At 36.2% G+C, this 72,089-nt stretch overlaps 1 protein-coding gene and 1 non-coding gene across 2 annotated transcripts; both read left to right on the top strand.

Moving 5' to 3' along the window:
- The first annotated feature begins 23,982 nt into the window (after nucleotides 1–23,982).
- Nucleotides 23,983–24,398, top strand: LOC141656079 (uncharacterized). The gene is made up of 2 exons (XM_074463012.1): nucleotides 23,983–24,288; nucleotides 24,390–24,398. Exons 1-2 carry the CDS (start codon nucleotides 23,983–23,985, stop codon nucleotides 24,396–24,398), a joined length of 315 nt encoding a protein of 104 aa, XP_074319113.1.
- A 17,897-nt stretch (nucleotides 24,399–42,295) lies between these two features.
- On the top strand, nucleotides 42,296–42,402 carry LOC141619263 (small nucleolar RNA R71). Its single transcript, XR_012531646.1, has one exon. It is a non-coding gene; the product is annotated as a small nucleolar RNA R71 (small nucleolar RNA).
- The last annotated feature ends 29,687 nt before the right edge of the window (nucleotides 42,403–72,089 follow it).

Genomic DNA, 72,089 nt, shown 5'->3' with positions numbered 1-72,089 from the left:
CATTCTTCTCAAATCCGTTTCTCACTCGCATCGGCATCGAACTAGCTACCCCGTCCTAAATCTTGTTTATCTGGTAAACATAATTGTTTCTCTTTTTTTTTTTAGTTAGTTTTAAGTATTTTGTTGTTCCATTTTGGTTATTCATGTATTTTGTTGCATTTTTGTGAAATTAGTCAAGCTTTGGTGATTCAAGTATTGTTCATATATTATTTTATATGTCTTTGACGACCCTTTTGTTGAACTAACATGATCTAGCGCGCTCAATTATTAATCTGATAATCATGGGTTTAAAAGAGAATAATGCCATATTTAATTTGTTCAAAGTACGGAATGTTGTTAGGTTGTGTGCTTCAATTGGTGAATAATGCGTGGACTTTGAAATTTTCCGGATGCTATATTGGCATTAGCGGAACTTGACTTAATATAAATATCGCACTTTTCTCTAAAAAAAAAAGATACTGATTGTTGGTTGGTTTCATTTTATACGTAATCTAGACTTCTGTCAACATTGTTTATTGGTTTTGTCTAATCGGCTTTTTTCTTTCATCCAATGTTGTCAGAAGTCCTACCTTGAATTTCGATATGGTGAGACCGAGGAAAACATTGTCGTATAGGTGGCTTCTAAAGTCTACATCCTCCATAAAATTTATACTCTATGCGGGTGCGATTCGTATTCACCAAAGTGGTATTTTGATTTCAGAAACCCATACAATTAAACCTGATTGCCAAACTTTTGTTAATGTTACTGTCACCGCAAAAGCATACAACGATGGAGTCTTAAGATCAGTAGAGCTCATTTAAAGCGCAGAATCTCAAACTTTTGGTCTTTCGTTATCAAGATATATTTACATTGACCTCAATTTATTAGAAATTTTCTCCGATTTATTAATATTTTACCACGATTATTGTTATGTTTATTAGTATTTTGCCACGACTATTGTTATATTATCATTTTTATTGCAATTTTTCTTCTTCTTTTTGAAAATATTGTGAGCGCGTGGTATAAGAGTTTTTAAAGATGTCCAATGAGAGGAAAAAGAAATACTTGATAGGAGACTATAGCTTAAGGGTTTTATAGAATTTTTCGGTAAGTTATTAATTAATAGAACCTTTAACGTCATTCTTATTGTTTTATATTTATTATTATTTTAATGAAATTAAAATGCTGATTGCCAACCGAATCACTTGAAAAATATTTTTTACATGTATTCCAATCATGTCGGTTTATAGCAGGATTTGCTTAAGTCATAAGATATGGAAGAAAATTGATCCAAATGCCAAGCGTTTATTTCCGAAAATTTAATACTCCGAACGTTAAAGGCTATAGAAGCAAAGTTAAAAGACAGATAGATGGCTTACAGGTTATAGCAACATTATACAAACCAATCACTGTCAGTTTTCCTACAAACTACTAACTAAATTTTCTTAAAAGCACAATACACAGTTCTTACTACAATTAAACTAAATTTTATTCAATAAAAACATCTCTCCGGTGCTGCTGAAACTCAGTTCAAGGTTCCGCTTCACTCGTCCTTCTGCACAATCGAGATAATTATTAGTGTATGCGTGAGTGGCTAAATTTTGATGACAAAATTGGAGCATGTTCTACTGGCTATATGAAAAACGATAACTGAAGAAATTGTTATAGTAGTACTAACTTGTGAATGTAGACCAAGAATGTTCAGATTTTGGACAAACTTTTTCTGAATACTTTGGGTCCAGATTAAAAATTGTTAATTATTTGTGGAAAACGCAAATAGGCCTATAACCTTGTTAATCCCTTATTATAAACCGGTCATCCACATTGTCCATCTAACGTGGTTGGAAAGAAATTGTAAACTTCAATTAAAAGAAGGGAAAGTTTAGTTTATGTAAGCTCGAAACAACACCCTCTTCAACATCTTCAAGGCTATCAGAACGGTTAAAAACGTATATATATTGCTAAGTAACAAATCCAACTGTCCTCATTTCCAAACTAGAACTACATGAAAAGGCATGATCCTCATCAATTGGTACTGTAACATTTCCACGTAATAGATAAGTAACACTGCATGTCTTAGGAGAGTAAGAGTTACAGCTTGGTCCATCATAAATGAATGGATCGTAGCTACCGACTTGATTGTTGTGTTGTCGAGGAATGGACAAAAATCAAATACTTCATTTGGAGTATTTAGGTAATTCTCTATCTTAAACAAACAGAGTACAAATTTTTGGCACTCGGTATTTTCCATACCTTACTCCTTTACAATTATTCGTTGAAGTAATAAAAATAGAATTTTTAAAACAGGAACAATTTGGTCGAACATCGTGTGTTACCGTAATCACAATGTCATTGGGGTGTATGCATAGCCCCCCTCCCTTGAGAAAAATATTTCCCCCCTTTCGTGTAACGGGCTTAAGAATCCATGTAAGAGGCAAATTTTGTGCCGGATTACGCATCTGCCTTGATCCTATAAATTTAAAACACATAAAAATAAAGTCCCTTTTAGAATTACGTATAAAATGAAGACTTTGAACAAAATAAATCTGGCATCATTTTTTTTCATAACGAAAAAGATTGTTTAACTTATAACTTTTGCTAAAGCATGAGCAATCCTATTAAGATTTCTTGGACAATAGCTAACAGAAATACAATGGCACGAATACACTAAAGAAAGTATAAAACGTAGAATTGAAGCAACATCCTGATTGAAAACTCCACAGCCATTAAGCTGAAGCACCAGATTCAAGCAGTCGGAAGTTGCATTGATGTGTCAAAACCCAAGAACAATCGCATCAGCGCAAGCAAACTTCAGCGTCATTGCCTCAGCCTTGAAAGTAGTTTTTGCCCAGAAAGTAGCCTTTCCAATATGAATCATCGACCCAGTAATATCTTGAGGAAACCATCCAGCAGTAGCCCGCATATTTGACTTCCAGGAAGCATCACATTTAGTACGAATATGGTTTGAGCAAATTATAGAGCCAATCAAGCATAGCGGGTAATGATTTCATAATAAGAAATCATCCTCCATGTCGCCAAGGCTAACGCAATTCTTATCATCATCCCTTTACATTTATCATTCTCAACATGAACATTATTATCACTATCACTCGTTATTAGATTGAAGAGGCTATAATAATCAATCGGTATACCATGAAAAGCAAAGATATTCAGCGCACACCAGATATGCCATAAAGTACTAACAAAGAGGGGGATAGCTAGAGAGAATAGGACCCGGAGAATTCTGCAACAACTTCATCCAGTTAACAATCCATTGTTGGATATATAGAGATATTGTCCCCAACAAAAGTTTTAATGCCCAATGGAGAAGGAGCCGAAATATGAGAAGCAGATGAACAATCTCGAAATAAATGATCCAACGATTCTATGGAGTCAGTATGAGAAGTGCAAGAAACACACGAATAATCCCACAGGAGGCTCTATCTCTTGTCGCTTCTCCACAAGACATTGAATTGGAAGTCATTTCCAACCCAGAGGACCTAGAGAAAGTATCAAAAGCCCTCAACAACACCTTAATGGAAGTCATATCACCTCTACTGAACATCAATAGGTCATCAGCAAAACAGAGATGGGTCAAATGTAATGGTCTGCATAATGGGTGATAATTGAACTCTACCCTTCCTGTAACTTCAGTAATCACTCTACTCAAGTATTCTATACATATGGTAAATAGCAAAGGAGACATAGGGCCCCCTGCCTAATTCCTCTTTTCCCTTGAAAGTAGCCAAAGCAAGAGCAATTAAGAGATATAGTGAACCATGGAGTGGACACACAAGCCATAATCCAAGTTACCATTCTCTCAGGAAAATTTAAAGCCTTCAGCATTTGCTCAATGAAGCTCTATTCCACTGAGTCATACACTTTTTTTAAGTCCACCTTCATTATGCATCTAGGAGAAAAAGACTTCCTCTTATACTGTCTAACCAGGTCATGACAAAATAAGATGTTATCCACAATATCCCTTCCTTAGATGAAAGGACTCTGGGTCTCACTCACAATATTTGGCAACACAGTTGCTAACCTATAACAAATTACTTTAGAAATGATTTTATACAGCACATTGCAGCAAGCAATGGGCCTAAATGTAACACCCCCGTACACCAAGGTGCCTTACCAAGGACCACCCCAGTGTATGAAGGTGTTACCATCTCGGTTGCCCGAGGTAGTATATCAAATACACAATGAAAGAACATTTATTAAAATAGTTTAAGTCTTTACAACATAGGACAGCGTAGCAAAATACAATGTGATAACTATGATAACTACTAGGCATATGTGTCAAGGACATCTACTCTGGTAGCGTGGTGACTCGATTCCCTTCCAAGCCCGCAAGCAACAAGACAAACGGTACCTGTGAAACCAACTGCTCACCATCCCCGAATAGATCACCACAGTTTTAAAAACACAACACGGGTTCAGTTTACCGTAAAACAAAATAAGACAAGTACAATAAGGCAAATTGCTGATCATCAAACCTCCAACTCCCGATCTTACGTAGTAACCGACTACACACTAAAGTGTGTATCCCTGCCAAATTACCCATCACAACAGGTAATCCACATCGCTAAAATGGGGACCGCAGCAAATCCCCACCAAATCCCTGCTCATCAACTAGCGATAACCCTGTTCATTAATGTGCACATCCCCTCCTGTGGCTGGTTCCACAGAGGGCGAAACTAGGGCGTGAAGCCACTCCCGCAAGTGACTCCACTCAGTCGAGCATGCGCCTCGCGAACATCATCAACAACCATCACATCACCAACATCAACTCCAACACACCAACAACGATCAGAAGATAAACAATCGTACAACAATACAAACATATACTTATAATGATTAAACAGTAACCGAGTAGGGAAACCCTACCTTATCGCTAATCCATGAAACTGCATCCAACAACTAGCCAGGCAAGACTCCGAGACGAGTCCTATAAACTGTAACCACATCCTATTACAAACTACCCCAAAGACCTACTGAAAGACAACAACGAACCGACGACTTATCTTGAGACATGGACCGAAGTCGACAACGAGGACATCCTTACTCGCACATTCCACATATAACCAATCCCCATCCTTGGTTAGTGTCTAGGTTAGGTGAGAGTGTACATAGAAGTGGGTGATAGATAAATGAGAGATATATATTAAGGTTAGAGAGAAAAGGAACCGTCGAAAATGAAATTAGACTTACGAACTTGCGTTTTATAATAACGCGTCAACAGCGGCTATACTCGGTTGAGTACTCTCATACTCGGCCGAGTAAGCGCTACTCGGGCGAGTGTTAACACCACTAGGCCGAGTAGCCCCTACTAGGTCGCGTAAACAATCACACAACTCCCTTATTCTCTCGCCTATCTCCTCCCATGATCCTTTGTGGTCAAACGGCCGCTCAAAAGATCCTTAAACAGGGCGGGTATTACAGTCTTCCCCCCTTAAAAGGAACTTCGTCTCCGAAGTTAATCTCACACCTCCCAACACCGCGGTGACACCTAAGACCATACCTAACACTTCACTACGACGAATACCACCTCCAAAGTATATGACACATAAGGTTTAAGACACAGAAGATATTCTAGACAAGACTTCAACGACCATATGCATCGCTAAACTGTTACTGTGTATGACTACTCAGAGCATTACGTAACTGTAAGTTTGTAAGTTTGTGACAACTCATAACTCGGAAATTAAATAAAGATGAGACATAGAAGAAAGGGTGAAGCATAGCGAAACTTTGTCAGATCCTTTGAAATTTTATCTTTCTTTTATCCTTTGTCGCGGTTTTATCTACCCCTAAAAAGGAACTTCGTCCCGAAATTTCATTCCACCATCCACCCAGGTCAAAGAAAAGCAAGATGACAACAATAATTACGGAACATATACTCTACTACAAAGCAAGTACGACACATCCACACATATGTAGACAATCACCTTATATATACAAGTCAAGGAGACAAGACACACTACATACTCGAGAAATGCGAGAGGTATGAAAACGTCATTGCCGTTGACCAACTCTGCGTACCGCTAATACCCGTAACCCCATTTCATATAACTATTATCGGCGCACTTTTAATTCAAACATACATCGCAACATATACGCAAGACGCGTCCTATAAAGTCCGAACCTATTACCTAGGCATTGAAACATGCACGTATCAAAAGGGTTACCCATTTAAGTTTATAACAAATCCAAATAACGAAGAGTGCATTATCCGGGTACTCGGCCGAGTATATTAAGGTGCTCGGTCGAGTATGCCATATCACTCGGTCGATTTTTCAAGGTCAGGAAGCCATTTTCGACACCAAACATTAATTCATCAAGGATCATACCTGCAATCATCATTATACTCCATCACCAACTAAGAGTTTATGTCTGAATATCCCAAACATAGTACGTGCAAGCAAGTACCGTCCTTATAGCCAGTTACAATCATCCAAAATAAAAGAGTACGATAAAGAACGATAAGTATACAACAACAAACCGAAAACAAATCCAGAAGTACAACTGAAATCACATATCTAGGCCCTCCTCCATCTCTTCACCACCACCTGTGCCGGATATACCTTCTCCTGATGTACCTGCTCCCTGAAAGGCTCCAGCTGAGTAACCTCCTCCGCTTAGCTGACTGCCATAGTTGGCTCCCCACAGTCTCGCGAGACAGCCAAACTTTGTCTCCTATAGTGGTCTCCAAAAGCCAAGGTCCACGCGGTAACTATGGAAGACTCGCGTGTCCACCCCTGGTCCCCTCCACTAAACGATTTGTGCGAGCTGTGTCCCTATGCCCTGGTTATAGGCCATCTCATGCATGTTCTAGAGCACCAAGATAGTGGAGATCCGCTCAGTCAAGTCACTAACCTGCATCCTGGGGTCATGAACGGTGGGGTAGGGCGAGTACTGTGGTGGGTAGAAGCTCGGTGTGGAGTAAGAGGGCTCAGTCTCAACCTCGTCCACCCTAGACGCTCTCCCTCTACGGCGCTCACGCAGTGGAGGAGGAACCGGCTATCTCTCTGACACTGTGGTAGGCTCGGGTAAATCTAAGATGATGGTTGGGTCGATCAAGTAGGACGGAGGGTCAGGTCGAAGTCCACCACTCCCCGAGTCATACTCAGCCAAATGGTCTATCACTGGTAGGTGCTCAGTATCAGGGAGCACTATCCACAAAGATCCTCTCACTCTCCAAGCATATGACCCATCCTCTAACTTCCTAAGCCATCGGTTGTTACACCAATACTTCGCGTTCATCGTAGGGACAGTCTCAAACAACTCATCCCCCGATGGAAGTGGAACCTCAAAGTCAGACAGTCTCTGGGCTAAACGGGTCACTATGGCCCCACATGAAATATGACGGCTCGGAGACCGTGCCATAAGCTCTAAACTAGAGCACACCACCCCGGGAGCACTATAGTAAAAGAGCTTATCCCGACGAATGTTGAGGTAAGACATCAACAACATGACCTCATGAGAATTCAGTTTACTCACATCCTCCCTTGCGAACAAAAGGCAAGTCATCATCCTAAGAAATATACGGAGTGACACATGCTGAACATCGTTGATCAACATGGCACTCGCACTAGGAATGGGTCGGCCAGTCAGGTAGGGTAGGTCGTGGGGTGCCCCACTGTTCTTTGCTACATCGCTAAGGTATCCCTCCTCTTCCGCCTCTAGGTCCAGGTGGCCGACAAACTCGTCTAGGGTCAACTCAGGATCCTCGTTCATAAGACGGAACGAAACGGTCTTCCCTTTCACGTCATACACAAAGGAGCTTAATAACTCCAGGGTCAGATGGAGGTAGGACTTCTTGCGTAGATGGTAGAGTCCCTCCATTCCCATAATCTCAAAGATATGAACTATATCCCCTTTATCCCCCCAAAGTCTCTAAGATATCGGGGTTCACACACCGTGTCGGTCTCATGGTCCGACTCATCAGAGCTACAAAGGAATTACGCTGCTTGAAGTCAGAGAAGATTACCGATGGATATTATTCCCCCAGAGGAACGACGGGTTCTTGGCTAGACTGACCCGTCTCCAATAGCTGGAGCTTTTGCTTTCGGCATGCTGCAAAAACATGAATTTTTAACAAAGATATTTCCAAAAAATTTGCCATAGTACAGACTGTTTTTCAATCATACACTTTCAAGACGAAGTTTTAAGACGGATTTTTCTTGCAAACACAAATCATACTATCCAAGAAAAGCATTTTTATCATCAAATAATCCTTTAAGATTCTAAGACAATCTAAGGGACCAAAAATCAAACTTACAACAAACCCTAGAAAAATTTTGCAATATAAGATGAGTGATTTCAAGCATAAAAATTGTTTGGGAAAGCATAGGCGATGTGTAAAAGTAATTAGAACCCAAATATCAAAATAGAAACATCTATTTCGGATTATAAGGGCTAGGGATTAGAAGTTTTAAACAATTGCTACCATAAATTGATAATAAGTTAAAGAAATAGATTAAATGCTTTACCTTGATTGAGGTTTTTGAACAAGCAAGATTGAAATCCACAAGCAATTACCCTAAAGAATCAACCAAATGTTTTGAGAGAGAAAGAGTTTTGAAGATTTATGAGGAAAAGAGAGAGTTATGAGGCGGAAATAAGAGAATAAGAGAAGTTATAGGGTTTTCAAATTAAACGGAGTTGAGTCGCGATAAATTGGTACTCGGTCGAGTATCGGGTTTACTCGGCCGAGTATCGACTATTCGGTCGAGTATTTGGTCTGCTCGGTCGAGTATCCATAGATCAGTAGCACGTATAATCTGTCATTCTGGCTACTCGATCGAGTGCCTCTTCACTCGGCCGAGTGTGGCCTACTCGGTCGAGTATAAACTCTACTCGGACGAGTTCAACAGAACAGGAACGATGCTTCAAATTATCAAACCTGCAAAACAAATAACGACGTTCGGAGTTCCACATAATCGAGCTCGTCACCGTTAGACCCTAATTCTATCATAACAAGGCACATCACAAATCATAAACATTATTAAGTTATTTATGAGTAATTCCTGTTTCTTACACAAAACCGTAGTAAACAATCCAAGTCATCACGAATGCATACTACTAATCTTGACTACACAATAGATACGCTTAAGCTATGACCTTACGTTGACACATTTTATTATGCAATTCTACACACACATTCGGTACTTCATTACTCCTAGGGAGACCACCTACAAACACATTTCAGACATAAGGTCTGTCATACCCATCTACGAAGTTTCCTGGTCACATATTACCTTGCTCAATTCATGTCATCCTTTTATCATTCATCCGACAACTCACAAACTTAACCATTCACAAGTACTACACCCTTAGTATTACGCACACATTATCGCACAAGCTATTGGAAACATGTACATATGACACACACACTAAACACGGAATACTCCTATCACCTACCCTTCCACGGTGGCTGGCTTAAGCATGACTGGGGCCGGGATTTTGAGATGAGGGCGCTTTCTCACCCAAAACCGACATAAGGGGGCTCTCAACACACATACACCAGGTTCATTTTAATTTGACCCCCTATGTTCATTTGGTTCATTGGTTCAGGTTCCAAAATCGTCGCTCTGATATCACTTTATAACACCCCCGTACACCAAGGTGCCTTACCAAGGACCACCCCAGTGTATAAAGGTGTTACCATCTCGGTTGCCCGAGGGAGTAGATCAAATAAACAATGAAAGAACATTTATTAAAATAGTTTAAGTCTTTACAACATAGGACAGCGTAGCAAAATACAACGTGATAACTATGATAACTACTAGGCATATGTGTCAAGAACATCTACTCCGGTTGCGTGGTGACTCAATTCCCTTCCAAGCCCGCAAGCAACAAAACCAACTGTACCTGTTAAACCAACTGCTCACCATCTCCGAATGGATCACCACAGTTTTGAAAACACAACACGGGGTCAGTTTACTGTAAAACAAAATAAGACAAGTACAATAAGGCAAACTGCTAATCCTCACACCTCCAACTCCTGATCTCACATAGTTACTTACTACACACTAAAGTGTGTAGCCCTGCCAGATTACCAACCGCAACAGGTAATCCACACCGCTAGTGGGGGGACCACAACCAATCCCCATCAAATCCCCGCTCATCAACGAGCGATAACCCTGTTCATTAATGTGCACATCCCCTCCTGTGGCGGGTTCCACAGAGGGCAAAACAAGGGCATGAAGCCACTCCCGCAAGTGACTCCCCTCAGCCGAGGATGCACCTCGCGAACATCATCAAAAACCATCACATCACCAACATTAACTCCAACACACCAATAACGATCAGCAGATAAACAATCGTACAACAATACAAACATATACTTATAATGATTAATTAGTAAACCGAGTAGGGAAACCCTACCTTATCGCTAATCCATGAAAATGTATCCAACAACTAGCCAGACAAGACTCCGAGACGAATCCTACAAACAGTAACCACATCCTATTACAAAACTACACCAAAGACCTACTGAAAGACAACAACGAAACGCCGACTTACCTTGAGACATGGACCGAAGTCGACAACGATGACATCCTTACTCGCACATTCCGCATATAACCAATCCCCATCCTTGGTTAGTGTCTAGGTTAGGTGAGAGTGTACAGAGAAGTGGGTGATAGATGAGAGAGAGATATATTAGGGTTAGAGAGAAAAGGAACCGTCGAAAATGAAATTAGACTTAAGAACTTGCATTTTATAATAACGCGTCAACAGCGGCTATACTCGGTCGAGTACTCTCATACTCGGCCGAGTAAGCCCTACACGGTCGAGTGTTAATACCACTCGGACGAGTAGCCCCTACTAAGTCGCGTAAACTATCACACAACTGCCTTATCCTTTCGTTTATCCCCTCCCATGATCCTGTGTGGTCAAACGGTCAGTCAAACGGTCCTTAAACAGGGCGGGTATTACACTAAAATCAGCAACTGTAGCAGGTCTGACTTTTTTAGGGATCAAAGTTAAATTGGTTGAATTCACATGTCTAACCATCTGGCCAGAATGGAAAAATTCTTGCACTGCCTCCACAATACTCCCACCCATAATAGTAGATGCATCCTTGAAAAACTGAGAGGTATACCTGTAGATACCTCATTTCTGCACCTCCCGCAAACCACCCGGTGATGATTGGGCCGCATGTTTGGTACGCGGAATGATTTATGACAGTTCGTAAGTTTATCATCAAGTGATCGCTCAAACATTTATGTCTACCTATTAATTGTCATCTACGTGCCGATACGGTCGTTTTGACAGTAATTAGAGTACATTTGGAGTCCGGGCCTTAAACCGTCTTCATTTTCTGACAACCATTAAAATGCCGAGTCGGAAAGTTCTGGAATGTTCCGGATATTTCTATTCCATATTTTATAAATCTTTTAATCTTTGGTAAACAATTTCCCGTAATATTCACACAAAATATTAAGGAAAACCAAATTATTCCGTTATTCCATAACCTAAACACGGAAATCTTTCTTCCGCAGGAGGAAACCACTTGGGAATAGACGCAGCAGGTGTTGCGCCTCTTCCAAGAGACGTAGTGCTTGTTGCGCCTCTTCCCAAGTCCTTTTCTGCGTATTTTTTCGTATCTTTTCATATCTTTTCGAGATTCACTTCCAAAGTCTCTCCGAAAACCCTACTTCCTCCACGTGATTAGTATAAATAGGAGCCTTCGCTCCTCATATTTCTCACGCGAGTGTCCGCCCTTCTCTTCTCCCTTTGCATTCTAGACCACGTTCTTACTTTTTGGCGTCTACGTGATCATTTGGTTGGGTTTCTTACTGAAGGGTATGTAGTCTTATCTAGTCTTATGGGTGCATGTAAACAAGTAATAAAATATGCAAGTCATCACTCATTCCTTTCATCGAACATGTAACATGCGTATGCTAGAAATAAGACAACTATTCAACATATCAACCCAAAATACTTTTGAGTCTAAGATTTGATTCAAGTCTAAGTTGGGTCGGATTGAGTTCGAGGCTTTCGATCTTACGGGCCTACCTAGGTCGATGTCGGGTTATCTTTTGGAGTATAATCGGTCTTCCTACTAACATTATCGTGCATGGTCTGACAATTCCCAAGACTTCCGATCTTACGAGAATCGTTGAATAGGTACAGAGTAATGCAAAGTTTATCAAGCCAAGCAAGCATTTCGGCAAACATATTGTGTGCAGTAGTTGAAACCATAACAATCGATCAACATAATAGACTTCATCAAGCATAAATTACCCTTTAATCATACCCATAATCCTAGCAAGATCACTACTCACTAATCATCATGAGAAATATGCTATCAACCACAAACAAACAATCTAAACTAAGCATTATAAGAAAACAAGTAATAAAGAACTTAATGAAGGATGAACAAGGAATTAAGGGGAGATTAAGAAGTAATACCAACTAATTGAACAATGAAATGAAGGAAATCTTGAATAAATGTAAATACTTCTCACTAATTTTCAATACAAACCTAAGAAAATCAAAGAATAAATAAAGCTAGATCTAGAAGTAATTAAGGACATTAGTAGAAAAAACCCCTATAGTGGCGGTCATAAATGACCTTTTTGTGGCGGTTTTTACAGATTTTGGGCATGCCGTATATCACGGGGTTCTTTATACTTTGCGGTGGTTGTACAACCGTCACTATAGCTCACATACACTGGCGGTTATGGTACAAAACCTCCATTATAGACTTATATAAAATGACGGTTATTTGAAAACTGCCACCATAGGTATATCAATAATATCATTACACCACTACTTGTTCTCTATAACAACGGTTGTTGTTACAGAACCACCACTAAAGGTAATTATAACGTCGGTTGTTAGTACAGAACCATCATTAAAGGTAATTATAACGTCGGTTGTTTGGTGAAGAACCGCCACCATAGGTAGTTATTTTAAAAAAAATATATTTTCTACCAAACGTTTGGTAGCAATAACCTAGAGATTTGACAATCCAAATAGCAAAATGAACAAACAATTCATATCAGAGAATGACAATCAACAAACTTGTGTATCATCCGACCCAACAAATTAGTATTACTAATGTTAAAAAAAATATACATCCAAGTCTATAAATAATCACATACACGTCTTAGTTAATAAACTAATCAACATTACATCTTCTCTAAACTTTGGATAGCCCACACCTCTTTATAACATCTTTCATCTCGTCAATCAACATTTTTGAACCTGTAATAATAAATTTAGCAAACCAATAGTAAGAAAAGCAACCTCAACATTATTAAAATCAACACAAGACAATATAAATAGTGAACTATCAACCCACCTTGTGATTAGCATTAAATCAATTGCACAATGACTTCATAAAGACACATAATAATATAAGAAAATCAACCTTGTTGAATAGAATGCATTCATGAACAACCAAAATCAACCTATTGGTACCATAGAAACATTTGCACCAAAGATGTAACCTGAAACTTACAGCAAAACAGTGGCGAGACAATTGTGAGGCTTCCATTTAGGTTGCAATTTCCTGGATTTATATGAAATATAGTGAAATAAAGATAAAGAAGAATCATTCTGCTCACACAAAGTCACAACCTAACCTTCACAAAGCACGAAACAAATGAAAACCCTGTACAAGAATAAGCATCATGACCCCTTGTGTCACAGTGTTTCAGTAGCTTTTGTCAGTTTACAGGATCCATAACCTGTAATTTGTTAACAATAAAAAGTATTCCAGATGTTGTATATAACAAAGTTTGCAATGAGTTTCAAACTGAAATCAGAGGTTGTATGCAATCACGAAGAAGCTAACATAAATATAGATTTCAACAACACTAATTAGCAAACTGAAAACAAGCCCTTGTTTACTAAATAAGGAGTACCTCGTAATAAGATGGAGTATTAATTTAAGGTACAATAGGTGCAAAAACGTCAATTATTGGTTAATACGGACCAAAAAGAAGTAAACACTGAAAATCAAGAAGCACATATCAAGATTAATTTCAAACGAGAATGAATATTTAAGAGGTGGAAACAGACCCTTACTTGACATTTTGTGTACAATCATATATGACTTTCTCTCCTAATATCTTCATCTGTGAAACAAATATATAATCATTCAAAGTTAACAAAAATGAGTACTTGAAACTTTTTATTAGTTGGCTTACCCAACTTAGACTTTTTAATTTGGTATATACAGATTGACTGTACTTAAAACGAAGAGGAATAACGGAATTGTTAATTCTTAACATTATAAAGTCCCTAATTTTAATGAGAAAAAAAGCTAACAAGAGAGGCATAACCCTCAAATTATTACAAACAGGGCATATATAGGGGTTACAATATTAGGGTTGATTAGGAGGTAGAGTGTCGTACAAGAAGTAAGTCGCGCCAGGGAGCCGGACGAGCTGTTGGGTTCGGGCGAGCTGAGAGCATAGGCAACAACTATGTTGGAGTATGTGTCCTCAACAATAGTGTGATCACATGTTTAAATCTCATATTAAGAATACGTAAGGGATGATTCATTTATATAGTCAACTGATCAACATTAATCAGTAATGATTGGCTAACTAGAGTTTGACATTACTGTCGTTTGACGGTGGTGATCAGTTGATCCCTTAAGGTCACATCCATAGGACAATTCCCTTAATAGACAAATTGATTAATTGTGTGGCGATACAAGGTAATCAATTCCTTAAAATTGAACAATTCATTTGTGTGAGAGAATATTTATATCTTATTATAATTTGATTAAATAAGATTTATTTTAATAATTAAAATATTATATTACTAAAATTGATTATTGTTTATGAAACAATTAAGATAAGAATGAATGGTTAATTATAATTACAATATGTTGTGAATTATAATTATATAACCCAGTGATGTGACCATAATTGGCGCATATTTAGCCCCCGAATTAGCCTTGTTTCCATGCTTTTTAGTGCTTATTTGGGTCATTTCTTATCTTTAGTTCTTTGTTTTGCATATTCTTTGAGATTTTGATCCCTTGGTAGGAAAGGAGTAAGAATCTTGCATTTTCATGGCAAAACGAGACTAAATTGATCGAATTCAATGACCAAGCATCAAGGAGAGACAAGATTAGAAGGCCTTTGTACATATCATAGTAGAAAAGCAATGTTGAGGAAAGATCCTTGAGTCCCCAAGGAAATCCCCAAGGAATTTATGAAGAAAAGGGAAGAAAAGAAGAAGTTACTATGCTGACTGACAATCCGAGCGGATTGTCAACAATCCGTCCGTCCGGCCCAAAGACAATCCGAGCGTCCTTGCTCGAATCCGCTCGGATTCCCCTCAACAATCCGCCCGGATTCCCCAGAATCCGCTCGGATTCCAACGGTGCAATCCGCCCGTCCCGACCCTATTCCACCCGGATTTCTTCACAAAGACGGATTGTCTTCTTCAAGCTACGAAAAGAGAAGCCCTTCTCTCCAAAAATACCGGGTCCTCCTTGCTCAACTTAAAAAGTGTAATTACTAGTTTAGCCCTTAGTTAACCCTAATGCATCCTCCCTAATTTTCACTATAAATACCCCATTAGTCTAATTAGAGGAGCATGTTCTTCTTATCAATAATTAGTGTAGTTAATATCAATCAAATCTCTCTTCAATATTGTAATCAAGTATTAATCAAGTTTTAATCCAAGTTTTAGTTCTTTAATCTCTCTCTTGTTCATCCTTTATTTTGGGTAATTGAAGATTATTTGGGTTATTATTGGGAGATTGACAACCTCTCAATCAAACATCAAGTACTTCTTTTATTCTTGCTTTATTATTGGAATCATTAGTAGGTATAATCTCTTAATCCCTTTTTAATTATTGTTAATTACTTTCATTTATTCATCATGTTTCATATTGTTGGTATGATTGACAACCTTGCTAGCATGATCAACATGATAATGAGTGAGTAGTCTCTTAGCTAGGATTAATGGGTGATTAGGGGAAACCAACATGGGGAATGATTCATGCTTAAATTAATATGCTTTCATGTTTTATTTGCTTGCTTGTTTTGATCTCAACTCATGCACATGTTATATTTGATGAAACGCTAAGCCTATGAATCCTTGCATTTACTATCATCTCCTATCTTTTCAATGAGACTTGTAAGATATAACCCAACTCGAGTCTCATTAGACCATGCATGTTGTTGAGTAGGGAAGATTAAGTCGACTTGTAGGTGTTGTACAATCTAATCGATTCGGCTACGGGACCCAAACTTTCCTAGGATTGTAAGATATAACCCAACTCAATCCATCACAACAATAATTGCTTGCTTATAATTTGAGAACATGTTTGTATGATCATATCCCATGATTCCCCTATGATCCCATGACACCCTAGTGCCTTTAATCAATTGTTTACACCCCTTTAATTCATCTTGCTTGTTTATTTTCATTGTTATTCTAGTTTAGTAACCTTCTACATCAACCCAATTTGTGACACCCCTTAGACACCACTAGTTACAATAGAAATCTCATTTCAACTCCCGTCCCTTGGGATCCGACCTTTACTTGCCTCTTTACTAATTGTAGAGTTGTTTGTGGAGCTATAAATTGTGTTTTGATTCGACCGTGACCAACGACCACATCTTAATTTGTGAACACTTAGCGGGATCGCATCACCCAGTTTATTTATGTGATCAAGAATCACTAGTCAATTTGTTGTATGTAATTTAATTAATATATAAAATGATATTTATTTGATAAATATGCATTAAATTAATTAATAACATGTAACATACTACATGTGACATATTGTGTGATAAGTGACAAATCGACAAAATAAAATGGTAGTCCATTTTATATATATGGACCGAAATGAAGGGATTAAGGAGTGTGGATGATATTATTTTATGTGATAAAATTAGAGTAAGCATACCTACACTAAGTAGCCTTACATACCTACTATATGGAGAAGAACAAAACTAAAAGGAGATGCCATGCATTGGCATTTTTGGCCTCATCTACCCGGCCCCTTCCTCCTCTTATAATGAGATTTTGTTCTCATTTTTTCTTCTCCATATATTCATTTTACATGCATTCTAACCTCCTTCTCTCACAACTTTCTCTAAAACTTGTTTTAGAAAACATTAGATTGTTCATCCAAAAATTCTAATAAAAATAAAGATTACTAGTGTAGTAATAAGGATAATATTAGAATCATTTTAAGGATACTAGTATATTAATCTAGTTAGTTAATATATTAGTTTAAGGGATTTATTTTGGGTGCAATCAAAGGAGGATCTCTACATTGGGATTTTGGAGCATCATCCATTACATTTAAGCTCAAGAACAAATAAGGAAGGTGACCTTATTTGTGCCCAAATTTTTGACCCATATAACAATGTAAGGAACATTGTTTTTCTCATTTAATCAGTTATTTAGTTATGCATGCACTAGATCTAATGAACTCATATTAATATGTTAATTAGTTCACCATTAGAAGAGTCAAATAATAGGTTAATGAACCTAACAATTGGTATCAGAGCATAGGATGTTGTATGCATAATCGATTTATAGTTTTTTCTAGTTATTAGTAACTTAATTAAAACTAAAAATTTGTGATTTATTAGATAAAGTCACGAAATCATGATGCATGTTCTATATTCTGGTCCTAAAATGTTTTTAGGTCATTTTTATGATTTATAGTATTTTATTGCTCATTTTAATGATTTTTAGTTATTTTATTACATTTTTATGACTAAAATGGAAATTAAAATGCTAAAAATAGTTAAACTATATTTCTGACCTTGAAATTTTTATATGACCTCACATGCACATTTTAATTATTGTATATAAAATTTTGTATTAATGTGATTAATATTGCATGATTTATGGTTTTTATGAGATAAAAATGGATTAAATGGAGGTAAAATGGTTAAATATAGTTAAACTTCGAAATAGGCCATGAAATTTTAATATGTTGTCACAAGCATATTTAGCTCACTGTGTGTAAAATTTGAGATGAATTTGATTCATTTTCCGTGATTTATGAATTTTTAGTCTAAAAATGGTATAAATAGTGACTATTTTAGCATAAATAGCTAAAGCGAATTAAATGGCATGAGAAAATTATTTTAGGTTGAATTTATATCCCACTTATCATATATAAAGTTGTAAAATTGATTGGATTAAATTTTGTATACTTCAGATGTTTTATTTGATAAAACCGATAAATCGCAACTATATTTTTCTCAAAATAAATTCGACAATTTTAACCATGATTTTTGACATTATGAGGGTCATGGATATATTACAGAATGTTCAAAAATTTAAAATTTAAAATTCAAAATTTTAAACTATTGTAATTTAATTTGGATTTATTTCATAAATGTTATGATCTTAAGGTCAAAAATGAGCATAAAATTAAATCAAGCTGAATTATTGTCAAAAATTGAGTGATGACTAATTTTTGAGACCTAAGTATGTTAGGATAATTAACTTGAGCTTAAATTTGATTTAAGTATTGATTTGTGATTTTAATAAGTTATTATCACGCATTTCCATAAAACCGGGTTATATAAACAATATAAGTTAAATAGGGCGATTTGACACATAATTTGGCATGATAGACACATATTATAATGCTCCATATTTCATTGTTGAATGTTATATTTTATTTATATAATTTTGAATTATGTAATTTTATCTTAGTATGGCCTTAGTTTTAATCAATATTACCCGTAATGAAAGGGGATATTGATATCGTTGTAATTTAATGTGATCTCGTATCACTTTTATTTTTACTAGTTTTTCATTTTACAAATGTATAATAGGAATATATTTGTATTTTTATTATTATTTGTAACTCCGGAGTTTCTTCAAGACGGTGCTATTCGGAAAGGCGTTCCGGCGAAGACCGTGTTCTTGGGAGGCGTGCTACTTGAAGATTCAAGGGACCAGAGAAGTTGGTTTCCGAATATGTAATAAATTATTTGATTTTCTATTTTAGGAAGGGCATACTAGGAATTTATTATTGTTTTGCATTTCTTTTAATATGTTGCATGCATTGCCAAATCGCCATAACAACACATGCATATCATATCGAGTCCTCGACCGTGTCAATTTTAATTATCGAGAATTCGAATTTTAGTTCACTTAAAATTGATAGATAATAAATTGACAAGACCTTTACTAATAAAAGATTAAGAATTAGCCTTGCCAAATAGTAGGAGCCCATGAGTCTAAATTTCATAAGGGGTACAATACAATTTTTCGAGGTGCTTCTATTGACGTTGGATAAGTGGTGTAATAAGTAGTTATTACACTTCGAAAGTTTGGTTGATCTTAACGAAGGTATTTGCGACCGTAGCCGCAAAAGGTTCGGGCTAAAGATGAATTTAATGTAAAATCATCGACCGAGAGTTCTAATTGTAGAATCGGTTAAAAGGGTTAACCCACCAAAGTTATATTAGTAAAAGATGTAGAGGGCCCGTTGGCTCACATCCAAGTTAATATGAATTTTGGATCTCGGAATCATGTATTATAGTTGGGTAAAGGTCACTATATAAATGCTAAAACTGTTTTTAAAATATTTACAAGTTTTAAGACGATAAATTTTTATAATTCCTTCATTTTCTATTTTGTAGTCAATTTGATTAGTTTGCAATGTCGACTCCAATCACATCCGCATCAACTAGCACAAACGCTCCACCACTCCCCATTTCTTCTTGGCTCCAATCCTTTAGGATCGATTGTAATACCCGCCCTTTTAGGGACCCTTTGACCATCGTTGACCGACCTTGGGAGCGGAAGTAGTCTTAGGAAAGTATGCCAAAACCTGTTTGAGCTGCGTGTTAAGAGTGGTACTCGATAGAGTAGGGGCTACTCGATCGAGTAGCTAGGGTACTCGATCGAGTAGGGGGCCACTCGATCGAGTAGGTTGGGTACTCGATCGAGTACCGGGTTTTCAGCGAGGGTTTTATATCGCGTTTTGTTAAATTCGCAAATCACTTCCGCCATTTTCCTCCCATCCTTCAGTCGCCCCTTTCCCTTCCCTTCACCTCAAAACCTCCATGGAAGCCTTTTTGAAGATCTTTGAACCTTGGGAGGGCGTCTCTGGTGTCGGGTAGCGGTCTCTTGCTGAGTTTTCCCTAATAGGTATGTCACAATCATCATCTGTGCCTTTGTCTCTATAGTTAGGGTTTGCTTGTTAGTAATAGATAATTGTATGGTGGTTATAGGCTTTGCTTGGTCGTTGGATGTGTTATCTGTCGGCATGGATTGGTTGCGGTTGCTTAAAGGTAGGTTCGCCTACTCAGTTTCTGTAGATAGTCTAGTGTGTCGGTCGTTATGGTAGTATTGTGGTTGTTTGGTATAGTAATTGATTGTACTGTGTTTGTGGCTGTGATTGCTGGTGATGGTTCTCGAGATGCGTTCTCGGCTGAGTGGGGTCACTTGCGGGAGCGGCTTCACGCCCTAGTTTCGCCCTTCGTGGAACCCGCCACGGAAGGGGATGTGCACATTAATGGACAGGGTTATCGCTCGGTATGATGAGCGGGGCTTAGGTGGGAACGGTGCGGTCCCCCACGCGGGGATCGGGTCCGGTGGACGATCGATGGATTGGTTTGGTTGGATTATTGTGATTGCGGTTGGGACCGATATCATTGTTTGTATTGTTGATTGTAGTTGCCATTGTCTTATCTTGTCTCGATCGACCTTGTGTGGTTGTTTGTTTGTTATGTGTCCGTCGTGATCCCTTATGGTGAGCAAATCGGTCTTAGCAGTGTTGATGTTGTTGATAGCCGGAGTCGGGCGGAGATGAGTCTTCACGAGATTTGTTTATAGTAGCGAGTAGCTTCTGAGTTGTACCTTTTACATCGTTTGTTGTTTAAACCGCTTGTAATATAACTTAATAGTTCTTTTATTGACGTTTGATAATTACTTTCCTCGGGCAACCGAGATGGTAACGCCCTTATATGCTAAGGAAGGCCTAGTTAAGGCTCCTCTGAATATCGGGGTGTTACAAAGTGGTATCAGAGCGACGATTTTGGAACCTGTAACAAATGAACATAATGAACGTAGAGAGTCTAATAAAATGAACCTGGTGTATGTGTAATGGGAGCCCCGGCTGATGCTAGATTTTGGGGGAGTAGGCGCCCTCATTTCAAAATCTTGGCCCCATGACGCTTAAGCCAGTCCGTGTGTCTATGTGTGCTATGTATGTTAATTGTGCCGGAGCTACCTCCGATTAAGTTTTTGTTAGAATTAATAGAGGTGTGATAGTAATGTTTGGGCCGAGTATGGTAATTATTGATGAGATTATTGAAGCTCGTTGGATGATTAGTGAGCTTATATGATAGCTAGGAGTTATGTGACGAAATTATACGTGATGGAGATGCGTGAAAGTGTGAAATCGAATGTGTAATATGAATAGTGAACACGTAGGTGTTTGCCATAAAATTAATGATGACGGAAGTTGTACGTGAGATTATAGATCCTACCGCGATGACTATAATGATAATTATAGTATAGATGAGTAATAATCCGAATCACGGTATGTGGTAATGTGTTTATGCTTTGCTATTTAGTTGAAATTTTTCCGCTGCGTAGTATTTGATTTATGCAAGATAGATTGCTTGGGATGGAATGTAAGACATAATTGAATAAGTGGGTTGCAAAGTGTATAATTATGTGATAAGTGGAAGGAGGAATTAATGTAAATTATACGTTTCAATTTGAAGTAAACACGAGTTTAGTAATAGCACGTAAAGTAAGTTTAAGTGTAATAAAATGACACGACTAGGTTTATAAATAACTCGGTGACAGGTAGACCGAGTTGGGTAATTTGTATAACGTAACGTGAAATGTCTCTTAATTGTTGAAGGGTTGTATTTTGTGTGACAATGGTTATAAAACGTGATTGAATGTGATAATTAGTGTCGAATCCCGAACTTAGTTTGGAATCGATACGCGGCGTTGTTTTGCAGGTATCTTCGAGTTACTTAGTGTTCGGACCGAGTACTTAACTATACTTGACCGAGTGCGAGTGCTTACTTGACCGAGTAGACCTCACTCGATCTAATTAGGAAGCTATGATGTCGGGATGTGGGAAAATTCCTGCAGTTACTCGACGATTTAGCTCCTACTCGATCGAGTAGGGTGGTACTCGATCGAGTACCCAAGGCACTCGATCGAGTAGGTTACTGTGCAGCGAATCCTACGGGTTTTCTTAAAACCCCTAATCTTTCTATTTCTTCTTCTTATTCCTCTATATTTCGACATACCTACACCTAAATCACTCTCAATTCCTTATTTCCTTTCAAATCCTCTCTTTCTCTTGGGTTAGTAGTGAATCTTGGGGTTGATTTCTTAGTTTAATTTCGTTTCTCTACTTTGTTCATCAATCAAGGTATGCTATTCTTCCTAATGTACATGGTTTATTGCTTTGAATGTGCTAGGAAAGTAAAACAATCTGAAATTTTCGATTATAATGACCAATTTGGTGCTTTTAATTGTTGAAACATGATTCACATGCCTTCTTTCCATGTTTGTTGGTAGTTAATTGCTGTAAATTAGATTAGAAATTGCAAAGATGAACCCGAAATTTTTAGGGTTTCCAAAATTGAAATCGATTTTTGGTTGTTTTACAATGGTTAGATGGTAGAATTGAGCCTTAAGTATTGTTTATATCATGTTGGAGGATAGATTTTGATGGTTTTACCCTTAGAAAGTTGCCTTAGAACTCCGTCTTAAAAGTGCCTTAAATGGAAATTCGTGATTTATAACTGAAAAATTGATGTTGTAATTGATAGTACAAGCACGAGTTGAACTTCAATATAGTAATAGAAACGATGCTTGATGAAAATATGCCAAAATTGTCTCAGTTGTAAAGACCGTCTGAAAATTTTAGTTGAGTTGTTGAACATAATATGAAAGTGACGATGATATGCCATAAATTATTCTTTCTCTTGAATTAGTAACATGTAATTAGCAATGTAAATGGAACGACCTTTAGAAGCATGCTAGGATATTCGAATTGCTGAGTATATGTGTTCACATGCCAAATTTTCATAATTGCGGTTTATAAGTGGCTACAAACTGAGACTATATGTTAAAATTGAGGAAACTATTGATGAAATGTGTGTACCTAGCTGAGCATCTAAGTTTAATGGCATGATTTATGAGCTTCAAATATTGAACTGGTTGATGAGTTAGTGAACTTGCTAAGTATATAGAACTCAAATTGTATGAAGTATATGCCTACATGTTTTATACAAATTGTTTGAACTTATACCTAAAGCAGATGCCGAGTCCGGGCAGGGATGAGTCTTCACGAGATTTGTTTATAGTAGCGAGTAGCTTCTGAGTTGTACCTTTTACATCGTTTGTTGTTTAAACCGCTTGTAATATAACTTAATAGTTCTTTTATTGACGTTTGATAATTACTTTCCTCGGGCAACCGAGATGGTAACACCCTTATATGCTAAGGAAGGCCTAGTTAAGGCTCCTCTGAATATGGGGGTGTTACATCGATACAATGCAAACTTGAAAAGAATGGTTCTAACTTCGCCGATTGGGATGCGCAACTCCGTTTGGCCGCGGAAGGTGATGACAAGCTTCGTTACCTTACCCAAGCCGCTCCCACCGCACTTACTACTAGGTCAACCTCCGCCGCAAAGGAAGTCTATGAGTCTTACCTAAAAGAGTCGGCCGCTATCAAGAATGTCTTGATTTTCTCTATGGAGCCCGATCTCCAAAGGAGTGCTATCAAAATGAGCACGGCCTATGAGATCTATACCAAGCTTGTGACCATGTTTTCGAAAGCTCCGAGGATAATCCAATATGAGGCGGCCTCCGCATTTTTCGAGATCAACATAAAAGAGGGCCAAAAGGTTAGCCCTCATGTACTCAAATTGATTGAGCTTGTTGAGACTCTTAAGACCCAAGGGGTCAATATTCCCGAGCAACTCGTCATAGACCGAGTTCTACACTCCTTGAACAAGGTGAAGGCATATGTGCAGTTTAGGGTAAACTAAAATATGCAAAACATGAAGACTTCTCTCCAAGAATTGCACAAATTGGTTGTGCAAGCCGAGAGGGACATGGGTCTTGATGTTAGTTCATCCAAGGATGTACTTACTATAAACAACAAAAGCAAAGGGAAGTTCAAAAGGAGTACTAGTAAGAGTAAGAAACCCAACAAGGGCAAAGGGAAAGTTATTAGGAATAACTCTTCCAAGCCAAAAAAGGGTGCATCTTCTGAAGATAAGTGCCACTATTGTTGTGGTATGGGCCATTGGAAACATAATTTCCCTAAGTATATTGGAGATGTTAAAGCTGGACGTGTGACTCCAGTAGGTAATAAATTCTCTAATCTATTATGTTATTGATAGAAATCTCAACTTTGGTATTTAGATACAAGTTGTGATTCTCACCCCCTTTAAATGTGATATAGGGCATGTGAGTAAGGACAAGGGAAAGGATAAGAAAGCTTGAGGATGATCTTCAACAAGGGATGCTGGTGTAGCCGGCCATAAAAGAAAGCCTATGGAAGCTTGGCTTTTATTTGATTGTCTCTTTTAGTATTGTTGTATTTTGACTTGTTGTTTTTAGAACTTATTTTGATTTCCATGTTAGAAATGGAAGTTTGTTTCATTTCCATTTCGTAAACAATGGTTGTATGAATTTTAATGGCTTGGCTTTCAAACCAAGTCATTCGGTTATGGAATTTTTCTTCTTCGTTCTAAAAAGTTGTCATTATACATCTTTTATATCATAACATAAATTGTGTTGAATTAATTTAATCATAAAAGAATTACAACGATGGGATCATTGTAATTAAGTTCATAAGTCATGAAGTTTTTGTGAATTAATGTTACATCTTATTTGATATAAGATTAAATGATTATAAAGTCAAAAGAGTTAATTGAATTCTAAAAGGGGAAATTTGATAAACCAATTGGCTACACCAATTATAAGACTCCATACGAGCTATGGGAGAGCTTAAAACCTCAAGCTTGTATATAACATGGACATAAGTCGGTTTGAGTTATAGAACTCAATTTAGGGAATTTGCAATCCAAAATGGACACGTTATTAAAAACGAAAGGTCAACCCTGGAGATACCTGAAATAGAGAGTCTATTTAACAAATGACATGGATCAAATTCGCATATTACATGAATCAAGCTGCCATGAAAGAGCTGGTCTTTTTATGTGCTAACACGTCAGTCTAGATAAACTTCTATTACTTCACCATATATGTTTGTAACTCACAAAGTGGTTGGACTATCGTTTTCGGTTACATGTCGTTAGGAGCACCTAGACCAAAACAATATTTATAACTTCACAAACTGATCTACTATTAGTAAAGAGGTAAGTAAAGGTCGGATCCCAAGGGTCGGGTATTGATGTAGGATTTTCGATTGCAAGTAGTGGTGTCTAAGGGTGTCATAATTTGGGTTGACATAAGAAGATCACTAAACTAAATAACAATGTAAATAAACAAGCAAGATGATTAAAATGAGATGTAAACAATTGATTAAAAGCACTAGAGTGTCATGGGTTCATAGGGGATTCATGGGAATTTATCATAAAACATATTCTCAAATTATAAGCAAGCAATTATTGTTGTGATAGGATCGAGTTGGTTTATATCTTACAATCCTAGGAAGGTTTGGATCCCAGAGCCGAATCATTAGATTGTACAACACCTACAAGTCGACTTAATCCTCCCTACTCAACTATATGCATGGTCTAATGAGACTCGAGTTGGTTTATGTCTTACAAGTCTCATTGAAAAGGTAAGTGATGGGTAAAAAATGCAAGGATTCATAGGCTCACATTTCATCAAACATAACATGTGCATAAGTTGAGATCACAACAAGCAAGCAAATAAATTATGTGAACATATTAGATTAAGCATGAATCATCCCCCATGTTGGTTTCACCTAATTTCCCATTAACCCTAGCGAAGAGACAACTAACCCATTATCAAGTTTAACATGCTAACAAGGTTGTTAATCATATTAACAAAGCAAAACATGATGAATGAACGGAAATGATTAACAATAATTAAAACAAGGGATAAGAGAATTATACCTAGTGATGATTCCAAAATAATAAGCAAAGAATAATAGAAGTGCTTGATGATTGATGGAAGGTTGTCAATCTCCCAATAATACCCAAATAATCTTCCATTACCCAAAATAAATGATGAACAATAGAGAAATTAAGGAAATGAGATTTGTATTAATGCTTAATTAAAAGTTGATTACAAGATTAAAATGAGATTAAGATTGCATAAGAAGAACATGATAATCTAATTAGTACAATGGGGTATTTATAATAAGGATTAGGTACATAAATTGGGGTTACTAAGGGCTTAAATGACGATTAAGACCCTTAAGAAAAGTTGAGGGAGTGCTCCTCTCGAAGGAGATGCTCATCTCCCTTTCGCTAGTCTTCAAGGAATATGCGCATCCCGAGTGGACCGAGGAGGAGACGGCTTGCACTGGGAAGGAATCCGAGCGGCCTGAAGCATGAGACGCTCGGATTGTAGAGGGCTAGGACGAGCGGACTGGCTATGGGACGCTCGGATTGTAGCCAGCCAGGACGCTCGTCCCGCGGCCAAGACGCCCGGATAGTAGCTCAGCAAGGCTTCTTCTTATTTTCTTCTTTTCTTCTTTTCTTCTTTTCTTCTTCCAGCAATCCTCAAGGATTTTGTTGGGGATGCAAGGATATTCTCATCATTGCCCATTTACTTCATTATTTACATAGGCCTTCTAGTCTTGTCTTCACTTTGATGCTTGGTCATTATATTCGATCAATTTAGCTCCATTTTGCCATGAAAATGCAAAGTTTGCACTTCTCTCCTACCAAGGAAACAAAACCTCAAAGAATATGCAAAATGAAAGACTAAAGATAGTAAATGACCCAATTATGCACTAAAAAGCATAGGAACGAGGCTAATTCGGGGACTAAATATGCTCAAATATTGGTCACATCAAATATCCCCAAACCGAACCTTTGCTCGTCCCGAGTAAAGAGATGACAAAACTAGGACCCTTATTTAAACTAACCTACTAATATAGCCGATATGAGACAATTAGCGGGTCTCACTCCGCCCCTTCAACTCACAACAAGACAACCATGAGGTAGGATGCCTTCTTGCCAGGCAAGGTGGGTCTTGCCAAAATGGCGACACGTCCAATCATTAAAGCACGTTAAATCAAGTAATGGATGCATCTACAAAAGAATAGCCACTTTCCTCATCTAAGTGGCGGAAATTATCTAAAAGGGAAGCAATTCAAGGGTACACATTCCATTATAGATATAGTTTCTTCAAACTATTAAGCCTAGAAGGATACCAATAAATCACCTCCAAGTTGGGTCAAGCTAGGGTACCTTTGTCCTCAATCGTTAAATGCTTTTGTCAAGAGTAGACTCCCTATGGTGTTAGAAACACTGGAGGATCACGGAATTCCCGTTCTTGCCTAGACAAGAAGAAGGGTCGTCCCCTCTCTACCATGCACCAAAAGTGGATACGATGGAAAAGGAATCAATAGTATTTGAGTTTCATTTTGGGAGTTCGCTTTTGTTGTTGTTTTTTCCCCCCAATTTCTTGTGGCATATAACATTTGAAAACACTTTCTTTTTGCCATTTCTTTGATGTTTGGCATTTCAACACTTGACAATTTCAACTTTTTCTTACATTTTATTTTTTAACATTTTCAAAGCTACCCCATTTGTAGTGAGGGTGCTAGTATTTGAAGCATAGGATTTTTCATTTTTGTTACTCCTCTTTTCTTTTGATGCAATTTGCAAATTTTTTCACTTTTCATTTCGTTTCTTGAACTCAAATTTGAACGATTTTTGCGCCCATTCCCTTTGATGACAAAATATGGTAGAACATGGATGATGGTTGCATGGTTTCAAGGGTCACCTTGGAATAAACGGTAGCCAAGGAGTTATTACACCACAAGGTACTCTTGACTACACCTTGATCCATGGGTCAAAGGATACTAGCATGACACATCCTAGGGTTTTTTATAAGTATTCTAACAAGCAAATTCTTAAGAAGAAAAAGTATCTACAAGGGTCTTATATACACTTGTCAAGCTTCCCAAATAGACGGTTTCACAAAATTTTCCTAAATGCAACTATATGCCATGATGCAACTAACATATATACAACCTAATGCATATACTTCTACCAACTAGTATGCCAAATAATCTAAATGCAATCCTAATTTCACATTGTTTATACCGCATCAATCAAAATAAAGCCACATAGTCATTAACATAAAGAGGAAAAAGGAGATTGGAAAGATCATACCATGCAGTCTTCAATATCCTCATGTCTCGGATGTGGCATAGTCGATCAATGTGAAAAAGGATGAACAAACACAATATATACAAATAATATATACAAGACTACACTACAAAGGAAATGAACATGTTTTTGGTTTTTTTAATTTTATAATTTTTTTTTGTATTTTGTTTTAATGAAATTAAAGGACATATTTTTGTATTTTTCAAAATTTTCGATTTTTATCAGTTTTGTTTTAAAAAGTCAAGTTTGAATTTCCCATCCCCACACTAGTATGAGCATTGTCCTCAATGACCAATATGATAGGAAATTATGCAATTTATATAAAAATCCATGATTTCTAAACTAAATGCAAACTAAACTAAACTCTACTATGTGATGCATGTGTTTTTGTTATGGTGGAGAGCATAATTTAGATTAGCTCCCAATGCATATGCATAGACTTCCCCAAACCAAAATAGACACTATTTCTAATGTCAAAAATTTTGGGGGAGTTCATGCACAAAAATGCAATGCATGAAACTAAAATTTGTCATTTTGGATTTTGAAAATGGGAACAATAAAAATGAACACCTTAATGGAACCAAGGTGTTCGTCCTCCAATGTTGCTAGGACTCCACAAAATGATCAAGATAAAATAAAAACAAGAGAAGTAGACAAACCATAAAGGAGGTGTAAGCATGTAGGATCCTCCATGTGTTGCTAATCGTCACCCATCGTGTCATCATCACCATCATTATCAACTTCTTCACTTGAGGCGTCATCAACCTCCATGGATGTGGAGTCATTTCCACTCTCACTTTCATTTTCTTGTTCATCCTCACTTTCCTCTTCTTCTTGAACTTCTTCATCTTCACTTTCTTGCTCATCACTCTCATCAACAACCATCTCCTCTTCACCCGGTCTACCACCTCTAGAAGTGCTAGGAAAGAATACCTCCTTATCCGCCCAACTAGACAAAGGACAAGATGGATTGAGAAGTCCTTGCCTAGCAAGATGTAGGAGGGGCGGATATTGTGCTTTGTAAGCATCAACTCTATCATTATAAGCTTGTTTATGCATTTCCCTCATCAATAGAGTCAAGTAATCGTTTCCCGCCTTGGCATTTTTGGGGTTGAACTCGTGGTAGACAAATGGATAAGGTGGGGTGATAATAGAGGAGGAGGGCACGACAACTTCTTCCCCTTGGTGTTGAATAATATATTCGGCTTCTTCGGAGAGTGGGAGAAGGTAATTCGGTCTATGAACATTCAAGCGGCAAATCTTGCTAGGCAATATGAAGGATTTAGCTTCATTTGTCAACCACCCAAATTTGTTATCAAGAGTATCATTCTTGACCCATTTGAACTTTAGAATCATGGTGGCTAGATCAATGATAGGGCCCCCCTTTACCGGTGTATAAGTGTCATTCTTGTTGAAATCCCGGTTAAAGTGCTTAGCCAAATAAGTCACTAATCCTCCATTGACAATAAAGGTCGTGCCTTCTTTGCCACAATCAACATTAAGCCATCTATCAATTAAAAGTCGTAAAGCATTGTATGGCTTGGTGAACTCTATCCCAATGTTCAAAGCCGACTCAAGAAGAACAAAATCAAGTTCGGTAAGATGATTTGTACCTTTTCTAGCTATCGAGGTATGCCCAACAACCTTATGCCATACTCTTATGCCCGAATGATGGACTAAGAGAGCACGAAAATCATGATAAGATGTGAATTTCTTTCCGTAAATGGGCTTCCATAGAGGAGCGGGGTCATACTTGGTAGGCTTCTTTGTGTATTTCGGGCTATCACTAAGGCTAAATATTTTACCAATATCGTCATAAGACAATTTTCTATCAACATTCTCGAGATGAAACTCAATTATTGGTTAGGGTCTCCACCTAGATGACTTTCAAAGAGCTCAAAAACTCTAAGGTGAGGGAGGAGCAGGTCAATTCTTGCATTTCAAACAATTTACTCAATCCCATAGACTCGAAAAAGGTCTTTGTTTGCTCAAGAACACCCAATTTCGATAATGTATCTTGACAAATAAACTTGTTAGGCATGATGGTTTTCTTAGCAAAGAGAATAAATTTCTTCCTATGGGAGTCGGAAGTGAAAATTACCTTCGGATAATTGGCTAATTGTTCAATGACCGGAGTAGTAGAAGTAGTAGCTTCCATAGGAGGATTTTGTTCTTGTATCTCCAACCTTGCATTATGGACTACCAATGCCTTTGATGCTTGTTTGTCTTGAAGAGCTTGTTGCCTCTTAGAAAGGGTCTTCTTTTGGGGTGCCTTGTTTCCATCTTTTGTTCTTGCCATACTCCTTTGCTTAGTAACACCAATGAAAGCTTGAAATCTTCAATTTCTAGTAATGCCCAAATCGATTTAGGATAGATGAATGTTGCCTTGTATCCCAAAAATCGACTCAAAACTTGAAGATTTTGGTGTTTTAATCACTTGTTGTTGCTAAAGGAGTGATTAATTTTTGTTTTGAGGAAGTTTGGATTTGATTTGGTTGATTTTGGTTGAGAAATTTGATTTTTGTTGATGGAGAGGATAAGGGTTTTGGGGTTTCGGGTAGTGTTTGTGTTTGAAATAATGAAAATTAATTGGGAATGAGGGGTTTAAAGACCCATTAGATTTTGAAAAGCAGAGGGAGATGAGCAGATTCAGCCTCGGGACGCTCGGATTCTTCAGTTTCTGGGTTCAGGAAAAACGCCTGGGGACGAGCGTCTCGAAGGTAAGACGAGCGGATTCTTGAGCTAGGACGAGCGTCCTATGCTGGAGACACTCGGATTCCTTTCCAGGGAGAAATCCCAAAAATTGGCAGTGTAAAGACGAGCGTCTTTTCCTCTGCAACGACCGTCCTGGCTGAGGCGAGCGAATTCCTTGCTGGGACGCTCGGATTCTCAGTCAGACCCAAAAATTAATTCTGCAGCTTCACAAGACGAGCGTCGTATGTACTGAACTCTCGGGTTCATTTCAAGGCGAGCGGATTTGCCTCGGGGCTGCTCGGATTCTTCCTCTTCCACACGGATTCAGGTCCATCCGTGGGTGCTTCGTAACCCGTGTCATTTCATTCTTCAATTCTTGTGTTCTTCATTGTAGGGGCACTATAAAGGCATGGATAGCCTAGGCAATTGCTATCCCCACACTAAGGCAAAACACTACACATCAATAAACTCATAAGTCCCTCTCTCATTTCTCTCAAAATGATGAAAATCTTGATCAAGGCATAGAAATGCAAATCCAAAAATGAAAAAAATGCAATACGATAATTAAAATGCAAGTTAGGGAGTTAGAATATTTACAAATGGTGGTTTAGGGAGGACTCCACCAAACTCTCATCCAATAATGAAATGTCAAGGGGGCATGTTCAAGGTGCTGTTGAAGTTACTCAACACCTTGAAGAAGTAGTCGAAAGCTTGTTCATTGTCATGATAAAGATCTTCAATAGACCTTTTCACTTGTTGTTCTCCATGATGGACTTGGGCCATAGCATTACCGATATAGGGATTGAATATCCCTTCAACTCATCATCCGAAAGACCGCATACTTCGTCCACTTGATCACTAAAAATGTCTTGAGTTGATGAAGACAACTCTCCTTCTTTCTTTTCTTGGCCAATGAGGCCTTCTTCTTCACTTGTCATGGGTGAGCTTTTCAAGCTCTCATTGTTGCAATTTCCTTGCTCTTTTGATGGAGCATCATCCACTTTCTTCTTCCATTGAAATGTCAACTTCTTCCTATCATCTTTCCGGCTATAGTGATCAACCATAAAACATAGCTCATGCAATCGATCACCGCTCCCGCGGTGTGCAAGAAAGGTCTTCCTAAAATAATAGGAATGTTGGAGTCTTCTTCCATGTCAACAATAACAAAATCCACCGGGATGAAGAATTTGCCAATTCCTACCGGCACATCTGTAACATTCCGTGTCTGTTATGTTTAACTGATGTGTCAAAATTGTGTGTTAACGGTGTAGGAAATGCGTGACGTCCGTATGTACGATATACAATACCCCTTCTGAGGTTTGAGTACGGGAGCGAACTTCGGGACGAAGTTCATTTTAAGGGGGGAAGACTGTAATACCCCGTATTTTATATAATCAATTAAACGGATATTATTATATATTAATTATTATACATTTATATTACTAATTATGTCGGGTTAATAGTTGAGTCGATAATTACATTAAGCTATCGTAAGTTAATTGAGACGGGTTTATATGAAATTCGAAATGTGAGCTAACCCATTTAAGTGGGCCCAATAACATGTTCAGCCCAATTAACCCTAAACCCTAACCCTAATTATAACCTAAACACTACCCAAACCCTTCCCTCAACCCACCTCCCTCACGCCTCCCTCCTTTCATCAGCTCCAACTTTAATCTTCACGCTTAGAGAGAGAGAGAGAGAGAGTGTGGCCGTGGGTGTTGGTGGCACAGCAGGGATGAGCTAGGGGCTTTTGTCGACAACCGTGGGTGGCCCTGGTGGCGGTAGTGGCGGCAGAAAAAGGTAAGAGCAACCCATCTCCTCTGTTTTCGCATTGATGTCGGGTTTTTGGGTGTTGTTTCGTGTCTTAGGGAGGGGATGCTGGTAGTTGTTGGCAGGGTAAGGGAGTAGTGTGGTAAGGGTCGAGTGTGGTGGTGGTTGTTGAGGTGGTTTTAGGCGGTGGTGGTAGCTGTGAAAGGCGGCAGCGACAGGGGTAGCAACGGGGTTTAAGCAGGGGTTTTCAGACGGGTTTAGAATGGCTAGGTTTGGGGTGGCGCCACCGTGGACTAGGGGGAGGTCGAGACGGCGGTGCCACTGTGTCTGGGTTCGTGGGCTGACGGCGAGTAGGGCTGTGGTGGTTTGGCAGGGGTAAGGTAATGGTTGCGGTGGTGGTAAGGAGAGAACAGGGAGTGGTTGGTGAGGCTCGGCGGTGAACCAGGCCAAATGACGGCCCTGGTTCGACTCGCAGGCGGCAGTCGACCAGCTTGGGGTCGGTAGTTGGTGGTGGGGTCGAAGTGGGGAGCATGGCTGGTGGTTGTCACGGTGGTAAGGTGGCGCGTGGGAGTCGGGAAACGGGTTGGAAGTCGTGGGTTGGAGCGTGTTGTTTAGTAGATTTTGATTCGTTTTCCTTATTATTTAAGTTATCGTATTTAGTTAATTAATTTAACTCCCGGGTTATTTAAAATGTTTAGAGACGGTTTTGAGTCGGGATTGTTATAGTTGTTCAAATGCTTGATTCGTTTCATCGTATAATTCGTTTAATCCTCTAATTATCGTTTTGGTTTAAGTTCCGAGTTATTTAAAATAAAATAATAATTAATATCAATTAATTAATTAAAGACGGGTTTCGAGTCGGGTTTGTTAAAAGAGAAAAGTTACTATATCGGGAAAGTTTCCATTTTAAGAAATTCTATTTTTAGTAACTTCTATTTTGGGAACGGGAATAGTTAAGTGATTGTTTATCATTTAATTATCTTTCAGAGGGCGAGTTGTTGTGGAATATTACAGGACACCCGACCATTTGACTGCAGTACTGAGGTAGGGAAATACACTTGACTTATTATCGTTGTTGTTGAATTGTGTTGACTTGATTCATGGTTGTTGATTTACGTTATGATTCATATACGAAAAGGTGATTGACTGAATTGATCGTATTGAGTATGATATCACAACAACGGGTAACCGGCATGATTTTATGATTTATCAGTTCAATGATATATATATATTGTGTTGCATTAATTTCTTTTGAGCATTCATATGCATTGGAGATGGAGGATGTTGTGGTGATGTGGTGTGGTGATGATGATGTTGTGATAAGGCCCAGGCGGGTTCTCGCAGACTTGCCCTGGTGTCCTCGGCCATGGTGGCAGATCGGCTACGGTCGATATATATAGTCTACCGGGGATCGGTATGGCTGGGCGTTTCGGGTTATGAGTTATGAGACTGGTTATGAGATATGAGTTGAGATGGAGATGGAGGTGACGGAGGAGCATGCATATCATATTTTTTTTTGTTGTTTCATTGTTTTCCCTACTCAACCTCGTGGTTGACCCTGTGTATTCGTGAACACCTGTGATGACCCAATTATTGGCGAGCAGACTTGACAGGTTTAAGAGATAGAACGGGGGCTTGGTGGGCGTGAGACACTGGATCAGAAGACTTAGTAGCTAGATCATCATCTAGAAGACTTTCACTTTTATTTATGTTAGTTCTTTGTAATTTGACGTAAAAGAGGTTTTGTAGTAATTAAGTTAAAGTAATTATATAATTTTGCCTTGGAGTTTAATTTGTTATTTACTACCTCGGGAAACCGAGATGGTAACAGTCCGGTTTATTAGGGAATGTCTTGCTAAAGGCTCCTTCATAAACCGGGGTGTTACAAAGTGGTATCAGAGCGAACGATCCTCAGGCCTAAACCAATGAATCCAGTGAACATAGGAAGAGTCTAAATAAAATGAACCCCGGGATAGAACTGTTAGGAGCCCACTAAGGTAAGGGATGAGTTAGGGGCCCCCTCACACCGAACCAGTGGGCCTCTCAGTTTGACCCGGAAACCCTGAGTGTATATGAGAGAAAGGGTAGAAAAGTTGCATAAGGTTGAGCATGAAATTCATATATCGTTGCCTAAGTGTTAACTGATTGATACATTGATTATTGCATAAAAGAGTTGATGCATACCTTGAGACCCATATATTCTAACCATTTTGCATGACAACACTACGGTAAGTATTTTGTATGAATGATGACGTGATCATATGATGCTATGGAGATGAGAAATAAAATTCTCGTGATTAGGTTGATAATCGATGAAGTGTTGGATTGTGGTAGTCGTGAGCGTGAAAATAATTGCGAGTCGATGATATTTACCTAGGTGGATGTTGAATGATGTGCTGATAGTACTATTATGTCTAGTGATATGCGGTTATGTGATCCCAAAGCCATGCTAGTATAGTCTTGTGATAGTAATAAGAAACACTATTGAATTGCATGTTTTTAGTCATAGCAATCGTAATTTAGATGTAAGGAGTAGATTGAGATGCGAAAGGATTCTATTGGGTTGATGTTACGAAATACACAGTGTGAGATTTAAGTTAGGATGAGTTAGTATCGATAGTATGGTTGTAAGAGTTTGGAACATAGAAAATGAACGACTTAGTGCTGAAACCCGTTTTGTTTGATTTTACTCTTTAATTGACCTTACTGTCATTCCTTTCTGTTTATTGCCTATGGATGAAAATTTATGAGAGATAGCCTCGTGAGTTAGTGTTCATTTGGCGTTGGTTTCATGCTTATAGGATATACAGATTAGGAGTAATAAATATTTTAGTGAGCTGTGGTTAGGAAGTTCCTGTGCAGTGATGTTTGACCAACGATTTTGTAAAAAAAAAAAAAAAAATCCTCATTTAAATTGTATTAATAATTTTGCACAATTCCAACTCCATCGATCAAAAGAGTCGCATATGTATCCAAATTGATAAGCCACGAAAATTCTTGATGTCTATATATTAAACGGTAGGTTTTGCAAACTGACCCAAGTTTTGGACCAATTGCTGTCACATGTTTGTTTGGACCAACTGAGTTGTAAAATTCTTTAAAAATGAAATTCTTGTGCTTTAGACCTAATTCTTTTTCCCCTGTGTTTTTAACTCTCCGTGTGTTATAAAAATAATATGAATCAAGTTTTAATCGAACGGTTATTTGTCGTGGTCTTTGGAAATTACAACGTGAATCATGACCTGTAAAATGTGCGCTCTATGTTAAGTTTTCATATAGTTGTTTGATTAATTCATGAGCCTTAGTAATGTGAATTTATAATGTTTTTATATGAAGATAGTAGCACGCATGTTCAGTACTTATGTATCTTAACAAGTGATAAAATTAAAACTTAGTTGATAACATTGTTGGCATGATAGTATGAGTAAAATTGAATAGCTTAATTTGATTCTTAATCGAGGGTGAAATATTTTATACGAGTCCAGTTGTTTGCATATTTTGTGGCATGTTGTAATATCTCTGGTGTGTTCATCATATTTGTATAGTGGTCGGGTATACATAAATATAAAACTATATTATCATATCTTGGTAAAATTGGTGGCGTTAAATATTCTAATATACTCGTATGAATATTTACAATAATTATGTTTAAATGTTTACACATGGATGGTAGTAATGATTATGTCTAAATGTTCACACATGTAGGATGTCACCTGAGTTCCAATGTCTTTTATGTGAGTCTGTGTGCCTATAGTTATACTTATAACTTTCATTTCATTAAATTATTTCAGTTGGACCTAAACCTATAACATGATAATAAACAGTGTTGTTGTTTCTTATTGGATATGTTCGATATTATATTGTCATTAAATGCTAAAGGGATTCTTGCAATTGTATGAGCATGATATAAAGGAAACTGTTTGATATAACACGACATTTGACATATCTATATTCTCGAGTCGTTACTATCAATTATATTCTAATAAAGATTGTTATGATAACTATGCTGGCAATTATAATGGGATAACCCTTTGATGATTCACATGATATGCATTGGTTCCAATGGTAGTCGTTCTGAAATGAATAAGATGAACCTGTAAATTACAATATATGAGTCGACACCTAAGCTCGTTTTGTTTGAGGGAATTGAATTAAAATTATCTGATTTTGAGTTTCGTAGTAAGCTGTAAATGGATTCTATGGACGGCTCTGTTATAAGATTTATGTTAGGAAAGTTATTCATCGTACGGTATGAAAGTAAAAGTTTTGAAAATGAAGTTAAATTTTGTCGTGTGAGTATAAATTGAATGAGATTTCGGCCGATTATGTCCGGTTGTATGGTTTCATGATATTTGCTAGTATGGGGGAATGAAACTAGAACGGAGTCACAAGTAGTGGGTTAATTTAGTCATGTTGTTCGTTCATGTACCGAATTGGTCGATTGTGGTTAGTTACGAATGTCAAAACGGGAAATGTAATGTGGTGATTTAAGTGAATTATGTGTTAACACGGTATGTTGATATTAGCATGATATGTAAGGGATATTTGTAAAATTGGTGTAGATAAATACATTTAATCTTTTATGTCATGGTGTTGGGTGCAGTTTATATATATTTAATAGCAAGAACGAAATTTTATGTATGATAGTCTTGTATGTTAACTTTCCAATATCGCTGTTTACTCGCTTGTTTGACTCGACCAATAAGTTGTAAAATTTGTCAATCAATGTGCATTCGTCATTCGTGAATAAATCCCAAACCCTTTGTTATGAGTATCAAAAATATTTCTAGGATGATAAGTACTGCGAAACTGGTTGTCTTCATTTTTTTGGTGATTCTGAGTCTTGACCTAAATCTGTACAATTATGAAAAGGGAAGTCAGACTGGACCTATTAGGTTATAAATTTTCATAAATCGATTTATTAAGTTTCGACCATAATTCTTTTCTTATGTTGATTGATCCCCTATGTTTCTAAGGTGTGAGATTACAATGATTGGTGAAGTGAATAATTACTAATGATTTTTACTGGTAACGGTAGCTTCCTCGAGAGAGCTTGTATATTGATTGTCTTTGGTAAGGATTAGTTAACTTGAGCGTGAGTTGTGAATCTTTTATCCTCTTTCAGTTGTTAGCAGTAGTTTGAGAACTTTTGTTATAATAATGAAGGTTACGAGGACGTAACCATGTTTTTAGTTGGGTAGGATTGTAAAATCTTAATGTTTAATTTGCACTTGTTTGTAGATTGTAGTTTTGATCAAGTTGATGTTTCGTTGTGGGGTACCTATGCAAATGAGTTCTATATGTTTTGTTCCTACTTCTGTTAGTTGGATGATGTGTAAAAGGAGAGTGTAGTTAAACTACTGGTATTGAGTTATTTGAGTTTGGAGATCGGAATTTAGATGGAAGATGACGGTGTTCTCAGATGAATATTTAGTTGTTATACATTTGTGTTCTCAGGTAGTTATTAGTTGTAGTTAGTTGGGTTAAGTAAAGATGAGTTAAACTTCGGGACGAAGTTTATTTTTAGGAGGGCAGAATATAACATTCCGTGTCTGTTATGTTTAACTGATGTGTCAAAAGTGTGTGTTAACGGTGTAGGAAATGCGTGACGTCCGTATGTACGATATACAATACCCCTTCTGAGGTTTGAGTACGGGAGCGAACTTCGGGACGAAGTTCATTTTAAGGGGGGAAGACTGTAATACCCCGTATTTTATATAATCAATTAAACGGATATTATTATATATTAATTATTATACATTTATATTACTAATTATTTCGGGTTAATAGTTGAGTCGATAATTACATTAAGCTATCGTAAGTTAATTGAGACGGGTTTATATGGAATTCGAAATGTGAGCTAACCCATTTAAGTGGGCCCAATAACATGTTCAGCCCAATTAACCCTAAACCCTAACCCTAATTATAACCTAAACACTACCCAAACCCTTCCCTCAACACGCCTCCCTCACGCCTCCCTCCTTTCATCAGCTCCAACTTCAATCTTCACGCTTAGAGAGAGAGAGAGAGAGAGGCCGTGGGTGTTGGCGGCACAGCAGGGATGAGCTAGGGACTTTTGTCGACAACCGTGGGTGGCCCTGGTGGCGGTAGTGGCGGCAGAAAAAGGTAAGAGCAACCCATCTCCTCTGTTTTCGCATTGATGTCGGGTTTTTGGGTGTTGTTTCGTGTCTTAGGGAGGGGATGCTGGTAGTTGTTGGCAGGGTAAGGGAGTAGTGTGGTAAGGGTCGAGTGTGGTGGTGGTTGTTGAGGTGGTTTTAGGCGGTGGTGGTGGCTGTGAAAGGCGGCAGCGACAGGGGTAGCAACGGGGTTTAAGCAGGGGTTTTCAGACGGGTTTAGAATGGCTAGGTTTGGGGTGGCGCCACCGTGGACTAGGGGGAGGTCGAGACGGTGGTGCCACCGTGTCCTGGGTTCGTGGGGACGACGCGAGTAGGGCTGTGGTGGTTTGGCAGGGGTAAGGTAATGGTTGCGGTGGTGGTAAGGAGAGAACAGGGAGTGGTTGGTGAGGCTCGGCGTTGAACCAGGCCAAATGACGGCCCTGGTTCGACTCGCCAGCGGCAGTCGACCAGCTTGGGGTCGGTGGTTGGTGGTGGGGGCGAAGTGGGGAGCATGGCTGGTGGTTGTCACGGTGGTAAGGTGGCGCGTGGGAGTCGGGAAACGGGTTGGAAGTCGTGGGTTGGAGCGTGTTGTTTAGTAGATTTTGATTCGTTTTCCTTATTATTTAACTTATCGTATTTAGTTAATTAATTTAACTCCCGAGTTATTTAAAATGTTTAGAGACGGTTTTGAGTCGGGATTGTTAGAGTTGTTCAAATGCTTGATTCGTTTCATCGTATAATTCGTTTAATCCTCTAATTATCGTTTTGGTTTAAGTTCCGAGTTATTTAAAATAAAATAATAATTAATATTAATTAATTAATTAAAGACGGGTTTCGAGTCGGGTTTGTTAAAAGAGAAAAGTTACTATATCGGGAAAGTTTCCATTTTAAGAAATTCTATTTTTAGTAACGTCTATTTTGGGAACGGGAATAGTTAAGTGATTGTTTATCATTTAATTATCTTTCAGAGGGCGAGTTGTTGTGGAATATTACCGGACACCCGACCATTTGACTCAAAGATCGAGGTAGGGAAATACACTTGACTTATTATCGTTGTTGTTGAATTGTGTTGACTTGATTCATGGTTGTTGATTTACGTTATGATTCATATACGGGAAGGTGATTGACTGAATTGATCGTATTGAGTATGATATCACAACATCGGGTAACCGGCGTGATTTTATGATTTATCAGTTCAATGATATATATATATATATATATATATATATATATATATATATATATATATATATATATATATATATATATATATATATATATATATATATATATATATATATATATATATATATATTGTGTTGCATTAATTTCTTTTGAGCATTCATATGCATTGGAGATGGAGGATGTTGTGGTGATGTGGTGTGGTGATGATGATGTTGTGATAAGGCCCGGGCGGGTTGCAGACTTGCCATGGTGTCCTCGGTGCGAGCGGTGAGATGCGGATCGGCTACGGTCGATATATATAGTCTACCGGGGATCGGTATGGCTGGGCGTTCCGGGTTCTGAGTTATGAGACTGGTTATGAGATATGAGTTGAGATGGAGATGGAGGTGACGGAGGAGCATGCATATCATTTTTTTTTTGTTTCATTGTTTTCCCTACTCAACCTTGTGGTTGACCCTGTGTATTCGTGAACACCTGTGATGACCCAATTATTGGCGAGCAGACTTGACAGGTTTAAGAGATAGAACGGGGGCTTGGTGGGCGTGAGACACTGGATCAGAAGACTTAGTAGCTAGATCATCATCTAGAAGACTTTCACTTTTATTTATGTTAGTTCTTTGTAATTTGACGTAAAAGAGGTTTTGTAGTAATTATGTTAAAGTAATTATATAATTTTGCCTTGGAGTTTAATTTGTTATTCACTACCTCGGGAAACCGAGATGGTAACAGACCGGTTTATTAGGGAATGTCTTGCTAAAGGCTCCTTCATAAACCGGGGTGTTACAACATCTTCCCATACCCCTAAAGGTGTCTTTGTTGATCTATCCGCCATTTGAAGCGTGATGTTGGTGCATTTGAGTTCTCCCATTCCTAGCCTCTTGCTTACCGAATATGGCATGACACTAACACTTGCCCCAAGGTCACATAAAGCTTTGTTGATTGTAGTGTCACCAATAGTGCATGGAATGGAGAAACTTTCCGGATCCTTGAGTTTTCGAGGTGAACCTCCTTGAAGAATGACACTACATAGTTTATTGAAAGCAATAGTCTCAAGCTTCCGGATTGATTTCTTCTTCGTAAGAATATCTTTCATATACTTTGCATAGGCCGGAACATGATTGATCAATTCCGTGAATGGAATCGAGACTTCTAAATTCATCACAATCTCCATGAATTTTCCAAGTTGGTCATCAAACTTAGGCTTAGCTTGACGACTCGAGAATGGAAGTCTAATCACAATAGGCTCCTTTTCTTTGGCCTTCTCTTCATCCTTCTTTGAAACTTCTTAAATGGTGGGTTCTTCTTTTTTAGAGTTTTCAACAACTCTTTCCTTGTCACTAGCATTCACAACATCTTCATCAACGGGCTTCTTCGGCCCTTCATACCTTGTACCACTCCTCAAATGGATGGCACTCACCGATTCTTGTCTTGGGGAATTACCTTGAGGTGGTAATTGCCCTTTTTTGTCTTTGTGAACTTGAAGATGCTAATTGAGACATTTGGGTCTCCAACATCTTTGTGTGAGCTAGTATGTTGTTAATGGTGATGTCTTTTGCTTGGCTATCCTTTTACATTTGAGGGAAAAATTCTTGTTGTTTCTTTTGCATTTGGAGGACCGCTTTTTAACATCAAAACCTTGGTCATTTGATTGAGTGTATGGAGTTTGATTTTGGTAACCTTGGTTTTGGTTGTAAAAGGGTCTTTGATTTTGGTTTCTCATTGGAGATGGGGTGTATGTTGGTTGAGGGTTTTGAACATTTTGGCTTTTGTATGAGAGATTTGGATGGAATTTGGTGTTTTCATTATAATAGTTGGAATAAGGAGTGCCACTCTTGTATGCTTGAAAAGCATTCACTTGCTCATTTGTTCCCCTACATTCACTTTGGTCATGTCCCAAAGTTCCACAATTCTCACATATTCCACTTGGAATTGATGAAGATGCCACCATGACATTAACATGTTGCTTTGGTTATTTGGAGGCTTCTTCAAGTTTAGCCATAGTCTTCTCAAACTTAAAATTAATGATATGAGCACTAAGTTGAGCACCCAATTGAGTAATAGAGTCCACTTCATGCTTTCCTCCTCTAGTAGCCTTCCGAGGTCTACTATATTGTGAGTTATGGACCGCCATTTCCTCAATCTTGTTCCATGTTTGATTATCGTCAACTTTGGTGAACATACCATTTGATCCCATGTTGAGAATGTTTCGGGAGTCTTCATAAAGACCATTCCAAAATTGTTGTACTAAGAACCACTCGATAAGTCCATGATGAGGACATGAGCGACAAGTTCCTTTAAATCGCTCCCAAGCTTCATACAAATATTCTTCGTCCCTTTGTTTGAATCCCGTGATTTGGGCTCTTAGCATGTTAGTCTTTTCCGGAGGGTAGAACTTTTTGAGAAAGCAAGTACCAATTTCTTCCAAGAGTCAATACCAAGAGTAGCCTTATCAAGGCTCTTTAACCATTGTTTCGCGGAATCAAAGAAAAAGGAAATAAGACCCATCGAATTTGGTCTTGAGTCACTCCGGTTTGTGAAATTGCATCACAATAGTCACAAAAAGTCTCCATGTGAGAATGAGGGTGTTCACTAGGCATCCCCCTAAATTGGCTTCTTTCGACTAATTGGATAAATGCGGATTTTGCAATGAAATTACCGGTCAAGTGTTGTGGTGTGGGAGTATCATTTGGTAGGTTCTCCTCGGTTGGTACGGAATGTGATGAAAATTTAGGCATTGTGGGTTGATTGTGTGGTGGGTTTTGTGTTGGGTTCTCCTCCCCTTCTCTTGCAAAAGGGTTGATGAACTCAATATTATTTGGTTGAATATCCACAATCTTACCAATACCTCTCAAAGTATTTCTAGCAAGTCTTCTATTTGTTGTCAAAGTTTTTTCAATTTCGTGATCAATGGGTAACAAGTTACCTTGTGATCTTCTAGACATGCAAAATATCAAACAACTCGAAAATAATTAGAACAAACCTTGAGGAGTTTTACTTCCCCAAGGCAAAGAAAGACACAACTAATGATAATCAAAGAAAATCAAATCAAGTTGACACCATCCTCGGCAACGACGCCATTTTTGGTCGGACTATCGTTTTCGGTTACTTGTCGTTAGGAGCACCTAGACCAAAACAATATTTATAACTTCACAAACTACTCTACTATTAGTAAAGAGGTAAGTAAAGGTCGGATCCCAAGGGATGGGTATTGATGTAGGATTTTCGATTGCAAGTAGTGGGGTGTCTAAGGGTGTCACAATTTGGGTTGAGATAAGAAGATCACTAAACTAAATAACAAGGTAAATAAACAAGCAAGATGATTAAAATGAGATGTAAACAATTGATTAAAAGCACTAGGGTGTCATGGGTTCATAAGGGATTCATGGGAATTGATCATACATATATATTCTCAAATTATAAGCAAGCAATTATTGTTGTGATAGGATCGAGTTGGCTTATATCTTACAATCCTAGGAAGGTTTGGGTCCCGGAGCCGAATCGATTAGATTGTACAACATCTACAAGTCGACTTAATCCTCCCTCTTCAACTATATGCATGGTCTAATGAGACTCGAGTTGGTTTATGTCTTACAAGTCTCATTGAAAAGGTAAGTGATGGGTAAAAAATGCAAGGATTCATAGGCTCGCATTTCATCAAACATAACATGTGCATAAGTTGAGATCACAACAAGCAAGCTAATAAATTATGTGAACATATTAGATTAAGCATAAATCATCCCCCATGTTGGTTCCCCTAATTCCCCAGTAACCCTAGCTAAGAGACTACTCACTCATTATCAAGTTTAACATGCTAACAAGGTTGTCAATCATATTAAAATAGCAAAACATGATGAATGAATGGAAATGATTAACAATAATTAAAACAAAGGTTAAGAGAATTATACCTAGTGATGATTCAAAAATAATAAGCAAAGAATAATAGAAGTACTTGATGATTGATGGAAGGTTGTCAATCTCCCAATAATACCCAAATAATCTTCAATTACCCAAAATAAATGATGAACAATAGAGAAATTAAGGAAATGAGATTTGTATTAATGTTTAATTAAAAATTGATTACAAGATTAAAATGAGATTAAGATTGCATAAGAAGAACATGATAATCTAATTAGTACAATTGGGTATTTATACTAAGGATTAGGTACATAAATTAGGGTTACTAAGGGCTTAAATGACGATTAAGACCTTTAAGAAAAGTTGAGGAAGTGCTCCTCTCGAAGGAGATGCTCATCTCCCTTTCGCTAGTCTTCAAGGATTATAATAAGAGGGTTAATGAACCTAACAATTGGAATCAAGAGCTTTGGTTGTTGCATGCAAATCGTTTTATGTCTTTTACGAGTTATTAGATAACTAAAATAAAATCCGGAAAATTTGTGTAAGTATGATAAATGCACGAAATTTTGATGCATGTTTACATTTTGGTCCTAAAATGTTTTAGGTCATTTTAAAGGGTGATGCTCTTTCATGTACGCATTTTACTCTATCAAGTACGCATTTTCCAAATTTACCCCTTTTATTTTTTCCAATCTATCTTCTCCCTTGCTATTGCTTCACTAAAACACAAGAGCCTCATCCATTTATTTTTAACATTCAACCGTGATAATTTGTGAAATTATTTCTAAAACATAGGGCAAACTATAATCATATTCCAATAAACTTCCAGGCAAGTTGAAATAGAGGAGCTTAGCATGGGATTAGTGACGATAATTCCTAAATCAGGAGGAAAACTAAAGAAACGAGAGTTCTCATAGTGTACGTACTTCAAATTACAATTACCAAATACAACAATAATTTTGTTTAATTTGGTGTATGTAATGTTGAATAAGTTTAGCACTTGACAATTTAGTGTCATCAATCATACTTACAATTTTAATATTAAGATGATTTTCTAACTAGGATGCTGAATGGATTACACTCTCTTCTGCAGCTACCACCCATCTCATTGATCCCTAATTGAAAAATCTAAAACCCTAATTAAATATAAAAATGATTAAACCAAATTAACCCCAAAATTAACTTATTTTGTTTGATAAAACAACTAACTACTTGTTCGACATGAGAAATTAAGATATATAATTGAAAACTATGAGAAAAAATTAATTAGGTTTCATGAAAAAGAACAGAAGGAATTACAAAGGCAAAAGGGTAGTGAGTGGAAACAAAATGAAAAAATGCCCATGAAAAAGTAAAAGTTGTACATGAAAGAGCAACTACGATTTTAAATGATTTATGGAAGTTTATTTCTCTTTTTATGATTTTTAGTTAAATAATTATATTTTAGTGAGTAAAATGATGGTTTATTGACTAAAAATAGTTAAACTTCAATTATGACCTTAAAATTTGAACATTATCTCACATGCATATTTTACTTATTTTATGTAAAATTTGAGATTAATTCGAATAATTTTGAATGGTTTATGATTTTAAAGGTTAAAATGGAATAAATCGATATTATATAAGCTAAAAATACCTAAAACGAATTTCATGGCAAGAAAAAATTATTTTAGGTTGTATTTATGTCTTGCATGTCAGTTGTCAGATTAGAAAATTGATTATATTAATTTTTGTATGCTTTAGGCATTTTATTTGATAAAACCGATAAATCGCAACAATATTTCTCTCTAAATTAATTTTTTAACCCATATTTTTGACATTATGAGGTTCATGGTAATATTCTAGAATGTTCAAAATTAAAATTTCAAAATTTTGGATTATTATAATGAAATTTGGAATTATTTCATAATTGTTACGATAAATGGGGTTAAATATGAGCAACAATATAAAATCAAGTTAGATTATTGTCAAATTTTAGTGGACACTAACTTTTGAGTCCTAAATCAGTTGGGACAATTAACTTGGACTTAAATTTGATTTAAGTATTAATTAGTGATTTTAATAAGTTAAAGATCACGCATTTCCATAAAAACCGAGCTATATACGATATAATCTAGTAAGGTGATTTGGCACATTCATTTTGCATGTTTGAATACATATATTTTGTTGCATAATTTAGGGATGAATGTCATTTAAATTTATGTAATTTGTCAATAATGTAATTTGTCTTAGTATGGCCTTAGTTTTAATTGGTATTACCCGTAATGAAAGGGAATATCGATTTGGTTGTAATTTTAATGTGATTTCGCATCATCGTTTTGTAATTTATTATATTTATTTTTGTTACAAATGTATAATAGGAATAGCTATGTGTTTTATTATTATTTTGTAATTCTGGGGTTTCCTAAAGACGGAGCCAGTCGGAAAGGAGTTCCGATCAAGACGGTGTTTTCCTTGGGAGGCGTGTCACATGAAGTTCAAGGAAAGGAGTTGGTTTCCCAATATGTAATAGATTATTAGATTTTTTTTTTTAGGAAATGCCATACTAGGAAATTGTTTTTCTTTACATTTTCTTTCTTTATATGTTTGCATGCATGCCAAATCGCCATAACATCACATGCATATCTTTTATATCGAATCATCGACGTTGTCAATTATAATTATCGATAGATCACTAATTTAGTTCACTTAAAAGAGATAGATAATAAATTAACAAGACCTTCACATTTTATAAAAATTGAGACTTAGCCTTACCAAATAGTAGGAACTCATGAATCCCAATTTCATTAGGGGTACAATACGGTATCGAAATATTATACCGGAGTGCTTTCTTTTAACGTTAGGTAAGTGGGGTAATAAGATGTTATTAGACTTCGAAATTTGGTTGATCTCAACGAAAATATTAGGGGGATCGTTGTCTCAATAGGTTCGGGCTAAAGATGATCTTAGTGTAAATTCATCGACCAAGAGTTCTAAGTGTAGAATCGGTTAAACGAGTTAACCCACCAAGTTATATTAGTAAAGGTTGTAGAGGGGCCATTGTCCCACAATCGAGCTAGTATGAATTTGGGCTTTGGAATCATTTATATAATTGGGTGGAAGTCATTATATAAATGCTAAACTTGTCTAAAATATTTACAAGTCTAAATTACGATAAATGTTTATTATTTCCTTCATCTCCATTTTTGTAGTTATTTTTCCGTAATGGATTCATCTAATTTTTTTACACCGATCATCATTGATTCATGGCTCCAATCATTCAATGAAAAATGCTTCTTATATGACAATGATACGACTAGAGAACTGCGATTTGGCATTGGTGAGGATGGAAATCTTTGCTACCTTACCACTTCCACACCTCCCACTCCCACATTCATGCCCACCACTTTGGTGAGAGAATCTTGTGAAGATAATCTCACTAATTACATGACATCCTTGTTTGTAGAAGCAAGGAGAAATAAGAAATTGAGCGGGAGTTCTAGCAAGAATGTCCATGAAACTAAAAGGAGTAATGGTAATTTTAAAAGAAAGGCAAAGAAGGGTAAGAAACCCAAACCCAATAATGGAATAGAAGTGGATAGTTGGACTACCACAACCAAAACCAAGAAGGGTGCCAAATCCTACGATAAATGTCATTATTGTAATGTCATGGGCCATTGGAAGCGAAATTGCCCCAAGTATTTGGGAGATATCAAAGCTGGACTTGTTACTCCAATCGGTAATGTCTCTTCCGAGATTTATGTTATTGATATTAATTATACATCCACCTCAACGTAGGTATTGGATACGAGTTGTGGTTCTCACCTTTGTAATCATTTACAGGGTTTAAGAAGTGTGGAAGCACTTAGCAAGGATGACGTGGATCTCCGATTAGGAAATGGATCTAGAGTAGCCGCCATTTCAAAGGGAACTTATGTGATTGCCTTAGCTAGTGGTTTTGAGTTTCATCTACATAATTGTTATTATGTACCCACTTTGTCTAAGAACAGTATTTCCGTTTCTATGTTAGACATAGAAGGATTTTCTTTCACCATCAAAAACAATCGTTGTATTTTGTCTAAAAATGACTTGGTCGTGGGCTAAGCCACTAATATTAATAGTATTTATGTTCTAGACTTCCAACTCAACTAATAATATCTACAACATCGAATCAAAAAGACTCAAATCAAGTGATCCAAATGAATCTTACATTTGGCATTGTCGATTAGGTCACATAAACAAGAAACACATCAAAAGATTAGTTTCAACTGGAATAATCAAACCATTTGATTTCGAATCATATGGAGTATGCGAATATTGTGTCCTTGGCAAAATGATTCGTCCTCCTTTTAGTGGTAAAGGGACACGAGCAAGTGAACTATTGGGACTAATACACACCGATGTATGTGGTCCAATGAGTATCACCGCTAGAGGAAATTATTACTACTTCATCACTTTCACCGACGACTCAAGTAGATATGGGTATATCTACTTAATGAAGTATAAGAATGAAGTTTTTGAGAAATTCAAGGAATTCCAAAGTGAAGTACAGAACCAATTGAACAAAAAGATTAAAGCATTGTGATCCGATCGTGGTGGTGAATATCTAAGTAATGAATTTGATTCTCACTTGAAAGATTGTGGCATTGTGTCGCAACTTACTCCACCTGGCACATCACAACTCAATGGTGTGGCCGAAAGGAGGAATCGAACCTTACTATATATGGTTTAATCCATGATGAGTCAAACGGATTTACCAAATTCATTTTGGGGATTTGCAATCCAAACGGCTATTCGATCATTAAACCAAAGCCCAACTAAAGACGCCGAAAAGACACCATATGAGATATGGAAATGAAAGGTTCCTAATTTGTCATACTTAAGAATTTGGGGTTGAGAAGCTTATGTCAAGAACAAATCTGTCGATAAGCTAGCACCAAAGTCTGATAAATGTATCTTTATAGGTTATCCAAAACTATCTCGTGGATATTACTTCTACAACCATCATGAGAAAAAAGTGTTTGTGGCTTGTGAGTCTGTCTTCCTAGAATTGGATTTTATTTCTAGGAGACAGAGTGGGAGAAAATTTGAACTTGACGAAGTTCAAGAACCACAAACTGGAGAAGAGACGCAAGAAGACGTTCCTTCGTCGTCCAATTCAGTTATTGTTCCTTGCAAACCAAGGAGGTCATGTAGAGTCAGTCGCCAACCTGATAGATACGTAGGTATTGTCAAAATGGGTTGTGATTATGATGTGATACTTTTAGAAAGTGATGAACCTATAACCTACAAAGCGGCCCTTTCTAGTCCTAACTCAAAGCTATGGCTAGAAGCCATGCAATCCGAAATAAACTCTATGTATGACAATCAAGTGTGGGACTTGGTTAATTTACCTAAAGATGTTAGACCTCTTCAGTGTAAATGGATCTTTAAGATAAATAATGGCATAGATGGACATGGTGATGTCTACAAGGCAAGTTTAGTTGCAAAAGGTATCACTCAAGTTCATGGTTTACACTATGATGAAATGTTTGCCCCCGTGGCCATGGTTAGATCAATTCGGATCATGTTAGCGATTGCCGCATTTCATGATTATGAAATATGGCAAATGGATGTCAAAATCGCCTTCCTAAATGGGTATTTAGAGGAGGATGTGTTCATGACACAACCCGAAGGTTTTGTAGATCTTTAGAATCCTAACATGGTATGCAAACTTAAGAGATCCATCTATGGTCTTAAGCAAGCATCAAGAAGTTGGAATCATCGTTTTAATCATGTGATAAGAGAAAATGGTTTCACTCGATGTATCGAGGAACCGTGTTTATACATGAAGTCTAGTAAGAGCAAAGTTGTCTTCCTTATCTTGTATTTGGATGACATACTACTCATTGGGAATGATGTACCAATGCTCACCTTCGTAAATGGGTGGTTGGTAAATCATTTCCAGATGAAAGATTTAGGAGAGGCACAACGCATATTAGGTATCCGGGTCTACAGAGATAGATCTAAAAGGATATTGGCATTAAGTCAAGAGTCTTACATTGATAAGATTCTTCATCGTTTCAACATGGATAAATCCAAAAGGGGTTTTATTCTAATGGGTAGTGGGATCACTTTGAGCAAGTCACAGTCACCCACTAAACCCGAAGATGTTAAAAGCATGAAATCGATTCCTTATGCTTCCGCTGTTGGATCGATTATGTATGCCATGATATGCACACGACTCGATATCTCATATACTTTGAGCATGATATGTAGATATCAAGCCAATCCAGGTGAGAGTCACTGGATAGCTGTCAAGAATATCCTTAAGTACATGAGAAGGACTAAGGATTCATTCTTGGTGTTTGGAGGAGATTCCGAGCTGCGTGTAAGGGGTTACACCGACTCGAGCTTTCAAACTGACAGGGATGATATGAAACCCAAGCTGGCTTTGTTTTCATGATAAATGATGGTGCCTTTAGCTGGAGAAGCTTCAAAGAGTCAGTTGTTGCGGATTCTACAATGGAGGCTGAGTACATTGCAGCATCTGAAGCTGTCAAGGAAGCTGTATGGATTAGGCAATTCTTAGAGGAGCAAGGAGTAGTTCCTTCCGCCAAAGATCTTATCACACTTTATTGTGATAACAGTGGGGCCATCTTTCAAGCTAAAGAGCCCACGTCTATTAACAAGTCTAGACATGTACCTATGAAATTTTATGTCATTAGAGATTACATTGAAATGAATGAAATAGCGATTTGTAAGGTTGGGACGGATGATAACATTGCTGATCCTCTAACCAAGCCTTTGTCGCAGCCTAAGCACGAACAACATGTAGTTTCCTTGGGTCTTAAACGCATGCCTAATTTGTATTAGATTATGAGATATGAAATGATTACATCGTTTTGTTTATTCATATATGATAATCGTATTTATCGTTTGAGTTTTATCTTAAACTCTTTTATAACTTTGTTATATCCAAATAGGTTGTAAGGACAACATTAAACCCTATTAAAATGAACTGGATTAACATAGTATTGACCCCTAGTCACTTATATGAGGTGACGTCTCCTAGTGACTAGAGTGTGAGTCGATTGATGGCAAGTTCAAGTGCCATAAGGTCATAAGAGATGACCAGTCGATCACATAGGCACACTGTTTGAGACACTCTATCGGGCAGTGACCGCTTATAGAGTTATGGTAATTTTTATATAGCCTGGTCGTGGCGAGAGCTACTATAGTATTCTTTTTGAGTCGATTCTTTAACTAGAGACTGTTCGCCTAAGGCGGCACAGTTTCTGATTGACTTTGATTTTTGCTCCACGACTTCCGGATATGGAGTGCAAACAGGCATCTTTTGGGTTATGATGAGATGTGGCTATTCGAAGGGAATAGTGCGATAGGAATTGTCCACTCTCTTGTCTGGGTTATCTAAGTCTCAGGGCCACTCGAGGAGTAGTGAACTGGAAATGCGTGGCCACGCTCGGAAGGTATCTATGGCAGATACTTCCGGTCAAACAGTTACTCTCCAGATCGAGGAAACCACTCTAGATATGATCACATAATAGTATGACCTGCGAGACACCTTGCATTGAGTGGGAGAAAGTAATAGGACAAGAGAATTGGTGACGCACACTTGTCTCGAATAAAAGGGAGATTTTTGGAGTATGTGTCCTCAACAACAGTGCGATCACATATTTAAAATTCATGATAAGAATACATAAGAGATGATACATTATATAGTCAATTGATCAATATTCATCGGTAACGATTGGCTGACTAGAGTTTGACGTTACTGTCATTTGACGGTGGTGATCAGTTGATCCCTTGAGGTCATGAAACCTATAGGATGGAACCCAAATATTTATGATCAAATGTATTTGATACGGGTTGATCGGTCCGTTATATATATATATATATATATATATATATATATATATATATATATATATATATATATATATATATATATATATATAGAGAGAGAGAGAGAGAGAGAGAGAGATGGGCAGGATCCGGTGAATTTGCCACTTTTTGTGAGTTACCCCTGCATTTATATACCATTGGATCTAACAAGATCAAGGGCTGAGATTAGACCAAAAAAAATACACATACTCATTTTTTTCTCTCTCTTCCCCTCATGCTACGTTTTCCCTGCTTCTTCATTCTTCCCCTTTTTTTCTTATTTTCTTCATATTCTTTTTTCTCTATCCTATTTTCTTTATTCTTTCTCTCTTTTTCCTAATTTCTTCAATTTAATAACATTATTCAATCAAATCATCACAGAAACTGGAGTAATTCAAGTCGAAAACACAAATTAATTCATTATTTTCGTTCTATTTGATTTATACATGCATCAATTGTCAATTTTTGCTCGAAATTTACAGAAACCCTAGCTCGAATCGACAAAACGAAGGTAAGAGTAGATTACATAAGTCAATATATGTTATTTTGCGAGTTATTTCAATTGCTACTCCGTTAGTATGCTTGTTTATCATACCGTTGACATTTGATTGATGATTTATTATCATAATGCTGAAAATTTGTTGGTAACCTATAATTAGCACACCAACTGTTTGTTAAAATGTCTAGTTGAATTTAGAAACTCAATTATTGTAATGAAAAAACGTGGTTATTTAAATGCAGAAACGCGGTTATTTTAATGTACAAACTCGATTATTGTAATGTACAATCTCAGTTATTGTAATGTACAAACTCACTTATTGTGGTGTAGAAACACTGGTATTTGTAGTTATTGTAATGTAGAAACTCAGTTATTGTATTGAATAAATTGTGTTATTGTATTGAGATGAAACTCAAATATATTCAAATTTCTTGTTCACTCGTTAGTTGTTGTAACATTACATCTCGATTATTGTATTACTTAAACCCAGTTATTCTATTATTAAAACTCATATATTGTATCTCATAGTTACTTCTTGGATGTTATGGTAAGTAATAATCTGCTTTTTGGTGATTTGCAGGTTGAGTCACGATATACGCGGATAATTGACGTTTAATGGAAAAATTGATGTATATACTTGGTCATTTTTTGTTAGCTTTCATCTTGTTTAATTGATTAACTTAGTTATTCTAATGTAGAGAAACTCAGTTATTGTAATGTAGAAACTCTGATATTTGTAGTTATTCAAATGTACAAACTCAATTATTGTAATGTAGAAACTCAGTTATTGCAATGTAAAACTTTGATATTTGTAATTATTGCAATGCAGAAACTCGGTTATTGTAATGAGTAAATCGTGTTATTGTATTGAGATGAAACTCAAATATAATCAAATTTCTATCTTGTGTTTGTTTTCATGTTGTTTAATTTAATAACTAGTTATTTTTATTCAATTAATAATTGAGATTGGTTAATGCAATAGCAAAATCAGAAAAATGAAATAATATTATATAACAAGGTTAAAAAAATCACTTACTTTCATTATAAAACTTTCCAACCCATTACATTTAAACATCTCCAACAAATTATATCTAAGCATCATTATCATTACATCTAAGAGTTTCAAATAATACATCTAACAATGGTAACATCACAAATATTACATATATTTATCTCCGATACTACGTCTAAAAGTATTTCTTCCAACGAAAATCGCGTCTTGTCGTTGTTTTCACCATTTGTCCGCCAATATTTCTTCCCGACGAGAACCATATTTTGCCTATTGATGGGGGCTGAATCCGCAAAAATAAAAGCTCCCTGAAAGATCAAAAAGCAAAAAAAGGAGGTAAGTTATAAATAATTATTATATAAGCCCACAACACTAACTCCAAATTGAAATAACTAAGTTAAAACAATACAATAACTAAGTTTGAATAATAGAATAACTCGGTTAAAGCAATACTATAACTATTATTAATAGAATATATTCTAACATATATAGCAAACAAGAAATAACTAGAAAATACAATAACTGAATTAGAATAATGGAATAACTCGGTTAAAGTAATACAATAACAGTTATTTACAGATTAACACAATAAACAAGAAATAACTACAAAATACAATAACTGAGTTTGAATAATACAATAACTCGGTTAAAGCAATACAATAACGAACAACAGCAGACAAAGTTCATGGTGGTAACACACTAAAACAAAAACTAAAAATTATCAAAGATACAAAATAACACAATTGAATAAGAAGAAACTTATCAAACAACTTACAAACAACATGAAAGAGCACAAGATCGTTTAGAATTCTCATATCAGACTCAAAACCCTATAAATTATTGGGAAAAAAATGAGAAAACAAGCAATTTAACAACAAAACATAAGTGCAGACGGACATACAATGAATCAGCAAAAATGAAAAGGATATTAGATAAGAACGATAATGGAAACGCACCAGTCAGATCTAGAAAAAAAATTAGTACTTATCTATAATGAAATTGAAGAGACATACGAAGATGAAGCGAAATAGACAACGAAATCTCCTTAATTGATGACAAATTTGAACGAGGATGATGAAGATTGAGTTTGTAGCCAGCAATTTGAACGAAATTGAACGAATTTGATGAAGACGGAATTTGACAAATTTGAACGAGCTGACGTACGTCGTTCTGTTTTTTTTTTTCTGTTTTTAGGGAGAGAAAGGAGAGAGAGAGTGATTCTCTAATAATGAGGGGAATGAGAGAAAAGTGAGTATTTATAGGTTGGGCAAGATTTAATCTCAGCCATCCATTTTAGATGAGATCAATGGTCTAGGTTTAGAGGGGTAACTCACCAACAATGACCCAACTCATATGATCCTACTTCTAGATCTGACTGGTGCGATTCCATTATCGTTCTTATCTAATATCCTTTTCATTTTCTTTGATTCATTGTATGTCCGTCTGCACTTATGTTTTTTTGTTAAATTGCTTGTTTTCTCATTTTTTTCCCAATAATTTATAGGGTTTTGAGTTTGATATGAGAATTCTAAACGATCTGGTGCATTTTCATGTTATTTGTAAGTTGTTTGATAAGATTTTTCTTATTCAATTGTGTTATTTTGTATCTTTGATAATTTTTAGTTTTTGTTTTAGTGTGTTACCACCATGAACTTTGTCTGCTGTTGTTCGTTATTGTATCGCTTTAACTAAGTTATTGTATTATTCAAACTCAGTTATTGTATTTTGTAGTTATTTCTTGTTTATTGTGTTAATATGTAAATAACAGTTATTGTATTACTTTAACCGAGTTATTGTATTATTCTAATTCAGTTATTGTATTTTCTAGTTATTTCTCGTTTGCTATATATGTTAGAATATATTCTATTAATAATAGTGATTGTATTGCTTTAACCGAGTTATTCTATTATTCAAACTTAGTTATTGTATTGTTTTAACTTAGTTATTTCAATTTGGAGTTATTGTTGTGGGCTTATATAATAATTATTTATAACTTACCTCCTTTTTTTGCTTTTAGATCTTTCAGGGAGCTTTTATTTTTGCGGATTCAGCCCTCATCAATAGGCAAAATATGGTTTTCGTCGGGAAGAAATATTGGCGGACAAATGGTGAAAACAACGACAAGACGCGATTTTCGTTGGAAGAAATACTTTTAGACGTAGTATCAGAGATAAATATATGTAATATTTGTGATGTTACCATTGTTAGATGTATTATTTGAAACGCTTAGATGTAATGATAATGATGCTTAGATATAATTTGTTGGAGATGTTTAAATGTAATGGGTTGGAAAATTTTATAATGAAAGTAAGTGGTTTTTTTAACTTTGTTATATATTATTATTTCATTTTTCTGATTTTGCTATTGCATTAACCAATATCAATTATTAATTGAATAAAAATAACTAGTTATTAAATTAAACAACATGAAAACAAACACAAGATAGAAATTTGATTATATTTGAGTTTCATCTCAATACAATAACACGATTTACTCATTACAATAACCGAGTTTCTGCATTACAATAATTACTAATATCAAAGTTTTACATTGCAATAACTGAGTTTCTACATTACAATAATTGAGTTTGTACATTTGAATAACTACAAATACAGAGTTTCTAAATTACAATAACTGAGTTTCTCTACATTAGAATAACTAAGTTAATCAATTAAACAAGATGAAAGCTAACAAAAAATGACCAAGTATATACATCAATTTTTCCATTGAACGTCAATTATCCGCGTATATCGTGACTCAACCTGCAAATCATCAAAAAGCAGAATATTACTTACCATAACATCCAAGAAGTTACTACGAGATACAATATCTGAGTTTTAATAATAGAATAACTGGGTTTAAGTAATACAATAATCGAGATGTAATGTTACAACAACTAACGAGTGAACAAGAAATTTGAATATATTTGAGTTTTATCTCAATACAATAACACAATTTATTCATTACAATAACTGAGTTTCTACATTACAATAACTACAAATACCAGTGTTTCTACACCACAATAAGTGAGTTTGTACATTACAATAACTGAGATTGTACATTACAATAATCGAGTTTGTACATTACAATAACCGCGTTTCTGCATTTAAATAACCACGTTTTTTCATTACAATAATTAAGTTTCTAAATTCAACTAGACATTTTAACAAACAGTTGGTGTGCTAATCTAGGTTACCAACAAATTTTCAGCATTATGATAATAAATCATCAATCAAATGTCAACGGTATGATAAACAAGCATACTAACGGAGTATAAATTGAAATAAATTGCAAAATAACATATATTGACCTATATAATCTACTCTTACCTTCGTTTTGTCGATTCGAGCTAGGGTTTCCGCAAATTTCGAGCAAAAATTGACAATTGATGCATGTATAAATCAAATAGAACGAAAATAATGAATTAATTTGTGTTTTCGACTTGAATTACTCCAGTTTCTGTGATGATTTGATTGAATACTGTTATTAAATTGAAGAAATTAGGAAAAAGAGAGAAAGAATAAAGAAAATAGGATCGAGAAAAAAGAAGATGAAGAAAATAAGAAAAAAGAGGGGAAGAATGAAGAAGCAGGGAAACGTAGCATGAGGGGAAGAGAGAGAAAAAAATGAGTGTGTATATTTTTTAGTCTAATCTCAGCCCTTGATCTTGTTAGATCCAATGGTATATAAATATGGGGGTAACTCACGAAAAGTGGCAAACTCACCGGATCTTGCTTATATATATATATATATATATATATATATATATATATATATATATATATATATATATATATATATATATATATAGAGAGAGAGAGAGAGAGAGAGAGAGAGAGAGAGTTGTGTGAGTTGTGTGAGTTTGTTGAGGTCGAGTTTAGAACTCGAGTCAACGCAAGTTTATTATTCAATTATGCGATGATTGACTAATGAAATTTTATACCTTATTGTAATGTGATTAAATAAGATTTAATTTAATAATTAAGCGTTAATTCATTAAATTAATCGAGGTATTGTATTTTTAGAGGTAGAGGTTATTTGTTGATTATATTTTACAAGGGTTGTAAATTAATTAAATTGGACATTATAGGACTCATTATATTTTCATATAATGACATAATTATCACTTAAGAGTTAAGTGTATATTGTTATAAAACATTATTGTGTAATAATGTTGTCGATGTTCACAAGTCACAAGTATTATGGATGTTCAAAAATGTAGAGTTAACTAGGTGTCCTTTTACCTTTCTTTTGCATAACTCTCATTTGTATACATGTATATATACCTCATTGTGATAATAATAATAAATACACACCTCTCTACCATCACTCTCTCATTCTCTATATTTTATAATACGTTATCAGCACGAAACTCTACCTCACCAAGTTTTCACCCACGTTAATTCTATTTTTATTCTAAGTTAATATTTACATTATATATTACAAATTTCTATATTTAACGTTTCATGTTTTCTTTTACTTTTTTTTTCATTACTTAAGGGCATTGGGATTTACATCAAAGGAATGATCATCGTGTCTATCTAATTATCAATTATTATTATGATAATCGGGAGGTTCTATTCAGATCTAATAATCAGGAGGTTCATATCAGATCCATTTTTATTATTTAAACATATTAGAGGTACGCTTTTATCAATGTAAATTTTGTCTCTGATTCTTCTATAACATAGCTAATCATATAAAAAGGAAAAAAAAATATAGGATTAACCTGTATTATATATAGTAGCCCCATCAAAAATAGTAGCACTACTAAAATCTTGTGGCGATATGAATTAAAACTTTTTATACACGTTTTTTTTATTCATTTATTAAGAGTAATAAGAACTAATAGCAGTATGGTATGTACAATTTGCTACACGTTTGTCTGAGAGTCTATTTACCTAAATCAGGTACACTTTTGATTAATTTTTTCATTTCTTGAACAACCGAACTTATGAACATCGCCTGATAATTGCCTTCTATTACTTGAATCAAATTTGTGTGTTTATGCTTAAATCTAAGTAGCACTATATTTTTTTCCCCGGCATAAATTATATACATATGAATTAATCATTATTATATGAAAACCAATAGACACTATGTACATTAATCCAATTAATATGGATTTATTGATATCATCACGGGTTTGAATGTCCCGTATGCGTATAGATATGAAATTTTGAGTCTATTCCTGATGGTTAATTAGTGATTGTTTATTGTTTTGATACAAGTCAACTACATTGTCAATTGAAGCCGTTTATTAAGTTTTGAGTTAATTGTAAAGACACAACTTATTTAAGTATATGAGAGTTAAATCACGGGAATTATTGACATTTATGGCATGTATCATGTCACTTTAATATTTCTTAGTTGTCTGATCACCTTTGATAAGCTATTATTCTTTGAATTAAGAGTAACAGTCAGGGGGAACGCAATTGGTAAGCAACTCTAGTAATTAAATTTGTGTGTTAAATTGAGCAATAATGGGTAGTAAAATCATTAATGTTATTATAATAAATTTGCGAACTTTGACAGATTGGTACGTTTTAATGTTATTGCTTGTTTTTATGCATTATTATGAACAAATTATTTATCGATGATAAATAAGGAAAGTTTCATATGTATAGGAATTACACTTATAAAAGAATAATTTATTGAGAATTCTCATATGTCTATGAAGTATCAAGAGTGAAATATACTCTAAGTTTCACGAAAATTATATGTCATGTAAACAAAATTTTTGTTAAAAAAAAGGAGGGCATATTATATAATTTTTGGACCTAAAATTTCAAAAGGTTTATTCTAGAAAGTTGATATGAAATTTGTCCACATTATAACTTTGAACTGAAGTTCAAAGTTTTAAAGCTATATAATAATTTAACATCATCTCATCAGTACAATATATTCATATTCTATAAGTCCACATGTAAATATAGCTGCCAGAAGTCCACATCAATTGAGTTTAAAACGGTCTTTATGAAAGACAAATTACTTGAGCCAATTTCGTTTTTGAAAGTAAATATCTCATGAAAAGACATGTGAGACTCATATATGCTAAAAGTTTGACATGAGTAAGGAAAACAATGATATAGGAGGTGATTGATAATCATACTATGACCTGAATTCAAAGTATATACGGATACTGAAACTATGACCAGAAGTTCATATATAGTGTTCAGAAATTATGAAACTATGACCTGAAGTTCATACTATCTGACAAAATACTGAAACTGTCACAATGTTTACAAATAGTATATTATGACCTGAAGTTCATAATGTTTACAGATATTAAAATTGTGACCTGTATCAATAAAAATTATGACAATGAAAACGGGGGCCTGTAGTTCACTGTATATATATTTTCACTTTTCGTATAGTGAATATTATTTTGAGTATCAATATTAGAAATGAACTCGGGATTATACATTATTTGCAAAATATGTGATACTCTTACAAGTTGAGAATCATATCAAATCAATTCAAAAACCATTCCCAATGGCGAATGGGATATCATGTTTTGAGGATGCAATTATTTTATCTTTCATACAAATAATGTAGTCCTATAGACACGTTATTGATTAAGTGACTTGAAACAGTATCGGTGAAATCTAGTTCCATATGTGCTCAACAAAGTAATGAAATAGTATAATCATGAGTTTCATCCTATTGGTTAACCATCAGTATTCCCTGTAGTGAAAATGACATTACATAAGAATTTTGACTAATGAGCATTGTTCCTTGAAGTGAAAATGGAAGCACATAATAGATTTGAAAATTATACCACCAGCAGTGGTTAAGTACGAGGATGTGAATATTTTCATGAGTTATGTGTTTATTTTAAAGCACTGATATTCCCACCAGAAGTGGACATTTACTTCACTCTTGAAATAGAAGTGATAATGTGGTCAACATATGATATTTTATAAAGTAACTTGTCGGATAATACAAGTGATTTGAAAGTTGTAATGTTGAATATTTTGTCACCCTGAAAGGAATATTTGATTCGTAAGTTGAATTATAATCAATTTAGTATGTATTATCATGCTGTACAACATATTAAAACGATATGATACGAACGTGTATGTCATCATGTATATTTGATCATTATAATGGTTGATAGTATGAAAGAATTATATATAAAAAATACTTCAAGACAAGTATAATCATGTTCCCCGAAAAACATCCTGATGAGTCTTTCGAACATATATGAGACACCAGTCGTGTCCTATATCACATCATTTATCTGGCCGGATAGAAATTTTTTTAAATTTTAGTTTTTATGATGCGAATGTTGCTAACTTGATGATTAGCGTGGGAAATATAATCAACTAGAAATGTGGCATGTGACAAGTGAAATTTTAAAAACACGACCAATGTTTATGAAAGATTGTCATGAATTGTGGGCAAACTAAGATAGATGACATGAAATGGCTAGATGTGACACTCAACGCCATCCGGATTTATATAATACCCGTCTATATAAACATGAAGTTTATATATAAAATAAGATAAGTGCTGAAATTCTCTCGTGTAGAAATTTTATTAACGGCAAGACATTACACTGAGATTGAATTTATGTGATATTGGAGATCTAAACACAACTCAGAGGTGAATAAAGAACTTAAATATTCTTGTATGGATTGACACTATATTGAGTGGTTTATAGCTACATACTGAATTTTCTGAGTAGCTGATTAAAAATCACATTTTGATTATTATATGCAATGGTTGATCTCGTGAATTGGGCATTGTGATTCAACACATATAAAACTCAACTGCATTATATGTTACTCCCTGAAATATATTATATTGTACAAAAATTCCCATGTAAAAACTCATCGATGATATGAGCAATTGATGTCTAAGGTGGTTTGATAAAATTTGGATTATATATTGGTTATAGTTTTTACCACCTTAGGGGGAGAAAAAGTGAGTTAAAAGCTGGTAAAAACGAATATGGAATGATCCGTTATTGAACCAGAATTTCAGATAATATACATTAAATTCATTGAGTAGAGGTTTTGAATGGTTTTGAATTTGATATAGCAAAAAATATTTTTACCCGATTGATACATGTACACCTGAAGTGTAATTCAATAAAAGTCAAGATGAATTGACGGTTCCACTATGAAAATGAAATAGATGATAAATAGCAAGATGAAGCAGTTGGTGTGAAATAGATTGCTATATTTGGAGTGTACTCGAAGTGACACGGATATCTGGATAATAATAGATGGCCTAGATTAATATAATGGTACCACATATATATTCAGATTCAGATATCATTGAGCAGTAATGATATTATCAAAAGAAGATAAAAATTATATCGATATATTTATGGAACCTATATACATTGCGCGCGATATTTCATGGACTTTTAATAGGGATCTTATATATATATATATATATATATATATATATATATATATATATAAGTCCATTTTTACTGTCGACATATAATATATGATTATAAACGAGCTCACGGACCGAATGTCCATCCATTGACATGAAGTCAATCCAAATTATGAATATTGGAAAGAAAACTGTACAGTTTACATTTTGAGTCATCATCATGTGCATATAGATAATAAATTTATCATTGCGTCTTAGTTTTAATATTTACATTATTATTATTATTATTATTACTACATTGTTTTAAAATATGTTATTTAGAAATTTGTATCATTTCATATGCATGCACATGTTTACTGATTTTGTTTTAAATTGGTAAATTATATATGAGAAATATATTTTACTCCTATGAGGATAAACTCCCTGAAGGAGCCTCTTATAAATGATCATTAATTGATAAAAGTTGATCAATTTGAGTTTTTGGAAAACTCACGATTAAATTATTTTATAGACCTCTACGATACGATTGAAATATTATCGTTATTATTTCCATAAAGCAATATTCAAACTCCTGAAGAGTTTGTTTGAATTATTATTGTCTGAATTTGGTGCCAAATATGTGAAAATACTTTATGGTCCAGGAGTATCATAATAGTTGAAAAAATATAGTGAAAGTCTATAATGATAATGTCAATCCATACAATAAGATAATTTGGCAAGAAAGATTATATTGATTATTTTTCAAATGAATTGTTTATAATCGGATTGATTCTGATCTTCTGAAAAGAATGAATTCAGGAATGATAGCTACACTCTTTTTCCCTTCGACTAGGTTTTTGTCCCAATGAATTTTTCCTAGCAAGGTTTTTAACGAGGTGGCATTGTTGGCGCGTTAATATGCTATAGTCATGATCATCATGATTTTTGAAATGAAAAGTATTCTAGACATATAATATTATGTCATTTGTTAAGAAAAATTTCTATTACGAGTGTAACTATAATATTTTAGATGAAGACTAAAAAATCATCATGAATGATGATATCCGTACTGCGAGTTCTGAAGAAGTATTATATTGAAACTACCAAGGATTTATATTGAAGCTATCAAGTTTATCAACTCCGGTGGATTCTATTTCAATGATTAAGAAGTTACGTCAAAGCATGGATTATTTCAAGATATATCAATTAATGTAACCATTAGGGGGAGTAGCACACGCTGTACTCTTTTTCCTTATCCATGGTTTTGTCCCATTGGGTTTTCCATGGAAAGGTTTTAACGAGGCAGTTTGTTAGGCGTGTTCGAAGATTATTGTACTCTTTTCCTTTCTAATGTTTTTCCCACAGGGTTTTCTAGTAAGGTTTTTAACGAGGCATGTTCTTCATTAATTGACATCCAAGGGGGAGTGTTATAAAACATTATTGTGTAATAATGTTACATGGTTAAAGATGTGCAATGAAAGAATATGGATGATATTGGCATGCTGACTTATTTGAATAATTGAGTGAAATTTTAGTGTATGGATGACATGAGTTGTGAATTATGAATTATATGATGATATGCATGCGGCTTTCTGATCCCTGAACCCTTAGGTAGAGATATAATATAATGATATGTTTAATGAGTTGATCATAGAGGCACCATAAGCTATAGCTACCTAAGAGGTTAGATGTAGGAGGGATATGACCATGATTGACTGGAATGGTTAGTAGAGCCAACCAGGCTATGTTGTTACAGGATGAAGAATCAAGTTAAGTCCTATGTGTAAAGCTAGTAGACCGAATCGGATGTCGTGTCCGTTGATAATTGTTTTGCTGTTATTCTAAGTGTGTATATACTTCTTGTTGAATGTCCTATTCTTTGCAAGAGTTTACTGTTTTGCTTACTAGGCAAATGTGATCGAATTTTGAGATTTATGATTGTTATTATTTTTCTAATTGCCTTAGCAATCCATGTCTAGTGGTATGTGGAATGTGTTGCCCTAAGCGATGAATGTTATATAGTTGTGTGTTGAAAATTTCATGCCAATTTTTACGTCTAAGTATATACATTTAATTTAGTTATAAGGTTAGTATTCAATAAGTGACACCTTAGTGATTTCTAGGATATATTTTCGTATTTAAATAAGTTGTGATTGTTACGATGAGAAACTAATGCATTGTCTATACATACATGATTATTGAGTTATTTAGTTGATTTTATTTTCGGTTTCGCAATCTTTACCGTTTTCTAGATGGCAATTACATGTATATGGTACAACGTGATTTCTATGCTTCAAATGATATGTAACATGTGTTGGAGGAAGAATGGTTGTGTGATAATGTGAAGTAGTTTAAAGGAACCAAAAATTTTAATAAATTCCGGAATGTTACCTCGTTTGTACAGGCTGCCATCTAAAATGTGTTCTCTATATGATGGTGAAAATTTTATGTGTGATAACATTCTGATTTAGCTTTTCAATGCTTTTAGTTTCATGCTAATATGAATTATATTTTGAGAGAAATAAATATTTTAGTTGACAGTGGTCAGATTGTTACTGCACAGTTCTGTTTCGACCCATGTTTTTGAGAAAGAAACCATTTAAAACGTGTTTATTGTATACGCATAATTCCAACTCTACTGTTTAGAATGTTCATTCACGTTTTCAAAATGATAAGCCACGTAAAATCTTAACGAGTCGTTATTTAATAGTGATTTTTGCAAGTTGCCCAATTTTCTGTCTAATTGCTGTAAAGTTTTTGTTCCGGCCAACTGAGTTGTAAAATTTGTTATAAATAAATTCCTTAAGCTTTGCAATTGATTCTCTTTCCTATGATTAGTTAATTCATTATTTTTTTCCAAAAAAAAAAAAAAAAAAAAAAAAAAAACGATAATAGCTCGCAAAATAGCTAAGCGGTTATTTAATTATGAATTTTGAAGGTTGTTGCATGATGTTTGATTGTTGAAATTGTAAGTTATGTGAGTTCCATATAAAAGTATAATCAAATATAAATTATGTGATGTAACCATGTAATACTCTGATATGAATTCTGTAGCATGAACGGTAGGCATATGATATGAGTATGAACCTTGTTATATGATAATACAATCTTATTTGTTTCGGTGAGTTTTATGTAAAGTAGTCTCAATTATACAAACGCTATTACATTGCTTGAACTTTGCCTAGTGTCTTTCTCTAAACCAGGTTTGTAGAAATATGGATTTTACTTCTATGATATTATTACTGATATGAAATATTTTAATTCGTCAAGTATGAACTATGAGTTAGTTGATTGTCTACATTGATGTAAATATGTTAATTTGGTGTCAAAGCATCCAAGTATTTGTTACCTTGATTTTGTGTAATGCGTAGCATGAAATTGACAAGTGTGTTTTGTTGCTCGAAAAGTCGGATGCTAGTTGCCAGTATAGAGTAATTAGCTTATCAGATGATTTGTGTCTATTGTTTCAGTAATCTTCTTGAACATTGGATGTGGAATTTTATAATGGGGTTACGAGGACGTAACCATGTTTCTAGTCGGGTAGGATTGTAAAATCTTAATGTTTATATTGCACTTGTTTGTCGATTGTAGTTTTGATCAAGTTGATGTTTCGTTGTGGGGTACCTATGCAAATGAGTTCTAGATGTTTTGTTCCTTCTTCCGTTAGTTGGTTGATGTGCAAAAGGAGAGTGTAGTTAAACTATTGATATTGAGATTGAGATTGGCCACTAGTATTGAGTTGTGGGGCCTTTCTGCCGAGTTACGTTTACGGTCCAGTGTGACCATGGTTATTGAGTTACTTGAGTTTGAGATCGGAATTTAGATGGAAGATGACGGTGTTCTCAGATGATTATTTAGTTGTTATACGTTTGTGTTCTCAGGTAGTTATTAGTTGTAGTTAGTTGGGTTAAGTGAAGATGAGTTAAACTTCGGGACGAAGTTTATTTTTAGGAGGGCAGAATGTAACATTTCGTGTCTGTTATGTTTAATTGATGTGTCAAAAGTGTGTGTTAACTGTGTTAGAAATGGGTGACGTCCGTATGTACGATATACAATACCCTTCTGATGTTTGAGTGCGGGAGCGAACTTCGGGACGAAGTTCATTTTAAGGAGGGAAGACTGTAATACCCCGTATTTTAGCCTCGGTCAACGATAGTCAAACCTTGTTTTATACGCGTTTTTTTTCAAACGGATGTGTATAAAGTATTTTACGTAAACTGTTACTATTTTATAAATCGTAATCCTACGATTATTTCGTATTTCATAATCATTTTATATCTGACGATTATTTCATAAAATGACATTTCATTCGTATTTCTTTAATTTTGATAATATATTATAATTAAATATATTTCATATTTATATTTATTTCTCAATTATACTTGTTTTATTATTTAAGTCATAATTATATTTAAATCCTAATTTTTATATATTTTATGTTAGTTCTAATAAAATTATATTCTCATAATTAATTTAATTAGTATAAATAAATTATATGTACTCGTTTATTTTAAGTTACGAGTCGAGGACGGTAAATAGAGGTCAATTACCTAGAGATGCATGACGGACTTTTAGTGATGGGCTTGGACTTGGATGGTGGTAGCAATGAACCGTGTAACACAACCATAGGCCCGTTAACCCATCAACACACTACACGTCATACAACCCTAATTCACCTATCCATCGACATTCACAAAGTTGTAACCTTCGACATTCACATTGGAAACCCTACTCCTCAATCACCTCATCCGCCTCCCCTAAACCAAACTAAACAAGAACCCTAATCTATGGTGACAACCGTGAAAAGAAGAGAAGAGATTTAGAAGACGGAAGAACAATTAGCGATACAAGGTAAGACCGTCTCACAATTTAATGTATTGATTTTGTAACTAATATAACTCGTAAACTAGACGACCATATGACGAACTAAGACCATTACCTTGACCGTGGGACACCAGGGATTGACCGGACCCACTTTTGACCACCTTTGACCGACGGTAAGGGGTTGTTTTTTGGGTGTTTATGCTGGTGGTTCGAAGGGGTTGTAATATGGTTTTACACGGGTTTTTGACCCTTTAATGAGCACGCCTTGACCTGGGGTTGGTAGGGTGGTTCCTGGGTTATGAGTCGACCACTATGGGTTGGGATGGGTGGTCAGAATTTCTGTTTTGCACGGTGGTTACCGGAAAACACGCGATAGGGCTTAGTAATTGCTGAACACGTTGGCACTGCTTTTTACACAATTACTTGACTCGTTAGACTCGAATTGGGGTTGGCCGTGTTCCTGGTGGTTAGTCGACCAGTTTGGGATGGTCGTTAGTGGTGGTTTGTGCGGTTGGTGGCCGGAGGAACGAGAAACAGGGCAAAACAGGGGAAGGGGTATGCGTGTGTGCTGCCGTCGTTGTTGGGTGTTTCTGGTGGCGGTTAGATGGGTCGAGGGGAGTGTGGGACTGCCTCTGGGATCCCCGTGGACAAGTGGTGGCTGTGATGGTGGTCAGAGGTGGTGTAGGTTTGTGTGGAGGTCTGTAATGGGTTGTTTTAGCGGCGGGTTGAAGAGGGAGTTTATGTGCGTGTGTGTAGGGTAGCTAGGGCGTGATTTTGGAGGCTGTAGGGGATGGTTGGGATGGTGGTTGGAGGTCGTCGGGGGTCGTGGTGTTGCGGGCTGTTGGTGGCGGGCTCCGGTGGTATGAGTGGTGGTCTGTGGTGTGGGGATGGTCGAGGTTAAAGGGGTTGGTTGAACACGGTTTCAATCGTGTATGGGGTTTTGTTGTTACGTGGATATGACGTGGTTTGATTAGTGGGTTTACAATAGTTTTTAATTGTTTATATAATTAGAGACGGGTTTTGAGTCGGGTTGGTTAAAATGGAAAACTGCTATATCGGGGAAGTTTCCATTTAAGGAAACTTTCCATGTTAGGAAGTTTCTATTTTTAGTAACCTTCTATTTTGGGAACGGGAATAGTTAAGTAATCCCTTATCATTTATTTGTCTTTCAGAGGGCGAATTTGTTGTGGAATATTGTTGAGCATCTGTCCATTTGACTGCAGTACCGAGGTAGGGAAATACTCTTGACTTATTATCGTTGTTGTTGAATTGTGTTGACTTGATTCATGGTTGTTGATTTACGTTATGATTCATATACGGGAAGGTGATTGACTGAATTGATCGTATTGAGTATGACATCACAACATCGAGTAATCGGCATGATTTTATGATTTATCAGTTCAATGATATATATATATATATATATATATATTGTGTTGCATTAATTTCTTTTTAGCATTCATATGCATTGGAGATGGAGGATGTTGTGGTGATGTGGTGTGGTGATGATAATGTTGTGATAAGGCCGGGCGGGTTCTCGCAGGACTTGCCCTGGTGTCCTGTTCAAGGAATGCGAGTGGCAGATCGGCTACGGTCGATATATATAGTCTACCGCGGATCGGTATGGCTGGGCGTTCCGGGTTATGTGTTATGAGATATGAGTTGAGATGGAGATGGAGGTGACGGAGGAGCATGCATATCATATTTTGTTGTTTCATTGTTTTCCCTACTCAACCTCGTGGTTGACCCTGTGTATTCGTGAACACCTGTGATGACCCGAATATTGGCGAGCAGACTTGACAGGTTTAAGAGATAGAACGGGAGCTTGGTGGGCGTGAGACACTGGATCAGAAGACTTAGTAGCTAGATCATCATCTAGAAGACTTCCACTTTTATTTATGTTAGTTCTTGTAATTTGACGTAAAAGAGGTTTTGTAATAATTAAGTTAAAGTAATTATATAATTTTGCCTTGGAGTTTAATTTGTTATTCACTACCTCGGGAAACCGAGATGGTAACATTCCGGTTTATTAGGGAATGTATTGCTAAAGGCTCCTTCATAAACCGGGGTGTTACACAAATGGGGTGAGTGACACGTGTTTCACTAGTTTTTTAGCCTTGATAAAGGAGTTGCTTCCAGATGGTAATGTTATACCTGTTAAGACTTATGAGGCAAAAAAACTAACAAGAGGAGTGGGTATGAAATATGACAAAATACATGCATGTCCAAATGATTGCATATTGTATCGGAAATTATATCAAAACTTAACCAATTGCCCTAAATATTTGGAGTGGCGTTATAAGGATAAGGAAGAGATCCCGGCTAAGGTGTTGTGGTATTTTCCAGTGATACCAAGATTCATAAGGATTTATGCGAATCCCGATGATTCAAAAATGTTAACTTGGCATGAAACAGGAAGAATAAATGATGGAAAGCTAAGACACCCGGCAGATGGTATGCAATGTAAATCGTTCGACCCTAAGTATCCCAAGTTCGGCAATGAACCTAGAAACTTACGTCTAGCGCTATCCACTGATGGAATGAACCCACACGGAAACATGAGTAGCCAACATAGTACTTGGCCAGTAGTGTTGGCTATTTATAACTTACCTCCATATGTGTGCATGAAAAGAAAGTATTTGATGTTGTCGTTGTTAATTTCCGGCCCTAAACAACCTGGAAATGATATAGATGTCTATTTGGAACCTCTTCTAGATGATTTGCGAATGTTGTGGGATAGTGGGATAGAAGTATTTGATGCATATAAGAGTGAAACTTTCAATTTGAGAGCGATGTTATTGTGTACAATATCTGACTATCCGGCTTATGGCGACCTATCTGGGCACACAGTTCATGGGAAAGAGGCTTGTCCATTATGTGGGGAGGATATCGAGTCTGAATACTTGAAGTCTTCTCGTAAGTATATGTATATGGGAAATAGGAGGTTCTTGTATCATGACCATTGTTATCACAAGATGCAGAAAGCATTCAATGGAAGACAAGAACTTTGTCAACCTTTTAGAATTTTGAGTGGGCACCAAATTTATCAGAAAGTAAAGCTTATTGAGATAGATTATGGGAAGAAGAGCGGCTCTAAATTGTCTACTCGTGGGTATAAGAAAAGATTCATATTTTTTGATAAACTTCCATATTGGCCTGACCTGGAGGTCAGGCATTGCCTCGATTTCATGCACATTGGGAAAAATGTATGTGATAATATTATCAATAACCTTCTGAATGTTCCCGGTAAAACAAAGGATAACGCCGCAGCTAGGGAAGATATGAAAATGATGGTTCTTAGGCTAGAGTTGGCACCACAGAAGAGAGGTAATCGTACATTTTTACCGCCAGCAGCTTATACCCTTTCACGGAATGAGAGAAAAGAGTTTTGTGCATGCTTGAATGGAATTAAAGTGCCACATGATTATTCGTCGAACATCAAAAGCCTAGTGTCGATGCAAGACCTAAAACTCATCGGGTTAAAGTCACATGATTGTCACACTTTGATGCAACAATTACTACATGTGGCTATTCGTTCCATTTTACCTGAAAAGGTAAGATATGCTATAACTAGATTCTGTCTCTTCTTCCAGTCCATATGCGAGAAAGTCATCGATCCCGATGACGCGGATTCATTGCAGGACCTCGTTGTAACCTCTCTTTGTCAGTTGGAAATGTATTTTCCACCCTCTTTCTTCACTATCATGATTCATCTGACCATTCACTTGGTTATGGAGATTTTGTACCTTGGGCCCGTGTACTTGAGATATCAGTATCCTTTCGATAGATTGATGAAAGTCTACAAGGACTATACATATAATCGGTATCGTCCGGAAGGTTGTATTGCTGAATGCGCTATTTTAGACGAAGATCTTTCATATTGTTACGCTCATCTCTCCCCTGAGTAGTTGATTGGCGTTCCTAAGAATCGTCATAGTGACTGGATGACCAGAAAAGGTATTAGGGGCCGGGTTGAAAAAATTGTGACACGTGAAATGTTGCATTTAGCACATACGTATGTGCTAAACAACGAAGATGAGGTGCAACCTTATATTCAACAACACAAAGATGAGATCAAATACGATCACCCAAACAAGACCGAGACGTGGATTGCACACGAGCATACGAAGACATTTGTAGAGTGGTTTAGGAATATTGTCTTAGAGTGTACGAATCAAACTGGTGATGACATCTCTCCTAGGTTACTACGTCTTGGTTTAGGTCCAAATGCCAGGGTCAACTTTTACAGCAGTTTTGCCATTAATGGATATACTTTTTACACCCGCGAGCAAGATGAGTTGAGCACAATGCAAAATAGTGGTGTGAGTTCTGAATTTGAGGCAATGCACTTTGCTACTTCAAAAGATAAAAAGCCTATTTGGAGAAAATGCCTTTATCATGGTGTTATTCAAGAAATATTGGTCCTAGATTACATTGATTTCACAATGCCTTTGTTTCGATGTAACTGGGTTGATAACAACATCCATTGTGTCCGAAAGGATAAGATGGGATTTACGTTGGTCAATCTGGGTAAGGTTGGCAATAATAAGGATGATCCTTTCATAATGGCATCCCAAGCTAAACAAGTGTTCTATGTCACCGATCCTATGGATAAGAAGTGGTTTGTTATACTGTCTATAAGGAGTAGAAGGAGTAGTCCATCCGATAATGGTGATGATGATCAGGATGTCGTTTTTGAGGGAATGGATCACTCTACCACTGTATATTATTTCGACAATGTTGACACTGAAAGCATCTATATGCGTGATGACCATGGTGAAGGTATTTGGGTTAACGAAGAAACTATGACATCCAAGAAACGTCCCCGATCCTGAGATGGTCTATAATATAAGTTATTAGCTTTTATTTTTATTTTTATTTTTTCAATATATATATATCTTCCTTTTAGTTTTTATTTTTTTAAATAACTATCTCCATTGAATAGATTAGTAGAAGGAACTGCATATTTAATACAAACGTAAAGCACTGATACTCTCGACGCTACTTATACAACAGTATTGAAAATCTTACAAGACCACAGGGTTACACATTAGCTTTATTTAAGTTGCCTTTTCATACAGGCCCACGACACTACTTATGATAGGCGGATACAGACACACACAGTTTGACACTCAACAAATAACAAACGATGTTGCTTGGAAGTTTCAGCCACAGACACGGACACATTTTGTAGGGGTTTTTGGGGTACATTGCTTCGAAAACAGCCACAACCTGGTTGTAGGCATCGACGCTTTCTGACCTGGCCGACTGCTGCCCATCAAAGATGGCCGCATACGGCACTTTCTTGGACATAGTCCACGGTATTCTTCAGAAGCTCGGCATCCGAGTCTGTGGCTACCCAGAGGTATGGTTCGAGTGTTGATCTATTCGGAGCATTCCAGTTGTTCCTGCCATGGCCTCTGAGTTGAAACATCATGTGAAGCTTAAATGCTGATTCTGCATGTGCAGGTGATGTTCCAAACTGAATGAGTAGACTCCCTTTTAATCCCCATGGCCCCCATTGTGGCTTAACTTTGCTGACCGAGTATCCTAGCTCAATAAGCTTATTCCTCAAAGGATTAACGCTTTTGGCAACAAAGTTTCCATTGTCTATATCTATGTGGCCTGGGGCATATATCAGGACACAGTCATATGGACGACCAACATTTTGAGT

Source organism: Silene latifolia, chromosome 1 (assembly GCF_048544455.1).
Source record: "Silene latifolia isolate original U9 population chromosome 1, ASM4854445v1, whole genome shotgun sequence".
Lineage (NCBI taxonomy): Eukaryota > Viridiplantae > Streptophyta > Magnoliopsida > Caryophyllales > Caryophyllaceae > Silene > Silene latifolia.
Note: the sequence above shows the minus strand (reverse complement) of the source record. Positions and strands in the feature narration are given on the sequence as shown.

What these genes read in the sequence shown, in the direction of transcription:
- LOC141656079 (XM_074463012.1), top strand. Translation starts at nt 23,983, where the DNA reads ATGAAGACTTCTCTCCAAGAATTGCACAAATTGGTTGTGCAAGCCGAG.